We start from the raw sequence: 71,711 nt of genomic DNA, 5'->3' as shown, positions 1-71,711 counted from the left end.
GAAAGCCCAGGGAGGCGTAGTTGAAGTACTTGTAGGCGTCCGGGTACACCATGGGCGGTAGTAGGAGCCACGGGGACATGCACATCTCGTTGCCGACGTCGGTGAGCGAGGACTCCTTGCCAACGCAGGTGTCCAGGAATTCTTCGGGTGCCAGGAAGCGGGCTTTCCAGAGGCTCTCCTGTTAGGCGAAGAGAGAGAGGTGGCATTTTCAGTGACTAGGTAGTGTGGAGAGGGCGCCCCCCCCCCCCCCCATCACCGAAAAAAAATGAACGGGAACAATCTATAGATTTCAGGCAGATCGACTTCGTCTTTTATACCCGGAGGATGCAGCGCAAGTAGCCGCTGTGCGGTCCGTGCACACTGGGAAAACGTACTTTGAGTGAAAAACTTTAAAAGTTTACCGCTTTAGTGATACGGAATACAGATGTGATCTTTACAACATATGTAGGCTGCAAGTTAAAATTATGCTAAATAATTATACATAAGAACTCTACTTAGGAACATATGTTAGGTCTCCCGACTGTTTTGCATTCGACTGCAGCACACCGTTCGGCGAAAGCAACGGTGACCTGGCGAAAGCCCTCCACCTGCATGCCGCACGCGCTCTCGCGTTCAATATGATGGTCGACGTGCCAGCCGTAGCAGTAGCTTCGCTCTCGAGGAAAAAAAAAGTGGAAAAGAATCCGCCATTCCAGCAATATGCTTACCCCCGTGCTTTCTTAGCGGAGCACTAATGCGGCGGCCCGCCGATCTCGGCCCCTGACGCAACATGCTTCGTCGTGGCGCGCCGCTGAGTTATAACTTGGTAACTGTAATAGTCTGAGTTTCTTTTTTCTTTTTTTGCAATGAGCCGCTCGGCGGGGCAGTTCGATGAACAAGCTACGGAAAACAGAGGGTACGCCAATCCCGTTGCCGGATTGGCGAGACCATCTCCTTTTTTTCTCTCGCGACGTCGTTCTGGCTACGGCTTGCGCGTACGTTGCAACTGATGTCATACGCGATAAGGCACATGGACGTCATATCTTGCGGAGACACACGAACAAACAAGTTACGTTCCGGAGATTCACACGCCAAAACCACGGTGCGATTATGAGACAAGCCGTAGGTGGGGATTCCGTTGATTTTGGTCTGGACCGCACGGTTTCTTTAGCGTGCACCTAAGCCTCGGCGTTGAAAGTTGCGCAAGTTGGTAAGGGTTCATCTTGGTGAAACTGCGCAGTGGGACGCGACACAGAAGGAGTGAGACGAACATGCGCATACGAACTGGCGTTCAGTTGTTGCATTTTAACCCCTAGGGGGCCTTGTCATGTAAGCTGAGACTTTTAAAATGGTTGATTTCACGCTTCAAGAAACTCAGTTGTTAGTCTGCGCTTGTTTGTCTCACTTCTTTCTTCGTGTCCCGTCCCTTCGTGCACTTTGACCAAGGTGAACTTAAGCTTCAGTACGCGTGTGTTCTGGGCTTTCGCTCCTGTGTAAATGCGCCAGCCGTAGCCGCGAATCCGCGCCCTCGAGCTTAACAGTCCGTACCCTTGCCGCCAAGTAACCGCGGCGGGACGCGGACACCAACCTGGTACAAGTTGGGCGCCGCTGGAAACGCCTGGTACGCGACTTCGAGCCGGCTCATGTTCAGGTAGGGTCCCGAGAAGACGCTCTTGTACGAGTAAGCGCGCAGCATCTGGCTGAGCAGAATGCGCGCCGGTGCCTCGAGGCGACGATTGAGCGAGACGCGCTTGACCAACTGCAGAGTCACCAGGGACATCATCTCCTTGGTCAGGAAGACGGTGCGCTCAGGTGCCAGCGTGGAGACGGCGAACGCCCGCTTGGCCGCAGACAGCTGCTTGACGTCGAGGCGACGCAGGCAGTCCTCGCCGGCGACTTCAGGCCTGCCGTCCACCTTGTCCGATGGTGCGAGAGGTAGGGAAGTTAGCTATTCGAGCTCGAGTTTTTACAATAACATGTATTGAGAAGGCCCGCGCTGGCAATAAAGACCAACGGTTAGTGGCACACCCCGGCGCTGGCCCTTTAAGCATGCTTTCACGTAAGGATCTCTAAAAATGGGGAGGAGGGGGGGGGGGGAGTACTCCAATTTATCTATTCGCGACACGGCGTCTTCACTTGGAGACGCGACTTACTTTTGCCGTTTCTGTGCACAACTGGCGAGGAAGAGATAATGGTACATTGAGCATTCTTGTTGCATAAGTTTGTTTTGTATAATTTCTGGTTAAAATATCTTGCTACACATGATCGCTTTGGTGAAGGCGGTACCGTGTTTAACGAGACATTCGGTGTGGGACATTCTGGCAGCAATTCCAAAATTTTTACTTTCTTAGAAATGCTCGCTGCCAGCAGATAATAGTCGCATGTTATTTAAGAGGGTCGTTGGATTCGGTTTATGAAAAAATATAGCATGACTGACTCTACAATAATTAGACAATATTTTACGTTGTAATTTGGATTAACTGCTTTAAAATGCAATATAACGTATTCTAACGATTCGACTTGCCTTAAACTTGGTCTCAGAAAGCTCAGCCTAAATTATATAAATTCCACGCACTTATAGGCGGTCGATCATAATGGCTGTCGCAAAAGGTAACGTTGTATCTTTAACGCTTTGGTATGTTGGGACGGTGCACGCTCCAATTAAGGTCCAGAGGCAACACAACCAGCGATTACCTATACTCATTCAGTTGAATCGGATATTTATAGTGGTCAAGAATCTTGTTGGGGCACGAAAGCTCCTGGCGTAGAAATAGCTTTAAGATGCTCCGACCTTGATGCTTGAATTGATTGTACTTCTATGGAGCGCGTGGCCAGTGTTTGCGACGTCTTAAGGAGTGATACTGAGATAATAGTAATAATAATAACTTTTGAGCTTTTGCACCCCATAATAATATCTGAGGTTTAACGTCCCAAAACCACGATATGATTATGAGAGAGGCCGTAGTGGAGGGGTTCCGGAAATTTCGACCACCTGGGGTTCTTTAACGTGCATCTAAATCTAAGTACACGGGCCTCAGACATTTTCGCCTCCATCGAAAATGCAGCCTCCGCGGCCGGGATTCGATCCCGCAACCTTCGTGTCAGCATTCTTGCACCATAACCACTAGACCACCGTGGCGAGGCGCTTTTGCACCCCAAAGCCACCATATAATTGTGAGGGACGCCGTAGTGGAGGGCTCCAGAAACTTTGACCATCTGGTGTTCTGTAACGTGCACCTGAATTTAGGTTCACGGGCCTCAAGCATTTCGCCTCCACCGAAACGCGGCCGCCACGGCTGGAATTCGATCCCACGACCATGACACTGAGATGACGTAATTTGGATGCAACATGACAACTTCAACCATTGAACAATCCGCACTTATTCTATTTTCGCTATGCAGGAGAGAGAAAAAAAGAAAGCTATTACCGTACTGATTAAGTTTGTTCTCGAACGATCATCCAAGCTACGCAGCACGACTTTCGCGCTGGCAGTACCTGTTCAGTGTGCTGGAGGGACGTGAACAGGAACACCGAGTACTGCTAGCTTTCTTTCGTTTGCGACATCGATCAGATCTACGCGTTTGACGAGAGAAACGCAGTGTCCGTGTTGTATTTAGTACGTTTATCAACATTGGACTTTTATTCCCTGTAATACTTACAGCGATACAGATTCCTACCGCGTTTCACTTTGGCTTGCGTTTACGACTGCGCACAAGAACTAAGGGGCATGTTTCGTTTACGAGAAGTGCGAAAAGTCGCCTGCAGTGATGCTTGGGGCATATAAAGGAGTCCCAATCCCAAAAATTAACCGAGAGCTATTCGCTGCGGCTAACCTAATAGCCGTAGTGTTGCTTCGATACAAAGTTCTAGTAGGCTACTTCTTCACTAGATAGATCTAAATCACATAGAACACAGAAATGGGACGGGGAATTTAGTGGAAAATGTAATTTGAGAAAACAAAAATGTTAATTTAATAAGAGTGCCCCCACCTTGGTCTCGAAACAAAAAAATATGTTTGATGTGCTCCGTACTGAAGAAACGATCAGGCAAGTTGAGAAATACTCATGGCGATGTGGGCGTGTCGTAAAATCATGAGGTCACGATCGTTCATGACATGATGAAGTCGTGAGGATATCCTACATGAATTACATTAAAGAAGAACAGAAACAAGAAATCGCTTTAGCTCCTTAAAAATTACTTCACCGAAACTTTTTACGATATTGTTAGAAGCAACCTTGAGCACTTTTATGGTTCGAATGCAACTCTGTAGTGTCTATTGTCGCCGTTCCACGACGGGCCAAGTGAACAGCTTGTCGACTACAATCGACTGCTTCGCCACCAGGCAACTGACAAGGGACATTCTAAAAAGACAGGGCGTGCAAACACGGACACAAGAAAGAAGTCAGGACAGCACAAACGCCGACTAACAACTGAAGAGACGCACAACGGCTGAAAAGAAAGAAGGCACGAAAACTTATCTGCGCATGCCCATGCAACATGCGAACCTATCAATCCGGCACATCATCATCTTTAACTGAATGGACAGTTTAAAAAAGAAGCTGCCTCTGCACTTTCCTACTGCCCTACTGACCACTAGGAACGAGGATTCGTTGAACAGAGAGTCTCGGTAGAACCACCGTTTTGACGAGAGAACTTATGGACAAAGTTCTTTTTATCATGCCTAAAGCCTGAGATGCCTCATCAACCGGCAAAATTGACCGTCGGCGGCGTCAACACAAGTAATGCGAAATATTAGCACGTGATGATGCCAGCATATGACGTCACCACGTGACAGTTACGTCATAACATGTCATAATCACTTGGTGAGAGGTAGACCGCTCACGAAGACATTGCGAAACCCGGTGAGGTACAGGAAGCTTGCAATGCCTCCGATCCCGGAGGCAGTGCAAAATCACGTTGGTTGAAGAAAGCGTTCGTGGGGAGCGGGTGTTCAATACATTGACTAAGATGGAGAAGATGGGTTTCCCATTCGAGGCATATCTCAGACAAATGCATAGCGCACCCTGTGAGTTTTCACCCTGACGACCTTCAAGTCCTCTTGCCGAAACGTCGCCTTCAGCGACACGCGCCTGAACGTCCTCCCTGTTCACCGATATCTCATCAGTTGAAGTCTCCATCATCACCTGACCTTCTCGTCTTGCTTGGAATACTGACCCTTACGTACCTCGAACCACTAATTACCTTGACGTTCAGGTCGTACACGGCCGAGACGGCATGGATGACGTGCGCGAACAGGTAGACCGATCGCGCCAGGTCGTCGGCAAGCGCGAACAGCTGCAGCGCCGTCTTGAGCAGCTTGGGCGACTCGAGGGCCACGGCCGAGTCGTCGGTGACGTTCAGGCGCGTGTGCCTGCTGACAGCCTGCAGCCAGCTGCAGGTGTCGCCGAGCCCCAGGTTGGGGAGCACGGTCTTGGCGTCTCCCAGGATCCGGGACTCGTTGCTGTCGCGGTTTCGGTACGCTTCCAGGACTCTCTGGTGCAGCTCTTTTGTGCGGTTCAGGATGTCGCGCTGTCGACTTTCCTCCATGGAATTGCTCACAAACACCATCACCTTCGGCGTTTGGGAAAAAAGAGACATGATGCAGAGACAACTCCACTGAGGCATGGGCGTCGGCAGGATTTTGTTTTGGTGCACTGTGCGATGCCAGTGCACGTTAAGGAACACCAGATGGTCGAAATTTCCGGAGACCTCCATTACGTCGTGCCTCATAATGATGTCGTGGTTTTGGCACGTAAAAAACTCAGATATATTATTAGGAACTTGTCTTGGGGGTTGGGGAGATTGTCTCGGGGGTGGGTGCAAAATCTTATTGCATCGTGGTGGGGGAGGGTAGAAGCGCTTGTGGGGCTAGGGGGGGGGGGGGCAAGTGCTCTTGTGGCTGCCGACGCCCATGCACTGAGCTTGTCTGGGTACGCGTAAGCGTTGCGCTATAGCGTACTGGAAGTATTGCTACCTGCTCATCTCCGTTCTATTTGGTATTTTACATGCTTGTAATGTTCGTGGTTCGAGTGTCTGTACATTTCAGGTCGAGGGTTCGATATCGAACACACTTTGACGGTTCAGGGTCAGATCGAGGAACCGACGAGGGTTGGATACCCTACGCACATGGAAGGCTTGGGCTTCCAGCTGCTGTATGCATCGTAGGCCATAGAGCTCGGTACCATACATTCTCTGAAGGTCGAGGGTATGAGCCCCGAATGATTTGATAGGTCGTGAATTCGATTTGCTATTCACTATATACCATTATATGTTTTGCAGCTATTTCGTCTGGAGCCCTATGTATTACAATGGGACAGTAGCAGACAGGGGGTCGGATAGAGGGAAGAAGTTGCAGATGAGCAATCCAAAGAGAATGCTTACGCACTAAAATCTAAGGGGAAAAATGTTTCGATTTATCGGCAAGTTCGAGAGGAAGGCGTCAGCATTACGTTAGGGGATTGGACACTGCAGGGGTCTAGAAGCTACAGGCTATAGGAGTAAGGTCTCTGGAATAAAAAAAAAACAAAATATATTCAGGGGTATCACATAATAGGGATTAGCAGCGCCGACGCCGACCATCAGTTCTCGCGTTTGATGAGGCATCCAAAGTTTTCGCCTTAATAAACGAGACAGACGGCACAGAGCGCCTGTCCTGAGTATATCGCTTTTTTTTTTCGGTGCCAGCTTTTGCGCTTCACTTTACCGAATATGCTTCACTAAATGGCCATAAATTTTAGTTTTTTAAGGTTTAACTAACCTTTTCGAGGAGGGCGCTCATCTCGGAGGCACCGATCAGCTCGTCAGTGCCGAGCGCGCTCACGACGAAGCTGTACTTGAGCTCGAACGTGACGATCCTGATGAGCACCGAGAGGCCAAATCGGGCACTCATGGCGACCAGCACGTCGACCAGCTCGTTACTCGCCCGCTTGGCCAACAGCGTGTCCCAGCGGAGACCGGTGGTCATGGCGAAGCGCTCCACGAAGTAGGGCAAGTCGTGGCGACTCTCCATGTCCTGCGAGCACGGTGTCCATTGCACGGGAGAAATTTCTAACTACTGCTAAGTGTTAGCAGTATTCCGTTAAGGGTTAGCTGTAGTCGACAACTGAGGCATGGGCGTCGGCAGGATTATGTCTTGGTGTGCTGTGCGATGTCAGTGCTCGTTAATGAACACCAGATGGTCGAAATTTCCGGAGCCCTCCACTACGACGTGCCTCATAGTCATATCGTGGTTTTGGCACGTAAAACCTCAGATATTTATTAGGATTTTGTCTTGGGGGGTTGGGGGGTGGGGGTGCAAAACCGTATTGCATTGTGGTGGGGGAGGGTGGAAGCACTTGTGTGGCTTGGGTGGGGGGCATATGCTTTTGTGGCTTGGCGGGGGGGAGGGGTCAAGTGCCCCTTTGGAATCCCCTGCCGACGTCCATGCACTGAGCTTGTCTGAGTATGCATAAGCGTTGTGCTATAGCGTACTGGAAGTATTGCCATATGTTCATCTTCGTTCTACTTAGCATTTTGCACGTTTGTAATGTTAAGAGTTAGTAGCATTGGCTAAGGGTTAGTTGTAGTTGGCCATTGGCTAAGGGTTGGCAGTTGCTCAACATTGGATACGGGTTAGCAGTGTAGTAAAGAGGAATGCCCAGTGCTGCAGCCCCATCGCCCACTCTGCACGAGGCACGAGCTGGTGCTGCCTAGCCTGTGGTTGCTGCAATGCTGCCTGCGCCTGTCCAGGTCTTTCTGTCTCTGTTCGGACGCCCAAAGCCACACAGCAGCATTGGCCAAGGATTAGCAGTAGTTGGCCATTGGCTAAGAGTTAGCAGCAGGCCCATAGCCAGGGGGGGGGGGGGGTGGCTAACCCTCCCCCCCCCGAAAGTCTGGTGAAGTAGGTGTTTTTACCAAAAATAAATAAAAATGTGTTTTTCTCAAAAAGTTAAGGTTTTCAGCAAGTGCCCTCCCCCCCCCCCCCCGAATGAAATTCCTGGCTACGGGCCTGGTTAGCAGCACTGCCTAATGGTATAGATGGCCACTGGCCAGGCCCGTAGTCCGTAGCCAGGGGTGGGGGCCCTAGCCCCCCCCCTAATTTTGGTGAAGTATGTGTTTTTACCAAAAATAAATAATGAAAATAGGTGTTTTCCTCAAATAGTCAAGCTATTCAGCAAGTGAGCCCCCCTCCCCCCCCCCCCCCCCGGAGAAAATTTCTGGTTACGGGGCTGCCACTGGCTAAGCGTTAGTAGTAGATGGCCATTGGTTAAGGGTTAGCTGAACTTGCTAAGGGTTGGCAGTAGTTGGTCATCGGATAAGGGTTAGAAATAGTTGAACATTCGTTGAGGTTTAGCAATAGTTGGCTTTTGCTTGCCTGCATTTTGCATTGTCGAGTTGAATGGTACCATGACGATGCTTGCGCGTATGCCACTGTATGTGTGTGTGTGCGTGTGTGTGTTTTACTTGTTTGCACCTGTTTTACCCTTTTCATCGTTTAATATTGTGGTACTGTGACAGGGAATACCAACCAGAACAAAATGGTGGAGCTGACTGTCCTCACAATTCTAAACATTCATTCGAAAAGCCAACGATATTTAGTCTGCATACATTGAGGACTCCTCTAGCTGATGCTTGTTGGTTACCGCCGTGATATTTAAACTCCGTATTGCCTGAACCCTGATCACGTATTAAGAATAATAAACCTTTTTCCATTATACTTCATGTCATCAGTACGTACGTTGCTACAGAAGACTGAAACGCGTTTTGAACATTTAAGTTCGCTAATGCGCAGGAAACTACTTAGCAAACACTTTGTCGAGCTATGTAGAACTCCCTTCGGTATACTTAAGCCGCTTTTATATTGCGCTCGTTAAATTTTCGAGCTCATAAGAACTGTCCGCCGCGGTGACACAGTGCTTACAATGCTCGGCTGCTGACCCAAAAGTCGCGGATTCGATCCCTGCCGCGGTGGTCGCATTTTGATGGAGGCGAAATGCTAGAGGCCCGTGTACTGTCCGATGTCGGTGCACTTTAAAGAACACCAGGTTGTCGACATTTCCGGAGCCCCCCCCCCCCCCCCCCCCCCCCCCCCACTGCGGGGTGTCTCACAGCCATATCGTGTTTTGGGCTCGTAAACCCCCGGAAATTAATATTATATTATTATCTCATCAGGAAATTCAGGTGTTAAAATAGTGTCGCTATACCATGGGTTTGCCATTACAAAGACACTGCGGGTGCTACCCTGGCATTTTCGATCGCGATATCTAAAATGTGCAGCATGATACCGGCAAAAAATATTATCGAGGATTGGCTGCCGCAATTGCAGCTTTGGTTAACACTCCCATTTACAGTCCCATTGGGTCCCCGGACTACGTTGATTCCATCGTTGGTTTGCCTTAGTATAGATTGAAAGGTACCAGTATTTAGTGTTTAATATATCGTAATATTCTCCTAAAGGATATAGAGAAAGGGTAACGTGTCTTAAGAACCTAAATCTGATCCTACGCGAACCAATGACGCTAATCGAGCATCGCGGTGAAAACTGCCAGAAAGACCAGAGATACAACGGTAGCTCTACAGAAAGGTTATGTAAGCTACACGTGCGTTAATTCGGCTCTATGAGCGCTGCTTAGCGGCTCCTGAAGGACTTCACAGAAAGCTCCTTCTGGCTTTTACATAGCGCAGTGCACTATGACGATGCAGATATTTCATTATGGAAGTGCAAAGAAAACGGGGTGGGTCCCTATTCCGGGATTCCTGTGACAACCTCTGCAATAGCCCGGGCCCGCCGGACAAGCGCCCGACAGACCTGGGGGCACGGAGAAAAGTATTTGAGGAGGAGAAACTGCTCGGCCGCCGCAGCGCGCGAGGGCGGCGCAGTAGCGCCACGCAGAAATTGCGGTTTTCGCCGCAGCACGACAGATGACGCTTCCGGCGTGTTGCCATTAGGGTGCTTCGTGCTTCTTTAACCGGGTGGAGACACTGCTTTTGTGGGCGCCATAGTGGTTTAAACGTTCCTGTTCACTGGCACTGCCTGGCATGCAGCGATGGAGCGCTTTCAGTACAATGCGCGGAAATTTGGCTCAGTCTATTCGTTCTGACGCTAGGGCTTGCTCATATAGTGTTAGTAAGCAATAGGTCAGGTATTTATTATTAAATGCGAAGCATTTCATGGAAAACCAAAGGCATTTTGAGCGTATCTATCTAACTGGCGGCCCGGTGTTCGTGCTCACGCGGCCGTTTGATTAATTTGATGTATACCCAAATTCGCATGGCATTACAAAAGCATATGACGAACGTAAGTGACTGGTCATAACATGAAAATCATGTCATGCATGTCATGTACGTCATGAGATATATGACCTGGTCATGGTGCTCTTGGCGTTGAAGAGTTTTGGCGGGAAGTTTCGGCGGCACCTGGTGTCGTGTTTAGCTTCGCGATCGTATGTTTGAGCTTCGCGTTGTGTCCCTGAGCATCACTGACAAACACGTACTTGTCAGTGAGGCTTTGGTCGGGTCAAACCGGATGTGCTTAATTCGCGCTAATCCAGATTGGTTTAATCTGGCTACACTCAGTCATAAAACTGGCTTAGCAATCTCAACTTAGTCAAAATTGACTTGTTCAGGATTAGATTATCCAGATTAGATAAATCCGACATTGCTATATATGGTCATACTGATCCATCCAACTGGCTAGGCTTTCTCAGCTTACTCAAAACTGACTTGTTCAGGTTTAGCTTAATCTGGCTTCGCTTAATGGTGCCATACTGATCCATCTAACTGGCTAGGCTTCTCAACTAACTCAAAATGGACTTGTTCAGGATTATCTCATCCGGATTAGGTAAATGCGGAACAACTGAATCCATTCGGGAATAATCTACCTCATGGCTAGGCCATTTCAACTTGGCCCTGATTAGCGTAACTGAATTTCATTGAACACCACTGTATTCGGTCTTGCAGAGCGGTCCTCCGATTAGCGTAATCCGACATAATCAACACTAATCTAACATAATCTGGCTTAAATGGTATCGGTCAATATTGATTGGCATCGACTAGTGTTGGTCCAAGCTTAATTGGGCCGGAATTTACTCACCTAACTAGGCTTTTCTAAGCTTAACTTGGCTTAATCCGACAGCTTTATTGTTATCGTTTAGTATCGATCAGTATTGATTGATATCGATTAGTATCGATCAGTATTGGTTGGTATCGATTAGTATGGATTGGCCTGACTAAGCTTAATTAGCCTGACCTATTATTAACTTGTTTTAACTAGGCTTATCTAAGCTTAAGCTGGCTTAATTAGGCATAGGCAATATGGGCTGAATTCCTGCTGACTCCGCACAGCCTAACGAAAAGCGTAAGAGCTCCTCTGCAATAGCAGCTTCACAAAATGATTATGCCGTGCAGCTATAGCGAGGCGAGTATTTAATTCGTGCATGTATTTGTCCAACAGCATGTCCACGGCCAGCGATCAAAATGTACGGTCATACGCTGCGACAAGTTAGCAACTAATCTCGGATATCCTGGTACTATCTGTCGGACGCCAGCGGTCGCGGTTCACTTGCGCCTCCCAATTTTTTTGTTCGTTCGTTGTTACGAGGGAAGCGAAACATCCGTTGGCCTTTCGCATGTCAAACAGTACACAGCAGCACACAGCAGCCGGTCATGGCGGTCAAATAACCGATTTAATAATTTAAACACCAACGCGTTTGCAGCACCGTCCCCGCCACTGCACTCAGCCTGACACTTTAGAACCAATATGGCTCCCCGCGAAAAATGGCGGCGCGGAGTGGGTCAAAAGTTGTCTCCACCCTGGAACCGGAGGCGCTGGCATCGAGGCACCCTAGTTGCCATCCTTTGCATGCTCTTCTATGGACGCGACGTATAAAAATCGTGATACCGCCTCGTACAATGAAAAATTTCTCAGATTTCTGTCTATGACATCAATTGATAGATGTGTCATGTGACAGATATTTTAGCTGCAGTTAATAATAGATACTGCCCGAATTATAGGCCGTACAGCACTTGAAACGAGCTTGAGAAACTATTGCGGCAATCGATTCGTGAGAAAATAAACTCCAATACTAACGTCATGCTAGGATTACTCGGAAAAGTGGTTCAGAACCCTTTTAATTAATTCTCCATATATCATAATTACTACGCTTGAATTGAAAACCACAAATAACGCCTTGTTTAGCTTCATTATCCATTAACCTTTAAAGGCCAACTCCGGCGATTTTTTTTGGCCATGTCAAAGTAATGGTGCTTTTATGTTCCTGAGACGCTCCTGTTACGGGCCCGATAGCAGGAATACTCGGCAAATTGGAGAATAATTTTAAATAAGCAAAAAAGCGCGACACCGAAACCGAAACCCAACTAAGTGTACTGTCTACGTATGACGTAGACGTTGTTACGAACGAACCGGAAGTCGTGCAAGGCATGCCGGTCACGCCGGCGCGGAGTATGAAAACTGTGACAGTCGGGACGACCAGCGAAGCGCCGGCCAAACCAACGCTGTCTGTCGCCTTGTGCACAGCAGACGCTCGCTGTAGCGGCCCAAGCGCCGAAGTTAGCGGTGCCCTCGGCTGCGTCACTTCCGCTGCCTTGCCAACACTGACGTCACAGACGCAATGTTGCCAATAATTGTGGGAAGCCAGGAGGGCGTTTGCAGACAATCTTTAAAATTCATTTGCAAACAATCTGCGCATGTCTCAAGCCTGTAATTTGGCATAAATGATGGAAACGTGCAAAGGAACGTACCCAGAGTATTTCATTGAGATCCATCGACCTCGAAAAATCGCCGGAGTTGGCCTTTAGGGTTGCGTCTAACAAGAAACGGACTCCGCGAACCACTCCGTTTCATTATTTCGCTCCTATTAGTCAAGAGTCTCGCCTGGTAGCAGGAGCGGTAGTACGACGCGAGCTTCTCGAAGGTGGCGTAGAGCTTGTGGTATCCCTTGGGGTAGGAGGCCAGCCGGAGACGCAGGGCGGCCTGCCCCTCGGTAGCCAGCGCTGCCTCAAACGAGGCCGCTCGGCCGTCCCAGCGACCGCACACGTGGCCGTAAAAGTCGTCGCACGGGGAAACCCGGGGGTCGGACACCTCGTCGAGGTACGCCTCGGCGTCCTGCGTCCAAACGCAAATAGAAAGAAAAAAAAATTGCAGCAGCTGCGCACTACTGGTACGAAGGCTGGGGAAGCAGCGGAGCTGGTGGCATTGCCGTCCTCCTTTCCCTCCTCCTCGCCCTCACTTCCCTTTCCCGCCCCTTGCTATACTATCCATGCATGGCTATGCTTGCTCTCTCTACTTCTTTCTATCTCTTTTTTGTGTCTGTTTCTTTTTATATTTTTCTCTCTGTCTATTTATTTCTATGTCTTTTTCTCTCTTTCTTCCCTTTCTTTCTCTCTATTTCCTTTCTCTTTCTTTCTATGTGCCTTATTTCACTCTTTGTATTCGTTCTCTTGCCCTTCTATCTCTTTCTCTATCACTTTATCTCTCTCTGTACTCGTTCTCTCGACCATAAGAGTTATTGCATCCCACACCGGAGAAATCGGTGCGCGTGTTCTGGGAGCGAAGCAGAAGATGAAGAGGAGGACGAAGATGAAGAAGAGAACGAAGAGAGCGCGCGCCGGTTCATGATGACGATAGTTTTCTGGCGTCGCCACACGGCACAACGAAAACCTTAAAGGAGCACTGACACAAAATTTCGAAGGCGAGATAATGAGTGAAATAGATGTATGTGGAGCCATACTCAACGTCTACGAAATATCAAGGGCCAATATAGCCTAGAACATATTTAATATCAATTTTAATGTGCGTGCCGCGCGAGTGAGCGAGATGCAAGCACCTCGCGACGCCGACATCAATGCGATGGCTGTGTAAACAAACCTACGTCACGAGTTCGTGTTGGCTGGTTGCTGGTTGTGCCCTTGCGCTTGTGCCATGCTACCTGCCATTTCTTCCTCCGTGCCTGCGGCTTTGCGTGTGCTAGTTGTGTTCTCTTCCGCTGTTCGCTCGTCGTGCCCGTTGGCAGATGTTATGGCCCGCTCACGCTAGCGGCAAGCCTGCCGCAACGGCGCGGTGCCGCACGCGCGAGAGCTGTCCGACGTGCACGGCAAGCATCGCCGGCGAGGCATTCGTACCTCCGAAAAACATGGCCGCACAGCCAAAAGCGGTTGTCGTCCACTTCGAATCTATCAAGTGGCTGCCGTGCGCTCTGTATCGTGTAAGCTCCGAACTGATGCTTCCATTTGCTTTAGATTTATGTCCTTAAGCTTCGACAGCAATGTATTCGTCCTGGTTCGGCGCCGTTTTTGAGAGCCATAGTCAAATAATCGATGCTGTAGGCTTAGTGAGTCGAGATGGGCGCTTCCGAATGCTCGGAGGACATAGGTTACGCGTTTGTTAGTTGTTTCTAATCCTCCATAGCTGGCGCCACTTGACCAAGTGCGAGCTTATGGACCTAGAGTTACTGTATATGCTACCTTTAGGTAGCAGAGTTGCGCATCTGTCTTCCAACGCCGCTAGCAACCATGCATTGCGGAGAAGCTGACGCTCGGGCCAATTTTTGTATCTCTTGACGCCGCCGCGGCAGCGAACTGAATTAACACTTGTCATCGACAGATGATGTTTATCGCCGGTCACTGACACGCCTGACATGTTAATCGGCGACACGGTAGGCATGTCGCTTGCAAAAACGAAGTGCGACTTCACCGCATAGCTGTGGTTGCTAGTCGGACCTATGCGCAACTCTGCTACCTAAAGGTAGCATATACAGTAACTCTATATGGACCCGCTCTCGCGCGCCGCCTACGTCTCAATTTTGCGTGGTTACGTGGCCAGCTGCGTTAACCGGGCCACCGGAAGTAGTGCTGCCTAGCTCGATGCTCTTTGAAACGGAAACTGCGACTGGGCGCTCTAAAAACGTCTCTAAATAAATAACCGTCACGCACTCGCGCAAACGCGGTTTGCAGCCGTGATAAGTGGATCATAAGCTATCTATTGCAACAACAACAAAAAAAAAGAAGGTGCAAAATTTTTGTGTCAGTGCTCCTTTAATGGCTCCGGTGGGAAAATTCGAAGGCAACCCTAATCTCTGAATTAGGTACTTCAGAATAACTTCTTGGGCAAACTGGTGTTTAACAAACATATTGTAGCAGCGCAAAGCTCCAAAAAGAAATAAAGCAGAAGAAGGAGAGGAAGGAAAGACAGGCGGGAGTGCAGTGCCTTTCCTTCTTTCCTCTCCTGCTGTTTTCTCTTTTTCGAACTTTGCGCTGCTACAATATGTTTTGAATTAGGTGTCTCGGCAGTTGCACTCGCGCCTCGCCGTACGTGTGCGTATGTGCATTCCTTGGGTTGATATTGTGCTTCGTCGGACTGCCGAGAAGGATCTCGGAGGCCATCTAGAAAGAAGTGCGTAGTTCAGATCTGCTTTGCTAGATGCCGCAACGATCCCCGCAGATCAGAAGAAAAAGCATCTGCTCTTTTAAATAATTCATTTCATTATGCACTAATAATTATCCTGACAGTTAATTGGCCCTTATTTAAAGTAAACATATGCTCCGATATCATATGTGCACAATATAACTCTTGATTTGATCCAGCACAATCGATTTCGTACCAGTTTTATTTTTTACGAGACGTTTTCTGAATATCGGGGACGGTCTTATTTAGACGCTCGGTGAGGCCATTGGTCTGTGGGTGGTATGCTGTGGTCCGGCGGTGGCTTGTTTCGCTGTATTTCAAGATCGCCTGAGTGAGGTCAGCAGTAAAGGCCGTACCTTTGTCAGTAATGAGGACCTCTGGGGCGCCAAGACTCAGGACAATGTTCTCAACGAAGAACTTGGCTACCCCGGCGGCACTGCCTTTGGGCAGGGCCGTTGTCTCGGCTTAGCGGGTGAGGTAGTCGGTAACTACGACGATTCATTTGTTTCCGGAATTCAACGTCGGGAACAGCCGCAGTAAGTCCACGCCGATTTGCTGGAACGGCCAGTCAGGTGGCTCGATCGGCTGAATAAGTCCGGTTGGCCTTGTCAGTGGTGTCTTCCGTCACTGACAGTCTCGGCAAGTTTTTTACGTAGTGGGTGACGTCGGCAGGGAGGTGAGGCCAGTAGTACTTTTCTTGCATTTTTTTGCTGAAGTTACTACGCCGGCATTTTATAGATGCGGCATCAAACATTCGAGCCTTATTGCTGGTGGCCGCGTTAGTTCGAGAATAATCTCAACTGTTCGCGTTTGCGCGCTCAAGCCTATAAGAAGATTGTAAATATGGAAGGTTCCCAGACATTAGGGCGCGGCTTGCGCAAGGCTGCGGCTGCGCGTTCAACGGTTCAATATTGGTTATTGGTTCAGTAAACTTTCCTTTGTCGGAATAGCTTCTCATAAGGACTGCTGCGTGCGGCTCTCCCATTGTATAGTACACAGCACTCTGAATCGCTTACCATTTCTTCTGAACACAAACTTCTTCCACGCAGCGGTACATAAACGTTTTAGGGACAGATACACTGGCAAAGTGTGGCGGAGTTTTCCAACGCGACTACAGCACCAGGACGCGGAGCCTAGTGTAAAGAACAACCAAAACTGGGCCGTGGCCACACAAGGTGCGAACAACGAGCGCGTCACTCCGGCACTGAGAATATGCTTATCATGACCGAACTAGAGGGGGGGGGGGACGCGTGCCCCTTTCTTCGTGCCGCTAGAAGCCGATGAAAGGGGCATTTTGCCTTGTCGAACGGTGGTACTTGGCACAAACTACTTTCTTAGCCAACGCTTGGTATCTGTGCCAACGTAGCGAATCCCGTCGCCTTCCGCGTCTTGAGAAACGTAGAGTGGCGTCACTGAGCTCTTTCTTTTATTAAATGGGCCCCGAAACGGTTTTCCAAGTAATCATCGAATGGCTTCATCAGAGGAGATACTTGCCTCACGAATCGACCGCCGCAAAAATGTTCAGATTCCGTCAAGTACGAGCGAAGTTACAGGGATTTGTCGCACTACTCTTCAAGCGCTTTCTCTCTCCTTTTCTCTCCTTTTCTCTCTCCATCCCCCTCTCCTGCGCGCTGAAAGCTACGCAGGGAGGGGGATGGCAAGGGGCCAAGAAGGTAGATGAGTTCGTCAGCGCGCGTCATGGCCTTGAGCACTTTATTATTATTATTATTTTCTTTTTTTTTTTTGCTTCGAACGCGTGGCTTACTTTCAGTATGATCGCGAGCGCGCGCGCAGGCACGTGGCAGCATCCCGCGGCGGCCGCTGCAACTATGCAGCACGCGATGCCCAAATCAGCCAATGGCCATGGACTTTGGGTTTATGACATGGTCAGTTGGGTTTATGGCATCGTTTGTCGAGAGAAGAGGCAACAATTTCTAGCTGGCCTTGAGAATTAATTGTGAATTCCAGACCACGTGCTGCGCTATAATGTTTGGCTCGCGCGTTCTCAGGAGCCTCGTGTACCGATCGGCAATGTTTTCTGACCATGCTGAAAAAGTGTTGCAGGGACCCTTTAAGGCGAAAGCCTTAGATGCCTCATCAAGCGCGAAAATTGACCGTCGGCGACATCACTGGCATCAACGCGAATGATGCAAAGAATCATCACGGGATGACGTTGTCATATAATGTCATATGTCGCCAAAACTTGTGACATCTACATGACGTCGCGTAACGTGGCGTCACACGATGACGTCATCGCATGACATCATCACTTGGTCAAAAGTGGGCGGATCACGGATTCAGTGCGAAACCAGGTGAGGTGGAGAAAGCTTGCAATACCTCCGATCCTGGAGTCAGTGCAAAACAACGTTAAGTGCAGCAAGCTTTCGAAGGATCAATACATAGACTGAAGAAAAAGTAGATGGCTTTCGCCTTCGGCCGGTCGTAGATCTGTAAGGGGCCCTGTGAGTTTTTTTTTTTTTTGCGATAGCATTTATATGAACACTCCAGACGCTTTTTTGCCGTCGCCGTCGCGCGTGAGGTTCCGTATAAAGTTGAAATCGATAACATTACTGAAAACATCCCCTATAACATTACTGAAAACATCCCCTATACTTTCCTTGGCATTATTGTCTGTTAGTTCTCATTAATATTGTGTATAACAAAGAAAACGAGCCCTTGAAATTAGCACTTCTTTCCTTCATTCATAGCGAGGGTCTCGTTCTGGCAGACTTGATGCTTTCAGGTGGTATGCGAGGGATTATTGGTCAGCTGCCAGCTCGTAATAAGTTCACGTGCTACGTGACGCCAACAGGCAGAAAAAAGAGTGTTCCACACTCGCCGTCATGGCTACTGGCGGCGCTGACTGACACTCCCACGTTTAAATGCACACACATACCCTATAAAGTGGACGGGGGGATGGCCGCCGCGGTAGCTCAGTTGGTAGAGCATCGGACGCGTTATTCGAAGGTCGCAGGTTCGGTCCCTGCCCGCGGCAAGCTATCTTTTCGTCCACTTTTCTTTCTTCACAATTACCTTACATTTATTACTGAAAACATCCCCTATACTTTCCTTGGCATTATTGTCTGTTAGTTCTCATTAATATTGTGTATAACAAAGAAAACGAGCCCTTGAAATTAGCACTTCTTTCCTTCATTGCCCTGCTTGTCATATGTTCTACCTGCGAGTGAATGCATGCAAGGGCTGCCAACGATCACGGCTCTGTTTAGTGGAAGGCGCCTGTAGGGTTGCCAGAGCGGGCTTCGTGGCTTTTGCAAGAACTGCGTACTTTGGCCTTCCTGCGTGTGCGCCCGTGGTCGCGCGCGCCGTATCCGGTACGGGCATCAGCAGGCGGCTTATATCTTTGTATGTGTTGTGTTCGGGTTCGTGAAGCGCGCGTTTGTTGGCGTGCCGTGCGTGCATGATTCCCTAGACAAGTCATCATGGACCTAATTTCATGCGGTAAAAACTCCAAATAAGCTCTTTTTTGGAGCTTTTTCTACTCCAGGAGTAAGTAACAAGAAGCGGTAGGAAAAGGAGAGGTGAAAGCGCCGGTTATCAATCGACATGTTCGAGAGGGGAGATTAGCTGTAGCATTAGCCCGGTTTAAGATCGGCTGCTACGCCTCCGATGCTCGGGCTGGTGTTAAAAAAAGCTCTCGCTTAAGTGCCAAAAGTACATAACACGTCTATTGACCTTAATGATCAGGTGGACGTATTACGATAATTTAGGGTCGCTTAGTTAAATACGGTCTAGAAAGGGTTAGCGCTCAGAGAAAACGAGGCGTACCTTCGCTGCATTTAAAACATTCGGATTAGAAACGGTTAAGCGGGATAGAGTCAGGCGGACATTGAAGTTTATTTGGAATATTTGGGCTAGAAAGTAATAACGATCCTAGAGTCTCGTGGACCTTCACTTCGTACGTAAACAAATTGGCCGCGTATCTGCGTACGTCGCTGCAAATGTCGTCGAAAGACGATAGTCTTCTGCCATTAATGTTTTGACTTGCCTCAGACAGCGCCTCCTCTATGTTGAATCGGCCGCATCTGGCTGGCATTGATAAAATACAGGAGGCGCTGCGTGAGATATGGACGCCATGTGGCAGTGGCGTCGGGAAACATGAGTTTGTGCAGAACCCTGAGCCACTGCCAGGTGGCAGCACCATATCGTCGGCAGAGGTCTTTTTCGTGCATAGCGTCGCATTTTCAGCGCAGCCAAAGAAACACTAGGGTCTTTAGAATTACCTGTCTATGTATTTTCTAGTGAAGGAACACACCACCTAATACTTAAGTATTGATGTTGCGCCTCAGGTATGAGTAATATTTGCTTTTTGATCGACAATGTTCAAAGTATGAACGCAGCTACCAGTTCAAGATGGCTGGGCGTTCAGAAAGTGCTTAAACTTTGGCCGAGTGGTTGAATCGTGTGAAAAACCGACAGACAGAAAGACAGACAAAAAAACTGAAAATTCTGCGCTCAAGTATCCCAAGAAAGACTATCGTCTTTAAAAAAGAAACTTGCACCAGAAACGATTAGTGGTCACGAAGCTGCCAGGGGAGTTGGAATAACCAACCCCATTTGAAAAACTCGGATCGCGAAAGGTGAATGGTCAGAAAACCGGACAGTCCTTAACTCCACTTGCAAAGTTTACATAAAGAAAGGCTAATGACCAGAAAGCCCGATGAAGCTTAACTTTATTGTACATATTCGTATAAGATCGGGTTAACGGTCAGATAGCCGCGCGAGATTTGACTAACATATATCGTAAAACACTCGCCTTGCAAGCGGGACACTTGCGGGGAGGCGCGCCGATCACCTCGCGCTCGGCAAACAACCAGGCACACATGGAGGCGACAACGCCAAGTACGACCAGTGCGATGCCCTGGTTGATCACCAGGTCCAGGGGACGCACGGGGTTGGGTTGCCTGTGCTTGTGGGACCTCTGGTCGCTGCTCAGGATATCGCCCGAGAGGCTGCAATGGCAGCGATACCGTCAGAGGGAGGGGGTACTGTTGTGAACATCATTATCATCATCACTTTTAAAGGCCTCTCGCCCGTCCATGACGGAGTACCCTTCCAGCGAGCTCAACTTATTCCGTAGATCCTGCTCACACTTTCTCCGTGCATTCTAAGAAAAAAAGAGTCCTCTGACTCTTTTTTTTTGAAGAGTTCTGGCTTGCCACGTATATAACTCTCTTTAAAGAGGCACGTTAACTCTCTTTGGGGGTCATTATATTCTATCCTGAGAGTGGTGTGGCCCACAAGAGAGTTAACGTACCTCTTTAAAGAGAGTCATTTGCGTGGCAAGTCAGGAATAGCCGAAACGAGTCACATATACTCTTTTTTTCCCCTAGAGTGTGAGACACTTGCAGAGCTTCCTATTTTTCATAGAACTGCGCATTTTTTTAATTATAAGAATAATAATCCTTTATTAGCATCTTATAAGAGCATCAGAACAATATTGACCTGCCAATGACGCATCGGGATTGAAGGGCAGAGACGACAGATAGCAGACAAAGGAATTGTAGCTAACACAACAGTTAAATGCAGGAAAGTTTTTTTCGTTAGCGGGAACCTGTAAAATACAGACGGACGCGTATAGCCGTGTGGGAAGAAATAAGTTGAAACTAAAAAGAATGACGTCACCTAACCTTAAATGAGGTCTGCGTTAATATATGCAAAAGCGAAGTAACAACCATACAATACTGTAATACCATCAGTCTTTCGGTATTGTAATAGAAAGCGAGAAAAGCCAGAAAAGAAAGGAAGAAATCATGATAAATACATTTAACACCATGCTAACGTATATAAAAGAAAAAAGGAATGGCATTTTTTAAAGAGCATTCCTGAGTCCTTTTGTTCGCGAATCAAGTACTTCGGATATAATCCCGAAAAATTCTTGCGATGTTTCCTATGGCTATCTGGGGCCGCAGGAGTTCCTTTGCCTTTTAAAACCATTTTCTTCTATTTGAAGCACTGCAGTACGTTTATCCATCTACTGTGGCACTTCGGTCACGCGTATTCCCGCATCACTTAAAGCCGGCAAAATGCACAGGTTTGCCTTCGCAAAACTTTTGCGGCTGCGCGAACAATATTATGTGTAGCACTGCGCAAGCATGCATGGCCATGGAAACAACTGCGCCTCGTTCAAAAGACACAGACAGTACCACCAACTGAAAAAGAAATTTATAATTTTTCCCGAAGCATTCATAACGTCCTTAGTAAAGTTTTTCTTGCCTTCAACTCGCGACGTTTTGTAATCTATTAGTTACGGCGGAATAACTGCCCGTAAGAAGAAAGGGATTTACAGTGCTTATAGCAAACACCCTGAAATGAGAGAAGAAAAAATAAGAGCATGCTTAAAAGCCTTGGCGCATGTCCACAGACGCTCCCCTGCCTAACACATGGGAAATATTAAAGCATATTACAAGGCATTAAATGAACAGACCGTGAACGTAGCAAACGAGTAACGCGGAAACCTACGAGGTGGATTGTGGTTCATCCATGGGAATTGTGGAGTTTCACAAAGCTTCGAAATAGTGTCCTTACACATTTCTCAAAAAGAAAGCTTCTTAACTGGCAAAAAAGAAAGCTCTGGACCGCAATTCCCGACCAGGATGAATTTTCTGTAACTAGGATCCTTTCTTCAGAAATTCATATCAATTTCCTTTGTGGCCTTGTGCTACAAACGAAGGGATGCAAACGTTATTGAACATATACATGTGTCTGGTGAATTTGTAATAGCAGGTTAGAATGTAACAATTGTTTTAAGCAAGCTTTTCTGTGGAACGTACAGATTCCCGGAATTAAAAAAAAAAAGCGGTTTCATGAACATGAAATATCGTATGCACATACAGGGTGCCCAATTAAAACTAACATCCCAAAATTAAGACGTGCAAGGCGCAGAGAAGCAAGACCTTGTACAGCACTCTGAGCTCTCAGTTTGTTAGAATAACTGTCACGGACTCCAATTAACAACGCAGAAAGTTTACGTATAGTCTTTGAAGTGCTGCGTCGTATTCGTCAATCATGCAACTCTCTATGTGACGTTTACTGCAGCAGCTACTTTTAGTGCAAGGTGACGGAATCAGAAACGGCAAGCTCTTTACAATATCAAAGTCCTTCAGCACTGAGGAAATACGTAAACACCTTCGAGGCGCAGTACTGCCTATTATTCCACCGTCGTGCGCAGTATACCCCAAATTCACTACGTAAAACGCAATGTCTTCGGAATGACTGCATATAAGTTAAACTGGTGAGTCCGCCCACCGAATGTTACGCCATTAGCAAAACACTGATGCCATTCAACATAGAAATTAACGCACCGGGAGGTGTGTCGTACGCGGCGCGTTGTACGTTAATGTATTCGGCATTTACGCAGACTTCGTCAGGGGGACTTACGGGCTCAGTTCACCTTCTGAAAAGACGTCCAGGTCTTGCTTCTTCATCTTCCGCGGTCCGCACTAGCGGGCCGCGATGAATATTCGAGGAACTCCTGCTTGGGCAATCAGGGGCTAGGGTCCATTCGCATCTTCTTCTTGTTCTTCTTCTGGTCGATTCGCAATTCCCGAATACTGTTATCCTGCAAAGTGAGGGAAAAGGGTTTTGTGTCAAAGTAGTATTAAGGTTAGTTTTTAGACAATGTGTGCCCGAAGAAACATATAGTAAAAGCAAGAAGTTATTCGAGACATATTTCATTTCAGAACCTGGTTTGGCATCTATCCCTAATTGCTCTTTTTGTGAAGTCAAAAAGACAATAGAGCATTTTCCCATTTCTTGTATAAGATATTCTTCATTACAAAAACTTACTTTAGATGCAGCATTCTGCCTGATAATATTAGACTGAAATGTACCAAATCGACTTTCCTTAGGGGCTTCGTCCCTTGGACGCAAGTTGTCGATGCCTTGCAGGAGTTTCTTAATAGGTCAGAGATTTGGGCTAAAGATTCAATGTTTCCTCCTTATGTCTTCCAAATTTGCTTGTTTTTGATGCAAAATCTTGTGTTCATTATCCATATTCGTATTTTTCTATTTATCTATTCCTATTATAATTTCAACTTTGCTATAATTTATCTTTTCGTCTTGTTTTAATCGATAAACAAATCACAGGGTCCCTTATGCATTCAACTAAGACGATTTGAAGGCGAAAGCCATCTTCTTTTTTTTCTCCATTCATGTATTGATCCTGCCAGGCCACCCACCCAAAAGGTTTCCGCACCTAACGTGGTTTTCCACTGCCTCCGGGATCGGAGGCGTTGCAAGCTTTGTGCACCCCATCTGGTTAGCACTGCCTTCGTGATCGGCCCACCTTTGACCAAGCGACAATGTCATGTGATGACGTCATTATGTGGCGTCATGTGGTGATGTCATAGTGACGTCGTGATGACGTCACGTTTTTTCGAAATGGGATGTCTCACGACGACGTCATAGGATTACGTCGTCACGTTATGATGCGTTTTTTTTTTCGCATCACTCGTCTTGGCGCCGACGGCGCGGGACGCCGGTAAATTTTAGCATTTGATGACGAATCGAAGGTTATATAATGAAAAGTCGAATGGTACCTTTGCCTAAGGTGTTCTTTTTCTTCTAAGTCGACTGCATTGAATTGTAGTTGATAGCATGCTTTCAAATCTCAGGGTGCGTTGCTTCAAGGTGTCGACATAACCTGGTGAAGAATCGCAATGTTGGGCTTTCGAAAGTTTACACTGCGCTATTTGCTTCTTCACAGCGCATCATACGATGCGCTCTTCGCGAAACTAACAGCGCTATCCTTGAGGATGTTTCATCACGACGAGAGCTATCGAGAAACGTGTTGAACAGAAAGCTGCGTAAGCGGGTATGCTTCATTTTTATTGGATACACAAGAAAGGAAGTAATGAAGTAAAGGACTCCAGATGTAGATTGACAGGAAACCGTGCGGCGACCGTTACAAGATTTTGTGCGATGCGTGGAGAGCGCGCAAATCTCGCGGGTCTATTTCGCCGCTCTTGTAGTCACGGAGCAAACCGGCGTATGGCGCCACCCTTCCGCTGACGTAGCCGCCGCCAACGTCAAGTTTCTTTATTCGGTGCGGGGTTGAAGAACCAGTTTATCTGCATGCGTGATTCATACCCATACGCACGGGGTATTGGCCAAAACTTAAATATTTTTTATGTCTGCTTTCTTTTACGACAAAATACTGGTATTAATCCTAATCGTCCATAATGAAATCGGGCAGCCGTTCTGCTTAAAGGAACGGTGCACTTTTGAAACAGCTGCACCCTTTTATGGCGTCTTTCTTTTTGTCCCACAATGATCGTAATCTACGTAGGTGTCGTGCGCCCGGAACTTTCAGGTCACGAACGGCGTGCATGCTATCAGCGTGACGCAGCATTCTTGACAGGAAAATAGCGAGTGCCGAGTATTCAAAGGAAGGAGGCAATATATGCAAGTCCGACAACGATTATTCTTCTGGGATAAAAAGAGTTCCCGAAGGGAGCAGCTCCTTTTTAGGGGGTAGCTTGCCTTCGAGTACACGGTTGTTTCGCATTGTAATGAAGCGCACGCATTATATATAGCATTGCATTTCTAGAACAAACTCATTGTCAATCTGTATGCGGCGTATTAAGGCAAAGGCCTTAGATGCCGGATCAAATGCAAAAATTGGCCGGCGTCCCGCATCGGCGGCGTCAGCTCAGATTACGCAAAAAATCACGATCACGTGATGACGTCACAGTTCGCCAAAGTTTGTGACATCATTGTGACGTCATCATGACGTCACAGTGATTATCACGTGACGTAACGTCACATAATGAAATCATCACATGACATCGTAGCTTGGTCAAAGGTGGGCCGATCATGGATTTAGCGGCAAACCAGGTGAGGTGCCTCCGCTCCTGGAGGCAGGGAACACCCCGTTACGTGCAAAAAGCTTTCGGAGGATGACTGGGCAAGATCATACATCGACTCAGAAGAAAAAGATGACTTTGCCTTCCAGTCGTCTTCGGCGAACGCACAAGGGGCCCTGTGAGTTTGTTAAAACATAGTATATGCTCTCCTTCCTAAAATCTATATTACCTGACCCTTACCTGGCAAATATTAACCAGCGAATATTACAGGCACACTACGCATTACAGGCACACCAAGTATAGTACAGGTGGTATCTGATGCCCCGTTTCAACAGCGAAGCTGTTTAACCTCTTCTTTGCGCCGCGTAGTGTCGGCAGAAATCTATGCCTAGCTTTTATGAGAACCATATGAAAGCACAGCATAGCCTTGTATAGTATGGTATAACAATAATAATAATATCTGGGGTTTAACGTCCCAAAACCACGCTATGATTATGAGAGACGCCGTAGTGGAGGGCTCCGGAAATTTTGACCACTGGGGTTCTTTAACGTGCACCTAAATCTAAGTACACGGGCCTCAAACATTTTCGCCTCCATCGAAAATGCAGCCGCCGCGGCCGGGATTCGATCCCGCGACCTTCGGGTCAGCAGTCGAGCGCCATAACCACTAGACCACCGTGGCGGGGCTAGTATGGTATAACAAGGGGGTGGGAAAGTGTAGAGGCAATGAGGATTGATGAGGGGGAGGAGGAGGAGGAAGGAAAGGAGGGGAGTGGGTGAAGCATAGCATTTCTTTGTATAGTATATTAAAACAAGTAGTGGGAAGGGAAGTGAGGGATAGAGGGAGGGAAAGGAGGAAGGGAACGCCACCAACTCCGCTGTTTCCCCAGTCTTCGCACCACTAGCCGTAGCTGTCCCAATTTTTTTTAAAGGTTGGTGTATTTACTTTGACGAATGTCCTTCGGATCTCTCCTGACGAGGCCGATCCAAATTATATGGGTGAGTGAGTCACCACGGAAACGATGCTGCCCATTTTCTAGCTCGAGGGTTCGTCAGTCACGTAGGGCAGGTCACCGAATGGGGAGGCGCTCGTGAGCGCATGCCTCTCATATCGCTAAAATTTCCGTTCATTATAGAGAGCAAAAGCTCCTACGCCATGCACCACACAAATATCTCGCCAAACCGCAACAGGGGACGTTGCGCCATCTGTAAGCCCCCATTTACTCCACCCTGCCAATGTACCATTGACACACCAGGTTCTTTTATCTCCTGAATGCACCCTTTGTGGTGCGCCTAAAGCAGATTTGCACCACGCTCAATGCTTATGCTCTCAGCTCCAACCGCCTGGCAATTGGCAAGTCACCAACCTCTAGCAACTGGTGGCTGTTCCGTCTGTTCAAAAGCAGCTAACAAACTGGGCTTTAGCAGTCGCTGTGAAGCACCAGCTCCCAGCCACTGCATAGCCAGTCCACTCCTGGAATGTAACCGCATAAGGCACAAACGACTCAATAAAATTTTCACCACCTCCACCAAATAAAAATATTATAGCAGCTTCGCACTAGCGGTGCCAAGCATGAAGGAAGAGCGCAGCTGGGTGGCCTCCCTTGTTCCTGATTTTAGGGGCGGATAGCCTTAGGGTCTCGGCTTGTCGGTGGTGCATCGTCGTCTGCTGTAGCCGCGTGCGTCGTCGTGACCCATTTGCTTGTTTGCATCGTCGTGTCCTGTTCATTTGCTTGAGCGCAAGAGAGGGCGCCAGTGCCTCAGCGCTCGCCGTGTGGCGAAAGAGAGCGAACGGCGCGCGTTGACTATGGAAACGCTCTTTCTGCAATGAACGCTGAACTACCAGCTCGCGAGTAACGAGAACGAGCCCTCGCCCGCGAGAGAACGCCGACGCAGGCAGTGTCTGATAGCGAGTTTCTTGATTGAAAAAATTGGCCGCGTATCTGCGTGCTTCGCTGCAAATGTCGTCTAAAGACAACTGAAGAGGCGCGGCATGAGATATGGACGCCATCTGGCAATACGTCGGGAAACATGAGTGCTGTGTTACTGGCTCGTAGTCCCGGCGCAGCAGAAGGCGAAGACCGGCGGTGACCAACGCGACCGGCGGGGACGCCAGCCAGCCCGAACACGTGGTTTGGCGCGAAGCGCTGAAGCAGAAGAAACGTCCGCACACAACGAGTACTCTCCACATACTCTTTTATGTACACGTCGCCAGGGTAAAACAGGAATGCCAGAGCGGCGCCCCATGGAATTCGTACAGAGAAATACAGAACCGAAACCGAAACACAACGAGGCCGTGCAGAAGGCACGGAGGAAGGCAAGTTTCCGCGCAGTCGCATTTTCAGCGCAGCTTAAGAAACTAGGGTTTTTAGAATTACGTATGAATGCATTTTCTATTAAAGGAACACACCACCTAATACTTATCTAGTGATGTTGCGCCTCAGATATGCGTAATATTTACTTTCTGATCGACAACGTTCACGAGTATGAAGAGCCGTACCAGTTCAAGCTGGGTGGGCGGTAAGCAAGTGGATCAACTTTGGCCGGGTGGCTGAATCGAGTGACGTGCCGACAAACAGAAAGACAGACAGAAATTTCTCCGTTTAAGTATCGCAAGAAAGACTATCGTCTTTAAAAACCTGCTGCTTGCACTTGCACAACCGTTCACCGGCCACCCCGCATATATAGGCACTGGATATTGACCTGCAATGTAGTGTCGGCGGGAGATTTCCCTTGCGCGTAGTTGAACAATAGAGTCGCAGCGTGCACGTTAACTAAAAGCGGACTGCGGGTCTCTGTGTCTAATCTTTCTTCTGTCTCTCATTGCCCATTAGCAGAGCTTTTGCTGTGGGAAGCACCGGCGCACACAGCATGCTTGGCCTTTCCCCAATTTTTCTTTCTTTCTTCTTTTCTTTCTCTTTCTTTTTGTTTCTTGTATCTCTTTTTTGTATCAATTTCTTTGTTTCTTTCTTTCTCACTCTATCTATTTCTTTGTCTTTCTCGCTCTTTCTATCTTTATTTCTATTTCCCCCTTTCTCTCTCTCTGCTTCTTTGTTTCTGTTTCTTTCTATTTCTGTCTTGATCTCTATTTCTTCTATCTCTCTTTCGCGGCTGTTTCTTTCTATCTCCTTCTCTTTATTTCTATGTTTGTTTGTTTGTTTGTTTTGCCTTCTGTTCTATGGCACGTACCCACTCTGGAGGATGGGCCAAGAATATGTAGTAGAAGCTTAAAATCTTATTCGAAGAATGTAGAATGGTAAAAAAAAATTACTAAGAGTAGAAATGGCAATAATAAATAAGACATCAAATTAAGACGTCAAAACTTATGCTATTGAGCTCGTATTCCAGACAGCCGTGTTAACCTGATCAGAACAATTTTGATGAGATTAGATATATTTAACCGCATTTTATAATAAGCTTTTCAAAGACAAGATTAAAAAGGTACACGTTTAGTGTTTTGCATGAAATTACACACGGCATTGAAGGCATCCCTATGGCAGTATCCCAATCCTGAGGCTCCGAAGCTTAGTACAATTTCTTCAGTTAAGTTTAAGCCTATTTTTAACAGCGGAGTAATGAGCAGTCGTGATCTAATAATTGAGTATCTGCGGCATGACAAAAAGAAATGTGCAATATTTTTTTAATTCTCCGCAGAATTGACATAGAGGCGATATCGTGAGACCAGCTCTGTGTAAGTATGTGTTTCACTGTCTTTATCCGCTTTATTTCTCTTCATTTCCGTTTTCTCTTTTCCTATCTTTTTCTCTCAATTTCTCTCTTTCTTTCTCTCTCTCTCTCTCTCTCTTTCACGTGTTTCACGTGCTCCACTTCGCCGAGAAGAGCTTTCATTTAGCGCTGGCACCTGCTACGCTCGCTAGTGGGGCTTGTCCAATGCTTGTGGCGCATACCCACCTGTGGAGTTTTGCACGGCGGAGCACAAGCTACTTCGCTGTTAAAAAAATGTCTCATACACCAGTCACGTCCGAGTCGACCTCTGAGGACGAAAGTGCGCTGGATCACATAGATACTGAAGCGAGGCCCGCATTTACAAAGGTGCAGCCACAGCCCCAACCAAAACCACACCTGCTACACAGGACGCGGGAGACATTGGCACGGCTTTCGTACGAATTGCCCGAGAAAGACCAGGAAACTGTTGCGGTGCATTGATCGCTTATGGAAGCCATTGGCATGCTTTTGAATAAGTTGAGTGCTAAGACAGCCAGAGCTGCTTTGCAACTGCTGGATGCTCTTAAACCAGTTTTTTCAGCTTTTCAGTAGTCTCCATGGCTTTCCCACGGGCCTCTTTTCCTGCTGAAGTCAGAAAGGCCGGGTTTTCCTTATCGAACTCCTGAGCGTTGAAGTAGTGCATGTCCGAGAAGCTTCGAGCCTCAGTGGCCGATTGTGTTCCGGTGTATGTGCAGTGCTCCCCTTCTCTTTCTCATTTTCTCTTTCTAGTTCCCATTCCCTTACCGCCAGCATAGGGTAGCTAACGGGATTATCATCTGCTTGACCTGTCTGTCTTTTCTGTTCTTGCTTTATCTCTCTAATACTGCATCTGCTGTCATTGAAAGCACAAGCAAACGACGAAGATGAAAAGAACGTTCGCTCGTGGCCCGTGGTGATTTTGACGCGCCGCCATGTTGCATCACCCCGCGCACCTCTTTGGGTCTACACCGGGAGCCATCGTGTAAGGTATCAGAGGCGGACAACTTCACGTGAAGGGCTTCGCGGGCGTCGAAAACTTGGGCGGCGCTCTGTAGCTGGGCGATCGCGCGAACGCACCAGACATCGGTGGCAGTGACGACATCCGGAGAAGGCCGTTCTCGAAACCCGAAGTCGCTGACGGCTACCATGGCCAGGAGGGCCGTTCTGGCGATCGCGGTGGCGTTGGCCGTTGCGGCCCCGGACGTCAACGCCGACGGTGTCCATCTGCGGAACCACCACCCCAACATCCTCGAGAGGATCATGGAACCCTTCGTGCACGAGTTTGAACACTCCAAACTTGGCGGACCCGCGAAGCGGTCCTTGCGGGACGACCACAGTGAGGTCGTGAACAAGGTACCGCGCCTAACCCTTTAGCCGCCATGAGGTATTTAGTGAAATGACGAAAACTGCAGGGGCCGCTTTCTTAGAGCTGTTCTTTCACGAGTGTGTTTGACTGGCCTATTTTCGCCAATGATGTCAAGATTGGGCTGGTCTTCTTCGCCCAGCGTCAAGGTCGGCTATCATTGTGTCTTACAAGTAGCTGCAGCTTAAGAGGTTCTTGTGAACGCAGTCCCTGATATCTTATGGCCTGCACATATTCCCTGTGCTGTCCTGATACATTAGTTTTATTGAAGGTAGATCCACACCTTTATACACCAAGTGACGGCTTGCGCGCTAATAAAATCTTGCATTGACTGCTAGTTGATTTTTGCTCGGACCGCGGTGTAATGAGGTGACTCTCTCCTTATTATTCAGATTTCTTTCGTGATCCCTGAGTCGTTCATTGAGGCAGCGCCCCGTCTGGCCGATGTAGGCTTTGCCGCAGGACAGGAGAATCTCGTACACCACATCCTGCGGCAAAGTCGACATCGGCCAGACGGTGCGCTGCCTCAATGACTGACTCGGGGAACACGAAAGAAATCTGAATAATAAGGAGAGAAGTCACCTCGTTGACCACTGCATGGCTTGCTCGCATTGTGAACCGCGATTCCGATGTGCAAAAATCCTAGGCAGAAGTAGACAAAAAAAAAAAAAAAGCGGTTCGCGAAACAGTAGAAGCATTTTTTATCAGGAAAGCAGGTGAGGAGTGTGTCAGCGACACTCCCATGGCGCTGTACACTGCTGAAATTCAATTTCTTTCGCGTCTTGTTTGAATTTTCTTTTCTTTTCAATTTTATCGCACCTTGTTTGGTTGTTGGTTGTTGTGACGGTGCGCCTGCGCAGCTTACTGATGTATAAAAGTGTGGATCTGCGTTCAATTAAATCAATTGTTAGTGTGCGCCTGTGCTCGTCTGTTCCTTGCTCTGTGTCCTGTATAGTGGAGCTACTTACGATGGTTTCCATGGCAGGTATCCATATCACGCGTTTACTGTAATTGTTGATAGCAAAGCCCATGTGTGTTATTTTTCTGATATGTGTCGATTACAAGACAGTGCAATATGTAGTTGAGCCTATATTAAAAAAAAAGCAAACGATTTGCAAGAAGGCACCTTGACTTGCGTATAGCGTGCAGGTACGTGTTTCGTAAAATTCAAAAGGAAGGAGGCACAAGAGGAAGATAGTTTCAATGAAACTTACCCCAGTTCTGGGTTCTGGCTCAACAGCTACGTTGCCAGCGCTGAATTGTTATTGAATGCTAAGATCACAAATTCCTCACAATGACTCGCTTAACCGAGAAGCGGGCTAACTCGCATGAACACTAGCGTCTGATCTCCCTCTGTTCTTATCTAAGCCTGCGGCTCTCCGTTCTGTACGCATTGGTACGCATCTGTTTTTTAGGTAGATCAAAGAAGACCCACACGGTCCCTAATGCGCTCGCCTTAGAGGACTCGAAGGTGAAAACCATTTTCTTTTCCTGAGCTTCTTTTTCTTCTCAGTCGATCGTATCAACACAGACACGCCGCCCTCCCCCCCCCCCCCCCCCCCCCCCCCCCCCCCTCGGTTCTTAGGTGCGAAAGACTACCGCACCTAACATGGTTTTGCACTGCCTCCAAGATGTCAGGCACTGCAAGCTTTCTGCACCTCACATGATTTTGCAGTGCCTCGGTGACCCGCGCACCTTTCGCCATCCGAAGATGGCATGTGATGAAGTCATTGCGACGTCACAAACTTTGGCGATCTGTGACGTGATCAGTAACTTCATCGAACGTCATCAATGCCGTAATATCGCATTGATGTCATGGGACTTTCAGTACGCTGTCAGCTCATATACAGGTACTTCAGTATCACGTGACTTTTGACTAACTTTTTTTACTTTTGCTTGCATCATTCGTGTTGACGCCGCCGTCTCGCGATGCCTCGCCAAATCTAGATTTCTTGACTCGGGTAGACATATAGCGCTTTGCCTTAAAAGAAAGAAGATAATGCGAATGCCTAAAGAATGGCCGGATATCAACAGAGTTGGAACACCTGTCTTTAACTGCATGCAGCTCAAAATGGAACCAATCATCGAGCCCTTCTTCGTTCAGGGCTTCGGTCTGCCTCCCGTCGCTGAGAAGGGAAACAAACACAAGGTGGAAGTGAAGAAGGTGGTTATCGGCCCTGACAGCGGCAGTGACCACAAGGTTGAAGTGAAGAAGGTGGTTATCGGCCCTGACAGCGGCAGTGACCACAAGGTCGAAGTGAAGAAGGTGGTTATCGGGCCTGACAGCGGTAGCGACCAGGAGACCGCCGTGGAGTTCAGGAAGGTCCACGACGTCTCGTCCTCTTCCTCCTCGGGTCTTGCCGAGCCTCCATCTCTTCTCTCCCGCTTCGGTAGAGGTCGCAGAAACGTGGACCTGATGCAGTACTTCTGGAACAACTTCATGGCCGCGCCGCACGTGATGCACCCGAAAGTGATGCTGCTGCCCCAGAAGTCCGTCTTCGGCAAGAATGGAGAGAGCGTTGTAAGGACAGGTACGTGACTTCTTTTGTTACACTTGAGTGCTGAAATCGAAAGAAAGACAAGAGAAAAAGTGAGACTGCAGTGATAAGAAATCATTGATTAAGGAAAGTCGCCAGCCTTCCAACAATAGCTAGAGGAAGAACGCGAAAAAAAAGAAGAAATGAACGATGACATAGAGGAGGCGAACAAAAACCACACGTAGCGCTTACCGAAGCACAGGGGTCCAAATACGAGACTTTCACAGAGCCTTTTGAGCAAGAAATGAAGTCTGAAATTGGTGAACCTGTCGCCTAGTTGGTTAAACATGTTGAAGTAAGGCAACAAGGTGAGGACGAGTGGACTTTCTTTCGTCAGTGCCCTGACAAGAAAAGCGAGAAGCACCTTTTCAATTCTTCAAGTATAGCCACTACTACAGTTTTCAGGTGCGCTTGGGCGCTACCCGTATCAGGGGAAAAGTGAGTCATAACATTCGTGAACCCGCGGCGGCTGCATTTTCGATGGAGGCGAAAATGTCTGAGGCCCGTGTACTTAGCCTTAGGTGCACGTTAAAGAACCCCAGGGGGTCGAAATTTCCGGAGCCCTCCACTACGGCGTCTCTCATAATCATATCGTGGTTTTGGGACGTTAAACCCCAGATATTATTAAACATTCGTGAACGTGTGTTTTGCAACATCACCGCGTTTTTCTATATCAGTATACTGTGCTATTTATATTGTGTTTGAAGCAGGAGACGAGCTGCGGACATAAACGTTGAATAAACAAACACATGGTGAACCACCGCGCAACTGCCGAGTCGAGGACGATAAAAAAAAAACGAACGAAAAAGGGGCTTGTTCGTCAGAGTCTTGTTCGTCATTCTTATCTTCCTTGTCTCGGTAGTTGCGCCGTGGTTCACCATGCACCACCAACGCGCCCAAGTGTTCCCGTTACTAAACAAATGCGTCTGTAATAGCAGAGGATAAGCCGCACTGTATGGTGCTTCTGGCAACGAAAATGTTCTAGGCAAGTCCTAAAATACGTAAACACGTTATTTGCACAAGGATTCTGAGGTGGGCTAGTCGGTCCATGAACATTGTGGCAACACAGCGCAGACAACGGGACGGAGAGCATACAGGACACAGCACTGCGTCCTATATGTTCTTCGTCCCGTTATCTGCGCTGTTTCGCCACAACGTTATCTACATGTGCACAAATCAGAGACCGCAGGTGCTTCGGTAAATATAAATTGGCGAGTTGAGAAAGAGCCTTCATCGGGTTTCCTTGCCAGATCTAAATCGCGCCCAGCGCTTCTAAGTCGCGCGCAGTAGTTGGAAAATTCTAGGTAGCTTCCAGCAATGACGTGATGAATTCAAGAAGACGAAAATAATTAACTGTAGTCGAGGACATGCATAATTGACAAACGCACAAATCAACAAGCAAGAGCTCCGGCGCCCTACCAAAACGTTCCCAGCGGCGAGTGGCAGAGTGGAACACAGGGACATGAAAAAGGCTGATTACGCTGCTGTTTATTTCAGCTTTTTATGTTTCATGTAATACAGTTTATACGTTTACGTGAATCCGATATAGAGCAGGGCCGGGTCGGCGTATCTGGCTGAAATCTGCATGTTGGGTTCATGTTAAGCGTTTAGGGGTCGGATTGAGACGAATTCGGTCAACATGCACGCAATGTGATGGGCTGACTGTTTCCTGGGGCAGAAGATTTTACTCTTTCACGTGTCAATATTAACCGAGAGAGTCGTCTGGGCAGGCTTCAAGCAATCTCGTACAGCAGCTCGGCCGTGCTGGGCAAAATTGACCCGAGGCCCCTAAATCACTCCGAGTTCAAAGTGGATTCTTTCATTCACTACAGTTCCTACAGGCACTATCTCCTCCTCGCCTCTTAATTTTTGTTAAAAGACGGGGACAATATCAGCAGTAAGCGTTGAGCCTATCAGGATTTCGCGCTTTATGGCTACACGCTATCTTCGCTTGCGCCGTCGAAGACGCACGAAACGACGAGAAATCGCGCGCGATAGTCACGCGAGACAGGGCAGAACGGGCGTGTGATTGCAGGGCAAATCAGGGTAGGAAACGATTCACAACTGGTATCCCTCGCATGTGGACCAATCGAGGGACTATTTCCTTATGACGCTACGTGAGCAGGCTGCCGGCGTCACGAGTTGTGCCGAAAAGACGGGGAACGCCAGGAGAGATAACACGCTCGTTTTTTTGTATTTTCAGTGGTTGTTTGAGGGCCCTTTAACGCTACGTGTAAATATTTTGCAATAAATGTTTCATTCATTCATTCATTCATTCATTCATTCATTCATTCATTCATTCATTCATTCATTAGCAGATCGGTACTCTGCTTAGACGACTAACTTTACGTCGTTCATTGTACGCACTACGATAACGAAATGAATGACAGTTAGGCCAAAGAAAGAATAGGGGACATTAATTGTTGTCTTCTAACTGTAATTTAGTAATTATTACTTAAATTGAAACGAATCAAAGTTGTCTTTCCGTCGACGGGATCTGAACTCGCAACCTTCGAATCACGCGTCCGATGAATCACATTAGCACATGAAAGAGAAACAAAAATTTTCTGTCCCAGGCAACCGTCATTCGACGGTTGTGGGTTGAGATACCACCGACGGAAAGGGTGATTTTTCGGTCCACTGTAATTCCTTTCAATTTGCGTAATAATGCCTCAACTACAGTTAAAAGACAACAATTACCGTCCCCAATGTCCTGCTTGGACCAGTTGTCAGTTGAATTCTTTTGGTTGTCTGACAAAGAAACGACCCCCTCCAAACTGTGGCTTTGTATTAGTAGGAACCACATTTAGCGAGCAGTATTGTTTTGGCATATTGAAATTTCACAGGGGTGGTGGTCAGGTACTGCCTACTGCGTGCTTGAAGAATTCTCCTTCTCTCGTTCACTGTGCTGCGATAGTGGTCCACAAGAAGAGCGGAAGGAACGGGACTGGCGTCGATAGTGAGGAAGGAGTGATCAGCGTCGACGTGGAGGTGTTCGTCTTCCCGAACTCGTCCGCCGGTGCCAAGAGAAACGCCACGGATCCTCGCATCAACGGTGCGCTGTCGCGGATGCTCGCCGCAGAAGCTCAAATGAACGGTCTGATGTCGCGGCTGTTCCCTGGCGTGGGGCCCGTAATGAAGCTGCCGAGGAACCGCAGCGCCTACTCGGTGGTCGAGGTGTTTCCACCGCAGCACGTGGCAGTCGACCGAGTTGCGGTACCGACCAGGTGTGTTCATTCGTGCTTTCTTTTTTGCGCATCGGATTCACTTGAGATACGATATTGAAAGCGGCCATGACACGGACAGCCAGCAATTTGCGGTTTTCAATGAAAAATAAAGTGGGGGGTTTACTGTACCTACACATATATGAAAAATGGACTAAAATAATATTTCAGTGCAAAATAAGCCCTAGAAGTCACCGGCTATAAACTCCTCTCACTGCCTGCGACCGCCATTTTGCTATGGCGTGTGTGATGTCATGTGCTGCATGGAACGCAGCCGTCGTCTTCTATCAAAGTTTCAGCAGCTGCAAACCGTTCAATTTCGGTGCCAAGCTGAACGAAGCTGAAATAGCTCGATTGCACGCGCAGCTGACCACGGAACAAGATCGTTCACCGGAATGCAGTCGCTCGCACAGCAAGCAGCTGGTTACGTCACGGCTCGCGAGTGTGTCAGTATTGCCCAACTCTCAGGCAACTCGGGTGTTTGTAAAAATATTCGATTAGAAATTAACTGAACGACTGAATGCACTAAAATTTCGCCTGTTTCTGAACGCCCAAGGATTAACACGCATAACAGCGATTATGATAGAAAATTGGGTGTCATGACCCTTTTAAGAGCACAGGGTAAGCCCTATACTTCCCATGCTTTTTTTTACCAAGTTAAGGAACCGTTTTCTCAGCAACTAAACTACGTAACCACATAATGCGCGCATCATTTTCCTCCAAATTTTGCTCTTAACTAGCAGATTCATGAAAATCTTAAGAAAATTACTTTTTGGCGAAATTCTTTCCACTATGACCTAAATTTTGTCTTAATTTTGATAAAAAACAGCTGTAAAGACGCTTGCTGAAGACCTTCCTTGCCCTCCGCATCGTAACTAATCGACAGGCACTGCATCAGACAAAAGGCGCCATACAGACGCGCTCCAAAGCACAAAATGCAGAAAAAACGACAACAAACACGGACAGGCTCTTCGGATTGCCTCGATTGAAAAATCAGTTATGCAGTAGTTTCCCGGTCAATTTTCAGTCAATTTTCGTGGTTGATACAAGGCATCTAAGGCTATCGCCTTGACAGATGACGTCGTTTGAGCAACCCGCGTAACACCACGCAGCTCGCCAGCTACCGACGACGCTACCATGGCCGCCAATAGTGACGCCTACGCCAGCACTGCCTGTACCAAGATCGTCCTCCTGATGCTGCTCATGGCCGTGGCCTGTTTCATCTCCTGCGTCCTCGGCAGCACGCTGCCCTTCGCGTTCAAGAAGAACCGCGCCGCGCGCACGCCCGCAGTTTGGGTCACCAAGAGTGGTAAACTACTGCGCCTGCGCGGAGCCACGCAGGACGCATCCAACTCACTGCCCGTGACCCGCATCAGCGGTCCTTGGAGGGCCTAGAGGGAAAAAGCAGCCGGCAGACTGAGAAAGGAATTCTTCGAGGAATTCGCCGATTGGTTTTCAAGGACAAAAAGAACGGGGCACTTGCCAGCCTTCCTGAGGGAGGCTGAATTGGCAGCGCTATAAAGAGGCCAGTAAAACAGAAGAAATTTTTGTTTAAATCTTAGGCTTCGTGTGAAATAACGTTGGGGCAGAACATGGCAAGATTTAGGAACAGAGAGAGAAATGGAGTCGGAGGCAGTAGTTTTGCAGAGAGACGTATCGCAACTGTTGTACTAGTGCACGAAGTTTCCGTTTCCTGTACGAATGTTCTGTGAAAAGCTATGGACGGTCTTCTCATGGAAGCTAGATCACAATGTTAGCCACACATTGCTACGTTTGCTCCTTTTTACAGCGAAAGCTGTTATGAGATCATTTCACCGGCCGTTTTTGGCGCCGTAGTTGTCCGCCGCCGCCGCCGCCGCCGCCGCCGCCGGTGTCCGTAACCAGTAGCGCTCGAAATAAGAAAAAAAAAACGAAATAAGAAAAAATTCCAGGATGGAACGAGGTTCGAACCTGGGTCCTCTGCGTGGGAGCCCAGTATTCAACCTCTGAGCCATGCCGGTGCTTGAAACTGCTTTGCAAAAATGTCCTATACAGGCTTCATGTCGGGAAGGAACCGCATTAGCATATGCAATATAGCGTGGTAGAAGAGTAAAATAAGCACCAAGCGTCGCACAACGCGAATTCTGTAACCAGGCGTCACACAATGCGAATTGCGCAACGAGTACGTTGTTGAATGCTTCCAACCCATTACAAAGGGCTCTGCCATAATTCTTCGTCGTCATCAGGCACTGCATCAACAAAGTGCGCATAATGCCTTACATGCGTTTAGCAGGTACCACGGCTCTCCGCAGAATGACGAAAAATGGCACAGTGCCTGCTGCCCTAATTCTCAAAAATTACAATGATGTTACAATGATGTATCATTACACCATTACATCCCTCAGTTACAATGATGTATAGCGTAGTGGGTTCCTCGCAAGTGCACTTTTATTAGTTGCCAAGGAAGCCCATAAGCGCATGATCCATTTCCTCGGGTTGGATGGTTGGTTGGTTGGTGAAAAACTTTATTTGGGTCCTGCAAGGCGCGCGTCAGCGCGCAGCGGGCGACTCCTACGTCGGGGTCTCAGTAAAATTAACAAAGATTTATAGCGTAGTGGGTTCCTCGCAAGTGCACTTGTATTGGTTGCCAAGGAAGCCCATAAGCGCGTGATCCATTTCTTCGGGGTGTCAGTAAAGTTCTTCGCCCCTCCCCCGTCTCTCTCCCACGTCAGCGTATGTTATACAGCATGACGGGAGAGGGAAATAGCGACCGGGCGTCACCCAATGCAAATTACATAACTGGTCGGCCGTTTAAAGCTTCCAAGCCATTACAAAGGGCTGAGCCATAATTCTTCATCGTCATCAGTCGTCGCGTCAACAAAGTGCACATAATGCCTTACAGACGTATAGCTGGTGCCTCGCTTCTCCGCAGAATGACGAATAATGGCTTAGTAGGTGCTTCCCAACTTCACAAAAATTGTGATTTATGGCGTAGTGGGTACGTTTCTAGTGTACTTGTAGCCCCAAGAGAGCTTACAACAGCCTCTAGAAACGCCACTCTTTCAGCTTTCGCTGTGACTGTGCTGCGGTTTCAGCGCAGGCCTGGCGTTTTTTAGTGACACTTGTGACAGGCCGTAAAGACCACTTAATAGTGCCCGACTGAAAGGAATGCGTAAATTCCGGCAGATAGCGAGAGAGAGAGAGACAAAGGTTATCGCTTGCATCACCAACATTATGCTACCGTTGCGCGTCAGGCGTTATGAATGGGGTACGGGAGAAAGTCACAATTCTTATGCACAACTGAATGTACGTTGCGTTTTAGGCTGCTGGTTACATTTCATAAGCCTCGCGCTTTCAGGTGTACCGTTAAAGGTAAGTTGAGTTTTAATTCGGAACGGCACGAGTATATTGGTCAAAACCTGGGAAACGACAAAGTTGTACGCATAATGTTTGCAACCTACATTTTGTGTTAATTTGATGCAGGTTGGTCGTGTAGCTGAACGCATTATAAGCGGTAACAATTTGAACAGGTGTACCACCGCTGATTTTAACGCGATTCGCACCGATACACGTGCTTTTGGGAAACCCTTCCGTCATGCTTGGGTTAAATACCTTGTTACATTTCGTAGCGACACGACGCCTAAATGTACTCGAGTAGTTCCCGTCCTTAGGCCGTATTAAACAGCTCTTGTCTGTGAAAGGTGCAACGCGGATTTTGTTGCTGCATTTCCCTACTAAGGCCGGTGAAGGAGTTTACGGTCGAGCGAACGGCAAGGCCTCGTTCAATGAATCGTATAATAGCGGAGCGTAGTGGCAGCAGCGGTAGCGGCAGGGTTGTTGGCAGGGTTTACCTGTGAAGGTACGTACTTCCTATAAATGAAGTGGCTTGAGAAAATGAGGCAGCAAAAGCTCCGCTTGCGTTGATCGCATGTAATATTCGAGACTCACCTGAATGGTCTCTGAAGACACCCGCAGGTGGTGGTGCAAGAGAACCCGTGAAAACCAAATTAAAAAAAACGAAAGAAGGAAGGAAAGAGCGAAACCACATTAATAAACATTTAATAAACAAGGAAGTCGGGTGAAGATAATGAAAGCAAACGGAGAACAGTGCGAGACTTGGCTTAGCGTCGCATATAGAGCACCAGTATAGGTGAATAACACGAAAGATGTTCCAGGGACTGTTAGCGCAGCTGGAGCTTAGTGTGTCTTTCCATTAGCTGAAAAACAATTTCGCACCGACGGTCTATTTGCTTAACGGTCATTTCAGTTTGATCTCACTTTCCTCACCATTTTAAGCCAGGCACTCGGTGCTTAAAGACGCGACTTTCTTCCACCGAAGTCGTCCTTGCGAAAGACAATTTCGGAAAGTTACGGCAACGAACTTAATTTACATATTCTTCGATGAAAATGTACCGTGATGTCAGCCTAGACCACTGAATTGCACATGCTGTAAAATATGGGACGCATAATGCGAAATCACCCTTCGTTGCAGCGTTTCGTCTAGGGAAAGCGAAAGAAAAAAAAGGCGAAACTTACATTAAGCCACGATTCCACGCTTACGGCTTGAAATAGCGAAACTGGACGATTCTGAAGACTGATTTGGTTGCTTTTAGGTTCTTTCTGGGCCTTTGCCAAGTGGTGCAGGTTATTTCTAGGTTGCTTCTAGGTCGTTGCTAGACTTTGGCTAGATGATGCTGGGTTGTTTCTCCGTTGATTCTCAGCAAAGAGAGGTTCGAGTTAAGCCACATATAGTCACAGACACGACACGGATGTCCAACCCCCCAGAGACAGAACCTCGCGCTGAAACCTAGTGTTCGCAGCTCTCATAGATCTATGGCCCGTCGTCTTTGGCGTAGGCAGTTCATCGCTTCGGGGTCTTCGCGCAGCTGCCGTTGCCTTTCCCGTTCCCTAGTGTTCTCTCGTTGTACGTTCTCGGGGCCTTCGGCTCGCCGCCGTCGCTTCGCAGCTATTTGTTAGGCTAACTGTTGCCTTCTTCATTTTTAGTGGACCAGTGTTGACTAGTGGCATTTACCCAGTTTCTGTGGCACATACCCGTTTATGATTACGATAGTTCTCTGATAGGCCGCACAGTGGCACGTACCCATTTGATGACGATAGTTTTTGTCTTCATTTTTAGAGAACCAGTGGTGTGTATTGGGATTTACCCAATTTCTGTGGCACATACCCGTTTATGGTGATAGTTTTGTGATACAAGGAACGATTTGCTAAAAAAGCTTCGCAGTTAAAAAGCTCACAGGGTCCCTATACATTGGCATGAGGTGACTCGAAGACGAAAGCCATATGGTGTGGTTGCATCATTATCATCGTCATCATCATCAAAGCTTGATAGATCGCGTGAATAGCTGCACAGTTTGTTGATTCTGTGGCTGCTGCTGCTGCCGCTGCTGCTGCTGCTGATGATGATGGTGATGATGATGATGATGATGACGACGAAGAAGAAGAAGATGATGATGATGATGAAATGGTAATGGTGGTGATGGTGAGCATAGCTCGCCCCTGTGTAATGGGTTGGTAGCTTTCAACCACTCCCTCATTACGCAATTCACATGATGTGAGTCCTGATGCGAATGTACGTTTCTGGCAGGCAATATTACATGTGTTAACGTGACACTTTGCACGACGGGACAAGTGTATAGAGTATTTTTTTCAAAGCTGGTCCAAGCGCTGACGTGGCTCTGTGCTAAAATGCTTAACTGCCACGCAGAACACCTGGGTTCGATTCCGGCTCGAACCCTGACATATATCTAACGTATAATAAACTCACTAGAGTCAAGGAATTTTTTAAACCGCAAGCTGCGTTTCTCAAGGCAGCGTCTGATGAGGCAATTTGGGCTTTCGCCTTAGTAACAGGCTCTCCGATTTGTATACACTCGTACACAGATGAGAATTCGGGTTTTAATATCACACACAGATGCTGCTTACTCCAACACTTCTCACAAGTCTGCATAGGGGGCGGCGAACCCTCATGAATGTTACTGTTGGAACGCAAACTGGAGTTTTCACGGAAATTCTGAATATTTCGTTACGCTATTTCGCAAACGTACCCAGAAAACGCGGTGCATACTGAACCGTTTCACAGCATTCGCAAATATACCGATACATATTGCGCGCGGAAAGAGCAAAACGCAGACTTCAATATTTTTTTCGGCTCGAAGTATAAGAATATTGTGTTTCAACCTAAACCCACATCGACGCTTTGGCAGACGTCGTTAACGCTCGAGCGAAATGCTGCCAACGTTAGCGCTCCTCGCTAAAGCAAAGCGATAGCGCTTTCTTTGCGCCGTTTAGTTACATCACTTCGTCGAAAGCGCGCTCACCTATATGGAGAAATTCTCGGGGTTTTGTAAACGACAGTTCTTCGAAAGGGGCGCATGGTGCGACGACCTCGCGACTGAATAAAGCGAGAATGTGGGGAATGAAGAAAGCGAGTACCGTATCTTCACGACTACAAGCCGCTGATCCAGAATTGTACTAAAAGAGCAGCGGCTAGAAACTAGGTTTACATGTGCTCGCGCGTTTGACCCCCTCCCCCCCCGCCCTTAAACCCCCGTCCGCTTACCTAGCCACAGGAGTACTTCGGATGCACGTACACTCTAAGAAAAAAAAAAAGGTGCCCTTTGACTCTTCGTTGCTGCATGTGACTCTCACATGTATAATTATCTTTAGGGAGCCACACTGACTCTCTTTAGAAGAGTCGTGGGACGCACTACTTTCTAAAACAGAGTTAGCAGTGTCTTTTTAAAGAGAGTTATACATCCCAAGACTAAAGGCTAAAGAGAGTTAAAGTGCCTCTATGAAGAGAGTTAATCACGTGAGAGTCACATGTCGAGCAAAATAGAGTCAAAGGACACCCCCTTTTTCTTAGAGTGTATAGGAGCACGTTTCTCTAGGTTACAGGAGCTTGGTAGAGCATAGGATGAGTCATCTGAAGGTTCTAGGTTCGGTCCCTACCGGCGGAAAGTTGCCTGTCGTCCAATTTCATTTATTTACATGTATATCCCAATTACTACACTACAGGTAAAGACCTGCAATTGAAAGGCCCCAGTGCCTTCCTTGGATTCATAGTCCTGTTGGTTTCATTAAGGTAGTGTCTAAGCGGCGCTGGCTAACCTTCCCAGGTTTGCATACCCAGAAATACCCAATAATGTGGATGGGAAAGCGGCTGCCTCTGTAGCTCATTTGGTATAGCGTCGGGCGCGTTATCCGGAGGTTGTAGATTCGGTCCCTACCGGCGGCAAGTTGTCTTTTCGTTCACTGTATTTTTATGTTTACATCTATATCATAATTACTACACCAAAGATAAAGACTACAGTTGATGTTCCTTATACTTTCCTTGGCTTCATTGTCTGTTGGTTTCATAACGGTAGTGTCTAACAAAGAAAAAAAAGCTAGGCCTGGATCCATTCCCCTTCTTTCGTTCATTTAGGAGGTATTGCATACGTTTTACAACTTTGAAAACCTCTACAGTACGCTTGTGACACGCAAAAGAAAAGTGCGTAGTTGGCAAAGTACGAAGAATGGGAAACGATTATTTTTTTAGTTCGCTTGTGTGGTTTATATCAAAGTACACATCATCGGAAATATCATGACGTCATGACGAAGCATACGTTGCTCACGTTCTGTGGAAGTAATGCTAGGTACGATGACGTCACCGATGACGGTGGTGACGTCGCTGGCTGATGCCTTAATGTGGCAGCAGCAGTGATCAGAGGAATGGAACAAATTGCAGTGTATCATGACGTCATGGTCGATCCGTATGTTGTGACGTGATAACACATCATCTGCTGCATTGCGTTTCCTACAATATTTACTAGAGACAGCTGTAGCGCTGCGATCAGGGCTGGGCAAAGATACTTTGCAAATTGTATCACGATACGATACAAGATACTCAGGCAAGAAGTATTTGAGATACAGATACAAGTTACTTCCGGAATAATTGTATCCGATACGATACTTCCCATTGTATCTTAAGATACTTCGATACATTTAGCAAATTTGCTCTTATATATCGATATAATGAAGCAGGAAGCGCTTATGAACAAAAATCTTTAATCGGAATTCTCTTAACTGCGACCAACTTTGTTTAATTTTGAGAAAATATCTCTTTGTGTCCCCAGATTTCGGTCTTACTGCTCAAGATATATTAGTTTCATTCCGAAACAACTCAGCTTAACATGAGAGCTTTTGATACGCTGCGCTGTCGATGGTTCTTGTTAGACATTTTTGTAATTAATGGGGGCCGCCTCTCTACTTGCCGACCAGCTAGCGGGTTGCTATCTGAATACAAGAACGTCAATAAGAAGCCTCCGCACGATGGCGCAAATACCGCTGTGCAGTCCTACCTTGTCCGTAAGCGTACTACTGTTTTTGCAATACCGGATCACCTGAAATGCAGCAACAACGCTGGTAGCGATATTTTTTCGTGACGCATCATGTTTACATTGGAAGACTTAAAACTGCAATGATTTGTATATTCTACTTACCTGCTGGCGTAAAGCGTTCGTTAGCAACATATTGGCTAACGTGCAATCTTTTGAAATTTCTTCTCCGAGAGAACTAGTGCCGTCGAGAATTGTCTCAGGCGTATTGTTGTGGCACAAAGCGTTGTAGGATACCACTGCTATTGTCACTTATGGCTCCGACTATCTCGTGATTTGCAATAGCGAAAAACTTTACGGTGACCTCAAGAAAGAAAACCAATATATATTAGTCAAATAGCAAGGCGGTTCCGTATCAATCACAGTGAATACGTCCACAGGTCGTTTAACGTAACTATAGAATCAAATATCTAAAAAAATTCGGCAGATCCCACGTACCGTGGGAGTCGATGTTATGCGAAGCATGTGCGCGCGAGATGGTGACTGCGGCGAAATATTTCACATTGAGCCAAACGTTAAGGAAGGACGCTAGAGAAATATGGAAGTGGTAACGCACACTCATATGCTGATGAGTCGCATATGCATTAGTAACCAGTTGTTTACAGTTGCGTAGCGATGCCAACAGCAACATGGGTGTTACCATCCCCAGACGAGGTAACCTGATATGTAGTGCTTATATTCTACAATACTGGATAGCGCGAATCCGAACAGTACAAAGACGAAACACAAATGCACAGAACAGGCGTTACTCGCAACTAAGCTTCATTCAGGAAAGTTCCCCTAGATATACACACAGCCAAGTGGCACACGCAGGCGCACTGCACGTACGTTACAGTCACAGTTGCAGTTGGGTTACAGTTGTTATGCTTATACTTATTTGTTATGACAGGGGCGCACGCACGTTTCACCAACCCGTATGTGTAGAGGGCGTTCTTGACGGTTCTTGAACAAGGTCATCATCACCGTGATCAGTGAGCACCAGCAGCTCGACCGGACTTGTTAATCGAATCCGTTCGTGATCGCGGCTATGAGAGGTCTAAGTGTAGTGAAGTGCGAGGTATATATAACACAGCTGTTGGAAACCCTGGATGCCTCTTACGATAAAATCATCTATGACGCCTCTTGTCCTGCACGTGGCAGCGAGATCTTTTGGCGCCCTGTCCACATTCAAGCCGTCTTTCACGCAGTATAAATACCAGTCGTTGCTGGGTCTTGTTAAATCAATCTTGAATTCAACGATAATGATGAGCGGCCTGGTTCTCTCGGCAGATTTATTGTAGGAAGCATTGACCCTGATTTTTGCGTAATCGACGTGGTCCACGTTGCGGACCACGTGAACCAGAGCATGGTAGTTTCCTTGTGCCCGCCACGGTGGTGTAGCGGTTACGGTGCTCGGCTGCTGACCCGAAGGTCGCGGGTTCGATCCCGGCCGCGGCGGTCGCATTTCGACGGATGCAAAAGGCTAGATGCCCGTGTACTGTGCGATCTCGGTGCACGTTAAAGAATACCAGATGGTCAAAATAAAGCCGCTACGATTATTATTATTATCACTTTCCTTGCGTGTCAATGTGTGTGTTCGCGTTCACTGTGTTGGTTGAGACTTTGTATCAGCTGTGGCACATACCCGCATAACATAAACGTTGGTATGCGGGTATGTGCCACACGTGACTGAGAGAAAGGGTTTCATGACGTACGCGACAGGTATTTTGCGTAATTCATGTCATGACCAGTGCATCGTGTTCACCATACACTGATCCCCTGCTCTGCCAATGTTGGTACATTAGAAGTTATGGAGACGACCAGGAGAGCGCCCAGACGTAGGCGGCTAGATAGATAGATAGATCGATAGATAGATACGTAGATAGAAACGCCCAAAGTGCCTGAGGTTCGCTAAGAAATGCTTCGCATTTAAAAAGTGGTTAAAGGGACACTAAAGAGCAAAACGATTTTTCTCGTATTAGTAAACTACTCTTTCATGATACCAGAAACACCACGCTTGCTGCGAGAAGATGCTTAGTAAGCGAGAAATCGCGCAAAAAGAAAAAGTGGGTGGCGACGCCACCTTGAAGTTTCCACACCATTCGCCGTGACTTCACATATGTTGATGGCGCCTACTATGGCCTACGTAGTTCCTAAACGGTAAAAATGAAGTACATTGTACTCTGAGGGGGTCATAGAGTTAATATACCAAGTTTGAGGAAGCTTTGTTGAGCCAATGGCGCAAAATACGATAAGTACACTTTGAAATTCATGACGTCACGCGTGGAGATTTTGGCGCGAAACTTAAAAATGAAACTTTGAACTACATTTTCTCCTTTATTAATACATCTATGATGGTGAAATTAACGACATTATAGTTCTGAAAGTACAATTTATCAATCTAAACTGCTTCATTATTTCTCTTTAGTGCCGCTTTAACCGCGACTGAATGAAATCAATGGAGTATGGTTTACCGTCATGTGGCGCTCCTTGTAATGTGTTTTACTATTGCGCTTAACTGGCTGATTAACTGAGGTCAATTATGATTAACTGAGGTCAAAAAAATGATTTTTAAGATTCATTTACGACCAAGTGGGTGCCATGACGTCGTAGAGGCATTCCAAAACGACCGGTCCAATTTTTGGTGGCGACGTACGTTCTGCGTGGTGATTTTCTTTTCGATTTTAAAGGAAAGCGCACGAAATAGCAAATGAAACCACGTGACTGCGCCACTCGTGCGCTACCCTACTTCAGCGCTCTCAATCGTGCTTCGAGCAAAACAACCGGCGCGCGAACTGTCAGCATATCGAGGACGACGGCGTTTCCTTGCCGTGTGCGGTCATCAGAAATGTTGACGCACTGTGCAGTCGATGCATCCAGCCGCGGCCGGTTATTTCGCCATGGTCCACGCGCCGGTTGTTTCGCTCGAAGCGGGTTTGAGAGCGCTGCAGTACCGCAGCGCACGAGGGCAATCACGTGGTCATGTTTCGCGGGCTTTCTTTAGATGTGATGCAAACGGAGTACAAAAATATAGCACTCATGCTGACAATCAAATTATGATCAAAATAACCGCTTGAATAATTGAGCAGGAAGAACAGATACAATACGCCAAGATATCATATGTTACGTAAGTGCTTGTTCTATGGCTTCTAACATCAGCACCGGTGGAGCGACAGTTCTTAGAATCTCATTTGCATATAAGTCAATCTCATCGTATGTAAGTCAAACTTACATCCATGAGATCTTTTAAATCGTTGTCGTGTGAAAGCCGCGAGACGCAAATAAACCCCATTCTTGCATTCCTCAGGCTTCGTAACGAAGCACTACGCAAGGGAAACTTCGATAACGACCTTTAGGAGCATCAGAATTTTCGCGAGAGGTTCGTACGCGTTAGAGTACGTAGAACAGTACAGTGTTTACGAGGAAGTGTCATGGTACCGACACGAGTAAAAAGAAAGAAGAAATTGCGAGAAAGCGAAGTTCGACTGCTCGTAGACGTTCGCGGGCTTGTTTTTGTCGAGATCGCGCGAGCGCCACCACGTGACTGTGCTCCACCAATAGGGATGCGCTGACATCATCGCCTGCCCTCGCTGGAGAGCTCTGGCAGATATATAAAAGAATGTCACTGTCGTTAGTTTTATTCAAGTAGCTTAGTAGCAGTGTTATCAGCTTGAGAAGCGTAGTTCAGCCACCGTTAATTGTTTCGCTCGGTCTTCTTTTTATAGCAGTATCTTGTATCTTAAGATACACGATACATTATTGAATGTATCGGGAATACAGATACAGATACTCGTCTTGCGAGAAGTATCGCGATACAGATACAAGATACTCGAGGAGTATCTAAAATAGTATCGAAGATACATGTATCTTCGATACTGCCCAGCACTGGCGGCGATCGTTACCTAGTCTTCGTGCTGCGGCTTCGAACGGCCTTGTGGCTTTGTTTACTGTCATCTTTTAGGTTTCCTTTTTTTTGGATCAAGGAATAGCTCGTTGTGAACCTCGCGAGCTGATTTAATTGGTGAGTCCAAAGGGGTCAAGTTGACGTATTGAATTTTTGCTGAACATAGTCAGCTTCCCCTTGCTACAAAGCGGCTGCAAGCCACGCGGAGCCGAAAGAACGCAGCATAGGCAAATCCACGTCCTACCCACCATTCCCATGCTGGCTGAATCGCCATGCGTTGCAGCTCCCATAGACACTAGCGCCAGATTTCCCTCTAGTGTATTATGAAACTTCATGATCTTGCTGGGTACCAAAACTTGTTTCGGAAAAATGGTGGTGAAGGGGAAGCGCCGAGTAAAAAGGCAAGCAGTCAATATGCATGTATGTGTTTATTAGATGCGCAGGGGCATAGCTGCCCATTTTCTGGCGATTGCGCCACGCGATGATGGCGCCCGACATCGCACTTCTAGGGCACTTGGTCAGCCGCCGGATCGGGCGTCGTGGTCATGCGGAGGAAGTGCTGGGCTACCAGCGGCAGCGTCTGGTTTTTCCACCTCCAGAACGCCCTGGGGTACAGCCTGCGTGTATAGAAATAACGAATGGACTGTGACATTGCTGAAATGTGTACGTTCAGTAAAGCAATCATGAAACAATGAAGAGGTCTAGTTAGTGGAGGTTCGTGATTATAGCTACAGCCAACGCATCCTCAAATTTCTTTTCCAATTCCAGTGCAAACTTTCGCTCCTCAATGGGTTGGTTAGTTGTAAAACATTATATTCTATTAATCAATAGGTGGGGTCTCTAGTGCGGGACCTCATTGGCTTAGGCACCTGTCCTTGCGCGGGCCACGAAGGCCTCTCGAACATGGATGCTATGCAACACCAACATAGCTACAGTCTACCACATGGCACGGGTGTTTTAGAGCAAGCCTCAAGGAGAGCCATTGGTCTGTGGCCTCCGTGATTAGCTCCGGTAACGGCGTGTTGCCGGAGCTAATCGCGGAGGCCATGGGTGGTCCGCCTTAGTTCAGGGAGTTGGCGTGGTGCAACGCCGCCTAAAGGGTACGACTGCTGGCGCTACGAGTACGTCTGAGCGCGCGACGCTCCCGTTCCCGTGCAGATGCGGTAGACCGCGACCTACTGTACTCCTGACCAGCACAGATAGCGGGCTCCTATGGGAGGGCGTGTCCCCACTCTCGTTCAACCGCTCGCCGTTGGTGGCGCTTCCTACCTCTTCGTCTGCTAGCTGCGGCCCTTTCGATGGCATTGGGGACAGAACGCCCGCGTTCTGTGAGGAACTGCCGGCATATATGTGACCGTTTTTGCATACCTAAACAGAGGGCTGAGTAAGATATTAATTGCGCTTAAATATTTATTGTATAGCGGTTGAAAACGTCTGTAGCCGTAGACTACCATGGTGTGGGACGGCCTATATGATGCCGTGTCCTCATAGGCGTACATTCAAATGCAAATAATTTCTAGATCACTTCTGATGCCTTTATTTTCGAGGTATTTTGCATTTACGCATAATAATTACGCGATATAATCGATCTGCGATGGCCGAAACATCCTCACGAGCGCTGAGGCTGACGTGAGCGAACAGGTGCTGACTAGCACCATTCTGCTCGTAGGCTACGTCCCTAGCGGTGGGAGGTATGAACAAGAACGTGGGCGCTGGCGAGAGGACATCTGTGCAGGTCAGGAGTACAGTAGGTCGTGCGGTAGACGCACCGTCCCTCTACCATACCATGCGTCTGTCAGATCTGTTCCTTCGTACTTCTTCCTTAGAGTCTCGAAGCAAAACCGCCGCCGCTGCACAGCGCTCGTGTGGCACGTGTTAAAGCCAGCGCATGCGGCAGCGTCGCAGTGAAGTGTCCCCGCTGATAGCCCGCATAGCGCCACAAACGGGGACGCACCGTCTTAAAACAGCGCGTCTCTTAGAGAGCCAGCGTGACAACAAACATATATTGACCATGAAGGATTCACGATGCCGCCCCACGGATAAGAATGCAACAAAAAAATGATCTCTCACTTCCGTCATGAAGCGCAACCTAAAGCAGGGGTCTCAAACACGCGGCCCGCGGAAATTTTCGCTAACGGCCCGCGCCTTCACTATGAATAAAATCTTGGCGACTTTGCTAAATTGTACTCGCATTATTTATTAGCCTATTGCGAGTAATAACGATTTTTTCTGGTAAGCTACAGAGACGGCACTGGTCTCAAGCATTTTTTTTCGTGAGGCACCCCGTACGGTCACCATGTGTTGAAATATAACCGCGGAACAAAATCTATATATTTCAGAATCGTCGTGCCGATTTGAGCCATTCTGGAGAGCAGTATCGATTTGTTTCTCGAATCCTCACGCCAAATCTGCTTCATAAATGATCCACATGTAAGATATGGGAAATAAGTTGTTTTAAATGACAGCGCCAGGTGACATTTTGTACAGCGCCCACCTCCCTCCCCTCTCCTCCGCTCAACCTTCTTCAGTGTCCCGGCCCATGCGGGAATAAATTTTGTGACTGCGGCCCGCTAGCTGAGGTGAGCTTGAGACGCTTAACCTAAAGGATACTCTCCCCCAAGAACGCAAAGCAGGCGCAAAGGCTAGCCGACGGGGGAGGGTAGGATACGACGATAGGAGAGGATGGTGAACAGTTGGATCGGGCGTATCTGACTGCGCTTACTACTTGCTACTTACTACGCTTACTGTTTGAAGCGAGATCGGGTTGCCTTAGAACGGGTAGTTATAAAGCGAGATTCAGTAAAGAAGAAGAACAATGCACGTGCTGCGGGGAAGATCAGGAAACGGCGGAGCATGTTCTGATTGAATGTGGAGACATCCACCCAGGTGTACGTTTGGGCACGAGCCTACATGACGCCTTGGGTTTTAGAGACAATGGAAAGCTGAACACACCCGCGATTGAAATAAGTAAGAGACGGTTAGAGTATTGGTGGCAGAAAACTAGAGAGAAAGGACAAAAATAAATAATGGGAAAAAATAAGGACATTCTGCCGTAAAGGGCACAGAACGGAGCTGAAAACTTAAGGTTTTTTTTTTCTTCTGGAGTAAAATAGTTTTAATTGAAGTAAAGACACTAGGCCAACGCTAAAAAAAAAAAGAGTAAAGGTTTTTTTTTTTTGAGCCTGGTGGCACACTTGTCACCGCCCCGTTATAAAGGGGACGCTCATAGCATCCATCCATCCATCCTCTCAGATTGGCTGCTGCGCCCGTTATCTCTCATTCTCCTTGATCGTCGCCGTACGTGGAGGAGTGCGCTTGCCGGATCGTGCTACTTGGCGGAGCATGGACGACGAGGCCGCTGCGTCTCGTGCTCGTCGGCAGGATCCCGAGGTGCGAGCCTGAGAGGCTGCCGCCAAGCGAGCGCAGCAGTAATCAAAGCGGCGTATCGCTTTGATTACTGCTGGGCAAAACCACTGAACATTTCGCGGTGTAACCAGGGGGAGGTTACTCCATATACCTCCCATAGGACGTCTTAATTCATGACGTCAGCGCTGGCAGCGCCAAACGTCCCTTCAGTTACTATCCTGGCGGCTGGGATTCAGAAGCTCAAACTGCAGAATGGCGGCGCACACGGTATGCGTCGTCATGGCAACACCAGCCGCGCCTCGCACCTCCTCTCCTAGCTCTCTTGCAAGCGCCGTTTTTTATTTTTTGTTTTGTTTGCGTGCTGCGCAGCCTCCTGCCCCACTTTTTTTCATGAACCCGCTCGCGCGTGCTGCGCCGGCGTTTTTTTTTTCTTTTTTGCATCCGCTTGCGCGTGCTACGCCGCGCGTTCGTTGCGCGTTTGAATGTACGCAATTTGCAATCAAGCATTCTGAACACACTGCAGTCGTGCAGCATGTGCCAGAACGCAAAAGAATGAATTGCACTCACAACACAAAATATCTTTGGTCTCGTTTTATTGTCCTCGTTTCCGAAAATCAACATTTTCACAAATGTGGTGCGACAGAGGTTCAGGAGATTAACAGAAGTGATGAACAGGAGATTCACATAGACGTGTTCATGACCACTAAACAACACAAAAGGTATCGGCAAAGTTAAGAACTTAAAGAACAGTGGAATAGAAAAACAGCATAACATTAGGGCACATAATAAAAACAATTTTTATACTGAGAAAAGTGCAGAAGAGCTTCTGATATATGCGCACGATATTGCACAAAATTATCATAACTAACAAAATTGAACATTCACTGCAATGCAATAACAATGAAAGCAGTTGAATACCTAAAAATAGAATAATCATGTAAAGATCATTTTAAAGGTGTGAAAACGAACTCCACATATACCACAACTAATATTGGCCGCACTTTACTGACTACATTTCCAAAAACGTTGATTTTCATAAAACTAGTGATGATAAACGCGAAGAAAATGAACAGATGATATCGGAGGATTCATGGCATCTCTTCTTGAAATGCGCCGATTCTGCAATTCTTCAGCTTTTCTCTGGGCGCATCAATCAGCTGTGTGGCGTTCCGGAGTACTTTAAAAACGCTTCCGCCCTGAAGAAAAGGAACAAGTTCCAATCAGATGAAGAGCGCCGTCGACTCGTGCAAAAGTGAACTCGTTTGTTCGTCTCAGAGCAGCACAAGTTTTTATACATTTACCTACAGCCTTAGAAACGCGGTTATAGGCGATGGCGAGTAATTAACCGGAGATAAATGCAAAGCACATATTCAAGCACGCGGTTCTGTGAGAGTTGTAAGCCTGTAACTATATAGTTACGTCGCATGGGCTTCATGTCCGCTGCTTGTTCGTATAACGATTTAAACGCAGCATCGCGCCCTTTTCGAATCAGTCATTGTTGAAAACAATAACTGTAGTCCCATTGCAGAGAACAGCTACTCGGTATGGACGTGAATTCAAACTGACACAATGAAAGCCGCAACTCAAAGGGCATGCTCACCTGTTGTTCTTTTGGGGGCCGGCACATATATTCCGGGACTTGTTCTGGAAGTATTCGAGCAACAAAGCACTATGCACGAACATCCCGAGTCGTAAAACATCGCGTCGCACAAGCACACAGCGAGCGCGCACCGTCAAACGGACGAGCGTCGACGGCTAACGCACGCCTTTCCAACGCCAGACACGAAACTTTCCAACGGATTTCAAAGTCGGCGGCGCCAGCGAGGCGGCGGAAAGCGCGCCCGCGCGCCTCCCGCAGGAAAGGGAGTTGATCCCGCCAGAGAGGGGGTTGAAGAGAGTTGGGAGGAAAGAGACGGAACGCAGATTTTAATTCTGATCCCAGTCAATAGATGGCGCCTCAATTTGCCATACCGGTCACGTGGGTTTGTTTCACTAGCCTGGTGTAACCATGATTGCTTCAGGAGCTTCGCCGAAGCTCTTCATCGTTCACCCGTGGATATGCTGTAATTTTTTTTATTGAGAGGCCGTGCTTCTACAATTGGCGAGCTGTGAACTGCCACTAACAACCATCGCCTGAACGAGAGTGGTGGACGTGGTACAAGCTACCCACTCGTCTAATACTACCACACAATGCTGAACCCCTCTGCCAAGGCCGGTATTTCACCCTTCCACAATCACCACGTATAAGTGCGTTCACTAACAGTGCGTTCAATAACTGGGTAGTTCGCGCCACTTCCATTCAACTTTTGTTCTTTTATCTTCATCGTTTGTCTCTTGCGTCAATGTCACACTATGCGCAATACAATCACGAAGATTGTGTACGTGACCCATCAATAGCTTGAATGAGAGGTCAACCATTGCCTGTAATTTCTTTCCATACACACGAACGGACCGAAATTCGCGACATAGCGTGACATTTAAAGGGGCGCTGCGACACTTTTCCAGCTGGGTCAGAAAACGCTGCCGATCGGTAGTCGAGGCTCCTTTGAACACGCGAGCCAAATATTATAGCGCAGGACGCGGCCTGGAATTTACAATTAATTCTCAGTCAGCTACAAATCGCTCCCTCTTCTCTCGACAAATGGTGCCATAAATCCAAATGACCGCGCCATAAAGTCAAAGTCCACGGCAATTGGCTGATCTGATGATGATGATGAAAAACTTTATTATACATATTGCTGAATGGGTGGAGTCCCTAGTCCGGGATCCCATTGGCTTGCGCCCCGGTCCTTGCGCGGGCCACCAGGGCCTCTTGGACCCCCCGGTCCGGGCTGGACAGTGCCGCCTTCCATCCATCTCTACTGAAATCCTTAAAGAAATCTGTTTTGGATGTGTTGCACTGGCACTCCCATGCCATGTGATAAAGTGTAGCTAGATTGGTGTTGCATAGCCTGCATGTTGGTGAGGGGTACTTGTCAGGGTCGATTTTGGAGAGTATGTGTGGGTTGGCATACGATAACGTTTGTAAGCGGCGCCAGGCTACCTGTGCGGCTTTACTGAGTTGAGGATGTGGTGGAGGATATTTCCTCCGCGCAAGCCTTTGGTTTTGTAATATTTCAGTGTATGTGGTCAGGTGGGCCGTCTGATCTGGAGGGGCTGGAGTCCCTACACTGAAGGTAGAGTCCCGGGGTAAGAGAGCTCGGGCGGAGGCATGAGCTAGCTCGTTGCCTCTGACTCCACAGTGGCCAGGTATCCATATGACTTGTTTCCAGTCCCCCTCAGTACGGCCTTCTGCTGCTCGTGAAAGTATTCTGCGTGCTAGAGGACTGATTTTGCCTTTAAGGTAGTTGCGATAAACCGTCATTGAGTCCGTAAGGACGAAGGTTGACGCTGGGTTTCTGAGCGCGAGGGCGATAGCGACCTCCTCCATGCTTGTAACATCATCCTGTATGGTAGATACGCAGTCGACACATTGCCCCTGGTTGACTACTGCCACCGTGCACTGTCCTGTTTGTGACCGGGCGGCGTCCACGAAAAAGGCGCTCTCGTCATCTGAGTATTTATCATGGGCTTTGGCTCTGGCTTTGCGCCTATCTGCATGGAATGTGGGGTTCATATTCCGAGGAAGAGGCTTGATGATGATGCCTGTCCGCCATGCCTCCGGCAGCCTATGTTTGTTCCTAACATGCGTTGGTGGTGTGATGTTCAGTTTAGAAAGCACCGCCATGCCAGTTCTGGAGAGGGCTAGTCTGATTATTTTATTGTCGAGATGGGCTTTGAATAGCTCAGCTGCGGTGTTGTGAATTCCCAGTTGTTGGAGTCGTTCTGTAGACGTCCATCTAGGGAGCTTCAGTGCCTTTTTGAGGGTATCGCGCAATATGGTGTCGATCTTTTGTTCATATGTCCTGGATATTTGTAGGTAGGTATAGCTGTATGTTACAAGGCTGACTACAAAAGCTTGAAAAAGGCGTAGGAGGTCGTGTTCCTTCAGCCCTCTGTGCTTATTGGCAATCCGGCTAATCATGCGGGAAATTTGGAGGCACCTGTTCCTAAGTTTCTGTATTGGGATCCCGTTGTTTCCTTTGTTGCTAAAGTATGCTCCTAGGATTCTGATGTTTCTGACTTCCTCGACGTAGGTGTCCTCTATCTTAATTTTGAGATGTGTGGTTTTCGAATATCTGTGCCGGAAGACAAGCAATTCTAACTTAGAGGGGGAGCATTCAAGGCCCGCTGCGTTACCGATTAACTGGACAGTCGAGGCTGCTTTTTGCAGGTTGGTCTCTATGAGTTGTAGTGGGCCCTTAGACCATATGGTGACATCATCTGCGTACAGGGCGTGGTGGATTCCCGGAATTTGTTGTAAGGCATGCGGTAGTTTAAGAAGGGCAATATTAAATAAGAGTGGGGATATCACTGCGCCTTGGGGGGTGCCGCGGTTACCCATGGTGATAGGTTGTGAAGATAGATCACCTATATGTATTGTGGCCGTTCGTCCTTCTAAGAAAGCTTTGACGTATGCATACATTCTTGGTCCACAGCCGAGTTCTATCAAGTTAGTCATGATGGTGTAGTGCCTTACGTTATCGAAGGCCTTCTTAAAATCGATTGCTAGAATGGCTCTTTCTTGTCTTCGGGCACCTGGCGTAGGTAGGTCGATTATCTCATGTTTGAGCTGTAAAAGAACATCTTGAGCTGAAAGATGCGGGCGAAAGCCAAACATGGTGTCAGGAAGGATGTGATGTTCCTCTAAGTAGTCCGTTAAGCGAGAGAAAGCGCTTGAAGCGTGGAATACATCCCTGTAACTCCGCTCGTACTTGACAGATTCTGAAAAAATTTTGCGGCCGTCGATTCTTGCTCTTTTAATAAAGCCATCCGAAGATTACTTGGAAAAGTGTTTGTAGGGCCCCTTCATGAGCGCATGCCGTGCTTCGCATTAGTGCATGTCGTACCATAGGCAGTAGAGAGCTAGGGATGCCCACAGAAAGCTGTGGACGGCGAAGGCGATTCCCAGTGGCACCGTCAGCAGCAGGGACATGTTGGCCATCCGATGGGTGGCTTCCAGCCAGGCGAACGTCAGGGACATCGACAGGCTGATGGCGAACAGCAAGCTCAACACGAAGAATACGTGGTTGTCCGTGTTGTCGCCGTCCCTGAACCAGTTCACGAAGGCCTGCGCGAGTTAGGGAATTATGACGTGCAAACTTTACCTACGTCTAGTAATAGTGTATTTGTCCAATTCTAGATCGACAGTGTTTTCTTCAACAGTTTAGGTACGAAATTCCTCAGTCGTCTTATAAACGACAAGCCGTTCTTCATCTCAGTGTAGGCGAGCAGTGCGGCTTTTTTTTTTCCCCCTCGAACATCGCTGTCGACGGGACGCTGGCAGTAAGAGCGCGTTGTCGGTACAGTGCTACGCACAAGAAGGAAAAAAATTAATGAAAGAAGAATGGCAGTTAAAGCACTGTTGCCTTAACCTGTAGAGGATGCAGGCACATAGAAACAATTATTGAGGTTTCGCATGGGCTTCGCGTTTCAACGACGCATAAATGTGAAATAGAAATCGAGGATAATTCAATCATTACGGCGGAGAAAAAGGAAGAGTAGGGGTAGAAAGATAAATAGAATATATTGGCGAATATATAACGCTGATGTTCGGACGTTTATGGTACGCTCATTCCTTCTAGCGCGCATCGTTAGAAATGATGGCTGCTCGAGAAGCCCCAATGTCTTGTCTGACAATCGTGGTGAAGGCGTTCACGCATCGTCAGGTGTACTTCGCTACGCCAGCAAGCAAACAAACTAAGAAGGGGTAGGGGGGTAGTGGGAGACACACAACATAAATACCCAATAAAATGAATGGGAATACGACCACCCCTGTAGCTCAAATATTAGAGCATCGGACACGTTATCCGAAGGTTGTAGGTTCGGTCGCCACTTGCGGCAAGCTGATTTTTCATCCACTTTTAATTCCTTTCCGCTTATGTCATATCTACTGCAACCAGTTAACACATACGAGTAACGTTCCGTTTTTTAGCTTCATTGTCTGTTGGTTTTATTAGGGTGTGGCAGATACTTGGCGACGTAATTAGAAAACTGTTGGACCGTTTTTTCCTGACATCGCTACGCAGGGCGCGAAAGTTGTTGTTTGACGAGAGATAGTTTGCACTACCTTCGTAAAAACGCCACCATGATCAGATAGCGACTGCCGTATTGTCTGGTGATACTTATGATTTCCTTTCTTTCCCAGAATACGCGAAAAAAAAAGACACACTGCTGTGACATCGAAATGACGTAGTCATTGCTAATATCTGGCATCGAAAGTACAGAAAACCTCCTTGACCTCTACTTTCACCACCCGTTTCCGGTGTTTTCGTTTGTTTGTTGTCGTTTCAACGGCGAAATTCACAAAGATTCTCGCTCGCAAATGCTTTTAGAAATTGGCTGGTCACTTTCGCTATTGATATGTGCAGTATAAGGGTTACACTGGGCATATCAATTTTCTATTGGGAACGATTCTAGCGTAGGTTTTTCTGTGTGTGAGTGTGTGTGTGTGTCTGAATACGGGCCCATAAACGTAGAGAGGCTTAGAAATGAGGAAAGTATGTTCTTGGACATTCATGAATGCACGAACACATACAAGCATGCGCATAGACATGCATAAACGGCTCTAACCCCCCCCCCCCCCCCTCTCCCCCAATCGCGCTACGCCCCTGTTCTGTATACTATCGTGTCTTACCTCTCGTCGATCTAGGCGAATGTCGAAGTGATAGCGACAGGTGTCGCAGGGGTAGGCCGTGGCGTTGTACGTCCCTCGTATTGCACCGGTGTGTCGCACATCGCCTGGTGAACGAAGACGCGAAGGCAAAAAAGAAACATTTTATATTGCAATTTCTTTTTACGCAGTGTGCTATTTCACTTCTGTGTCGTGTAATGATGCTTGCTGTACGGTGATCGCATTTGACCCCTCCACCTCCCTGCTCTTTTACTTTCTGTTAAAGGGATCATGAACCACCCCTCAGGCTAGATAAAGAAACACATCCTGCGGATAGCAGACACTTACGAACATCTTGGCCAAATCTTGCAGTCGTGCATGGCAAGGCGAGCATACAAGGTGAACGCGAAGTTGCCATTTTCTCAGGAGCCCTCTTTTCATAGAGAGGCCCGTCCTCATTCGCTTAGGAGCTGCCGGCGCCCGCTGCTTGACGTGGAACAGCGGTAGCTTGCTATTGGCCAATAGGCGACAGAAATCAAGTGCGGCGTTTGGATCAGATGCGCTTCTTGTCGTGATGTGCCGCCACGTGCCGGCGCAGCGTTCCGTAGTCTGCTGTGATTACACAGTGAGTCATACTCGCGGACAAAAATAACGGGAGCGAGAGCGGTCGCGTTTCATCACACACGCTCAAGGTCATTACGCGCGCTGACGGTAACCTGTTTCCCTCGCGCCATCCCTCCCTGATAAACTTGCAGCGCGCTCGCTGGGACGAGAGAAGAGGGAAAGCGCTCAAAGCGCGCCACAGAACCCCTGTTAGTCCACTTGTTCTTCACAGATTCGAGAAATTTTTTGCGGCAATCGATTCGTGAGGCTATAAACTCCAATACTGATGTCATTCGGTGAATACTTGGAAAAGTGGTTCATGACATCTTTAAATTGAAATAAATGTCGGCACATACATATGCCAAAACGACCATCTCATAATAGGGCACGCTGTTCGGCTGTAATTAAAATTATTTTGGAACACCTAGTGTTCTTTAGCGCGGACCCAGATCTAACCAAGCACATGAGCGTTATTGAATGTGGCCCACCTCTACCCTCATCAAATGGTGCCGCTATGATCGTAGTTGAACGCGTGATATTGAGCTAAGAAGTGGAGAATACCATGGCGGGCAGGCTTGACCTGCGAGCTGCGATTTATATCTAGGCACGAGTTCACTTTATGCCTTTCTGTGCACAAGCTCATCCTATAAACAGATTCATGAATCACAGTTTTCTTTTTGAGCCTAAGTAGAGCGTAACAATATGTAGTAGGAGCCTTGCAATTCCGACCGGGTGGGACCTAAACCCGCTGTTTTAATGCTTCTGTTACCTGCGTGTGTGACGTAGCTGGTGGTGAACGTATTTCCACATTATTCTCGTTCTAGTCTCACGATATACGTGTTCACTAACGAGGTGGCATATCCTTGAGCAGGGGGAGTCGCATGAGTAAGCGTTTACCGGTGTCACACAGGCACTTTCGATCGCGATCAGGGTCGCTCTGAGTGAGGCTCGATCCGGATCAGGTGTTGCTACACGGTCAGTTCTACAAGTCGCGATCAGGCCCGATCGGGATCAAGACGATCGCGATTTGACTCATGTCTGCCCCAAGCTCGATACGGATTAGTTTGGACCGTGTAACAGCAAACATGGTTCATCGCGATCGAGAAATCCGATCTGCATTGGCCCTGATCGCATTCGAAAGTGCGCGTTTGACAACTGGTATAAAAAAAGTCTACTGAACTGGATACGGAAAATAGAAGAGTAGGTCTGAAAATTAATATGCATAAAACTAAAGTAATGTGGAACAATCTTGGCAGAGAACAGCGCTTTGCGATAGGTGGCGAGACACTGGAAGTTGCAAAGGAGTACGTGTACTACGGACAGGTAGTAACCGCGGAGCCGAACCATGAGAGTGAAATAACTAGAAAAATAAGGATGGGATGGGGCTCATTCGGCAAGCATTATCAAATCATGAATGGTAGTCTACCACTATCCCTCAAGAGGAAGGTATATAACAGCTGCATCTTACTGGTACTTACCTACGGAGCAGAAACCTGGAGACTTACAAAGAGGGTTCAACTTAAATTGAGGACGACGCAGCGAGCGATGGAAAGGAAAATGATAGGTGTAACCTTAAGAGACAGGAAGAGAGCAGAGTGGGTCAGGGAACAAACGGGGGTTATGGATATCATAGTTGAAATCAAGAAGAAGAAATGGATATGGGTCGGGCACGCAGCACGTCGGCAGGATAACCGGTGGTCATTAAGGGTAACTGACTGGATTCCAAGAGATGGCAAACGCGTGAGGGGGAGACAGAAAATTAGGTGGGTAGATGAGATTAAGAAGTTTGTAGGTATAACATGGCAGCAGAAAGCACAGGATTGGGTTGATTGGCGGAACATGGGAGAGGCCTTTGCCCTGCAGTGTGCGTAGACAGGATGATGATGATGATGATGATGATCAAAAAAGTCTGCTAGTCGAAACGTTGTCTCCAGCGACGTCTACTGTTCAAGGACATTTCATCTCTTCAAGCTTGCGTTGTCCTATTACTCGTGCCGCACTTGGTGTTCATTACCGGTATGTCTGCGGTGCGTGATTCTCTGGTGAAATGTTCGACTTACTTATATGTCTTCGTGAGGAACTCTGTCTGCTTGGCACTTGCCTCGCAGCTGTTTCTTGACGCGCCAAGAGTGCTGCCTCAAAACAAGAAAAATAAAAAAAAAGAGAACATTGCAGGACACTTATAGGGAGAGATTACGTTTGGATGCCACGTTATGCATGCATGAATGATGGTGAACGCGAATACAAATCAGGGAAAAAAGGAACAAACAAGACTGTATGTTTGTTCATTTGGTCCGCATTCTTGACGTCAGCTGTAACACAGCACTTTGAAGAGAGAAGTCGAAATTGTGCTTCCTTTCACTACAGACTATAAAGTTCGTAATCGACGTCATTCAGGTGCAAGAATTAACTACGCTGAGAAAAATACTCGAGTAATACGCTTGTTTGTCAGTCATGAATAGCGAATCGTCAGAGTAACGCTGCTCACTTGGGAGAGTAACGGCATATTACCTTAGATTAATGGCTCGGAATATGAGGAAACGCTTAGAATGAGATTCTGCAACAGGAATTGGTGATATAAAAACAGCTCCTATTATAACAGCGCCGTTATGAAATACCTTTAACAGTGCTTTGCTAACGGGACCTTTCCCGAGTCTGTGAAAATTACTGAAAAGATTGCATTGCAAACCATCCTTTTTTTTGGTAAAGCTAAGCTGTCTATTCACATGAACGAAAGGATATTCTAAAAGCATAGTTTGCCAGTGTAAACTTGTTTCATATGTCAATCATTCGTACCTATAGAATCATCGGAATGTTACTAAAAAGTGAATTAACATCCTGAAGCGCATTGTCGGCCATTTCAAGCTTACCCGGGTTCGTCTTCCAAGTGAAGGGCTTCTGAGAAGTTTCGTTCTGAGGTCCGGCAGTAGCAGCAGCAGTAGCAGCGGTGGACGACGGCCCAGCAGTAACGTCAGCCTCAGCAGGTGAAGCCCCGTGCGCTGTCGAATCCACAGCCGGAGCCGAAACCGCGGGCGGATGCGGAGCCGGATTCACATGCATGGCCGCAATCGGAGCTGGATAAGGAGTCATCATCGAGGCCACATCGACAGCCGAAGCCGACGCGCAATCCAGAAGAGAAGCCAACAAAGGAAATGCCGAGTCGTTCGAGGCTAAAGACGGGTGCCGAGTCAAGTTGGATGCTTCATCCGGAGGCGTTGCAGGCCGACCACTCTCGCCGCCTACCGTTGGCTGCGCTGTGTTTTCGGCATTGCTTTGCTCCATGTTGATCAGCACTGGCAAGAAAAAGTAAGGCCACATCAAGCAAATGTATATGTCGTAAATGACAACTTGGACAGCTGCAGTTCCTAATGTAGCCAACAATAATCAGCACTCCGTAAGATTAGAACTAAAGCGCGCTTAATACCGAGGACACTATGTTAGCTCGTGCCTACAGTATGGTAAACAAAAGGATGATCATTACTCACGAAAGCAACTAAATGAAACGCGCTGCGTTACTCGCAATCACATGTCTCAATCATTCATTTCCATGCTACTGGTATAACACCTGGCCAACCCACCATAAGCCCTGCTTGGTGAATTAAAAATATGTACAAACAAACTGTGTGCGGGCCCGCTAGTAAGGGCCTTGGGATTTCAAGCTCGTCACACTAGCCATAGGGCTATCACTATAGGGGAAAGGCTGCGTGGTGTGGCGGCACTAGAATAAGTAATCACGTAGTGTTGGAATGAGGATAGGAACCTGTAATACTCACAGAGAAGTTGATTTGCGCCTTTATGGATTGAACTATACTGCTTCGACACTCTAGGGCTTCAGTGACTCCTGCCAGAAGACGGTGGGCTATTTTGGCTACACGAGGTTGTTTCTATTGCGCAGCAGCTAAATGTAAACATAGAAATATTTCCATAGCCCGCGTCGAGTCAAAATGGCTGAGAATTGGGAGCGACAGTGCACCATACATCATGTTGCCACAACACAACGTCGAATACGTAATTGCAGGCAGCTGTCCTACGAAATTTACCGTCAGTATTTTCACAAAGTAAAGGATCCTTCGTGCGAAACTTGAGAGATTGAGTAACGCCGTGATTAACGTGTGCAAGGAAGAAAAATGGCTTACGGATGCAGGGTCTCTGACGACTACAACAGGATTTCGACGTCTTCCTTCTCTTCGATCACAACCGCGTGACCTGCATCGCTGGTGTTTCTCACTTGCATGTTCCTTACTAATGACACTTACCCACTATGAAGAAGCTCGGATATTTATGATGCATACGAGGAGGTACCGTAACCGGAGATTTGTACTGGTAAATAACCACAGTTTCGTCTCAAGGGCGAAGCAATGAATGCGATAGCAAGAAGTTGAAATCTCACAGGAAGAACGGCAAGCAGCTCGAAACTTGCTGCGCGCTGCTCAAGCACAAATGATGCAGGAAAAGAAAACACACAAGGCGAGTGCGAACTAACAACTGTCACACCTCGACACTTGCAACGCGCTGCTCAAGCACAAAGAAGGACGCATGAATAGAACCCACGGGTATACACAGGACGAGCGAGAACTGTCACAACTGTTACTTCAAGTAGCCCCCTACTTTGGCTCTTCTACCTAGCAGCTCAATCCTTTTGCAAACGCGGCCGCTGCAGTGAGCAAAGTGACCTTCGTGCGGTCTATAGCTCCCGTGCGGAGGCCAAGAACTCCGCACGGGACCTAGACGACCAACGAGGACTCGTCGCCAGGTCCCGGGAGGCAATCGCGGCCAGACGATTCCTGGAATTAGGGACCCTCGCACCTAGGGTGACCCCGAACTTACGAGCTCGGGAACAGTGTTTCGAAAAACTAAAAGCTTATTTCATCGTCGTCGTCAACACAATTGTCATGTTTAAGTGTGTGCTTATGCTGTTCCTTTTCATTTAGCTATGCGGTGTTGTGCTTGCTGTTATTGAGTCATGCCATCTTTTTTTCCTCATCTTGCTTGATAAATCCCTTTCCTTTGCGGTTGAAATCACCCTCACCGACTCCTTTTTACTCTTCTCCTTAGTTTATGTTGTCAAAATGTTGCTTCGCCGGAGCACAGATTGTACACGGGTCAGGGCTTCAGTGATGTGCATGCTAGCGCCTTTACTCCTGACCTTTTCGGTTTGCTGTAAGAAAACTAAAAAAAAAACTGTAACTGATTATAATAATGAAGGATCCCCTTGTACATTGTTGTAATTAACTGAGAATTGGTATATCACATAAGCATTCGCAAATGGTCGTGCCTGCGTTCCTAAGTTCGAAGCCATCTCGTTCGAAGGCTGGTTGAAAGGCTTCGACCAAGATGCCTTTTATTGCGATAGCAATTATATGGACAGTCTCGGCTGCATTTTGCCGTCGCCGTCGCCGCCGTCATGCACCGTATATGTATAAGTATGTATATATATATATATATATACATATATATATATATATATATTATATATATATATATATATATATATATATATATATAAAAGCCCCAAAGAAAAATAATTCAGAAAAAGTGCTTCCGAAGCGCGGAATCGAACCAGGGACCTCTTCCTCCGCAGCGAGTGGCGCTAGCCACTACGCCACGAAACGCAGATCCTCCACGTAGGCAACGGCGAGCGTTATATACACACCCTTTACCGCTGGACGGACTCAGAGACGGCTGTGCTTATAAGCGTTTCTTCATTACCAGCGAGATGGCGTTAGGAGCGCGACAGGCGCATTTAAAAGTCGTCGGCGAGGGGGGGGGGGAGGTGATTCTCGGCGAGCTCGCTCGCTTCTTCTTATACTTGCGCGGGGAGAACCTTGCCCTTCCGCTGTCTGCTCGCGCGGTTTTCTTGTGCTGAGGGGAAGAGGGATGTTTCACGCTTTCACCGTGATGTCCGCGCTCATGTTACGGAGCGTACGAAAGCCACTCGTGCTCAAGGGACGCCGCTAAACGAACAAACAGAACATGAGCGCGGACTATCAAGTGTCACAGCTCGACACTTGAAGCACGCTAGTTTCCTTCGCTGCTTCGGCCGCCTTTGCAACAGGAGCGCTGTTCAAACTGAGAGTATCCATTGGCGAGCCTCACTTCATATAACATTAGTTTCTTGCTATCGCATTCATTGCTTCGGCCTTGCGGCGAAACTGTGGCTTTTTTTCTTCTCCGAATTCGCTACCACACCCAACTTCCGAAAGGAAACCTTGAAATACTTCTTGTCTTTGTGTTGTAAATAGGTGGTTGCGATTCCTGTATATGCTAGGCTGCGACGCTGTTGTCCGGACGCGCATTCTCACCGATGCTTATTTATTATTTAGTTGCTTATTGATGCTGTCAACCCACCGTACTATTGAAAGCAACGGTACGTCCTGGTCATAGCGTTGCTCGGGGGCTCCGATGTAGTCTGCGTTGCTGATTGTCCTTCGATTGACGTTTGGCACCGACCACTGTGGTTCACCTGACTGTTGGCTTTCACCACCGGTGGCCCCCTCTGCCCCCACTGGGATCCTCCTAGAACTCTCCTTAACAGCTTCGATATATTATATATATTTTATATTTATAGAATACTGCGGACAAAAAGTCCATGCAGGGTGCGCAATATACACATGATACACACTAAATAACAGAATGAAACAGATGAAACAATAACAGACTGAAACATAATGAAAGATAAGAAAAAAAGTCACAGTTTCGCCGCAAGGCCGAAGCAATAAATGCGATAGCAAGAAACTAATGCTATAGGAAGTGAGGCTCGCCAATGGATACTCTCAGTTTGAACAGCGCTTCTGTTGCAAAGGCGGCCGAAGCAGCGAAGGAAACTAGCGTGCTTCAAGTGTCGAGCTTTGACACTTCATAGTTCGCGCTCATCTTCTGTTTGTTCGTTTAGCGGCGTCCCTTGAGCTCGAGTGGCTTTCGTACGCACCGTAACATGAGCGCGGACATCACGGTGAAAGCGTGAAACATCCCTCTTCCCCTCAGCACAAGAAAACCGCGCGAGCAGACAGCGGAAGGGCAAGGTTCTCCCTGCGCAAGTATAAGAAGCGAGCGAGCTCGCCGACGACTTTTAAATGCGCCTGTCGCGCTCCTAACGCCATCTCGCTGGTAATGAAGAAACGCTTATAAGCACAGCCGTCTCTGAGTTCGTCCAGCGGTAAACGGTGTGTATATAACGCTCGCCGTTACCTTCGTGGAGGATCTGCGTTTCGTGGCGTAGTGGCTAGCGCCACTCGCTGCGGAGAAAGAGGTCCCTGGTTCGATTCCGCGCTTCGGAAGCATTTTTCTGAATTATTTTTCTTTGGGGCTTTTATATATATATGCATACTTATACATATACGGTGCATGACGGCGGCGACGGCGACGGCATAATCCAGCCGAGACTGTCCATATAATTGCTATCGCAATACCTGCAGTGATATTATTAGATGCGAAAGCATGTTATGCTTGGGGCAGTGTCCGTTCTGCGGCGTCGCCACCCATACTACGCAAGCACCAACTCTCCCCCCTCTCCTCGCGTAAGCGTGAGGAGGTGGGAGGAGGTGGGGTGGAGGAGGTGGCGTGAGCGCTGCCTCGGCTTCGTTTCTTCTCTCCCGTTCCTCTATCTCCGCCACAGCTGTGCGCTCGTACATAATGCGGCGCTCGCTCGCTCCCGTTGCACTCTCCTTCGCAACGGCGCTATGGACGCTTGCGAAGCTGAACGTAAACGGCAACGCGGGCAAGTGAATCTCGAAGCTGCGAGGCTGCGAAAGCGCGTGTTCGCTGTGCTTCTGTCACTCTCTCTCTCTGTGCAACGGTGTGCGAAACGTCATGAACAACGTCAACGTCGGCGCTAGTTGCAGCAGCAGCGCCACCACCGCAGAGCAGAGAAAGGCTCGGGAAGCCGAAAGTAAACCTTAGCGTCGGCAAGCGGCAAATTAAACGTCTCGAAAACCACCGTCTCATAAGTCACATAAGAGAAACGGAAACTCGATGCGCACCCCCCGTGATGCTTTCGCATCCCACCTACGTGACAAGGGCTCATCCAGCCGGCTGGGAAATTACTGGCGCAAGATATCACGCTAAACGTACGCACACGCGCACACATCGAATACTTTCTGAGGTTTCACGTGCCAAGACCATAAAAATTCGGCAGAACCCACGTACCGTGGGAGTCGATATTATGCGAAGCATGCGGCGGGTAGGTGACTGTGGCGTAACTTTTTTTACTGAGCGACACGTTACAAAATGACACTAAAGATTTGTGTAAATTTTATACGCACACTTATATATGTTGAAGAGCCGCATATGTGTTATATAACCAGTTGTTTACGGTTAGGTAATGCTGCCAATGACAACGTGGGTATTACCAACACCAGAAGCGGTAAGCTGATGTGCTTATACGTGTCCCGAGAACGCACGCACGCTTCACGAACCCGTGTGCATGTGTGCAAGAAGTTCTTGACAGTTCTTGAACAAGGACACCATCACCGTGATCAGTGAGCACCAGCAGCTGGTCATGACTTGTTATAGGATCCGGTCGTGATCGTGGTGACGAGGGGTCCATGTGTAGTGAAGTATGTGGTATAGTAGAGCTGTTGGAATACGTGGATGCCTCGGCCATTTCGCCGACAAATTGTCTGTCGACAGAGCCGGCGACATGTCGGAACCTGAAGCCACCCTTCGCGTAGGTATAGGCCGTCGAGGCTGGTTGGCCTGGATAGTGCTACGTAGACCAACATCAGTGGATGGTGTTTGTCGTATTCGTAGACTACCTGGGTGTGTGCGGCCTACGTAGCCTAGTCTACAAAGCGGCTGTCAATCAATCTGGCATTATCCTCGGTCAGCATGAGGCCATCACCCAGCCTCGTAAGAAATGAAGAGGACACTGCGTCGTTCTGGCGGACTAAGTGCACTTTACGGTGCGATGATGTGGATATCATATGTAACTTTCGTTAATGTATTCCTCCGGGGTCGAGCAATGCTTCAATATAGCTTGCTGAATCATAGGAATACAAACGTAATGTTTATTAGACTGCTATAAAAGCGGAGCCAACACTGGAACTACAGACGTTAGTCTGATATGACGCCTGTATCGTTGGAGTAGACATCGTAGGAGTATCATGTAGTGTTTATTGCTTTCTTGTAAAATTAGATAGCCAGCACCACAACCACAATTGACGTTGCACCGATATTACGCCTGCGTAAGCTGTTTTTCCAAACCAATTTATAGACCTGGCGTGGCTCAGTGGTAGAATACCTGATTGCCACGCAGAATGCTTGGGTTCGATTCCTGCTGGGATCCTAATTTTCATTCTTTCCATTCGTTGAGTCAACGCTGCCGATGTTGGTTTTCCTTAACGCTCTAGCAATTAAGTGAACAATGTATGTTCTCGCTGTTCCTGGGTAGATATAAAGTGTCAATCACCAGTGGCGCATACCCGTTCACCGCGGCCCGTGGTAAACGGGTATGTGCCACACGTGTCTAGTGGAAAGGGTTTGACGACGTACGCGACAAGATTTTAATGTTATTCATGTCATGACCCGGCAGTCATATTCGTCAAATCCTCTTACCCTGCCATGCAAATTTTGGTCTACACCAAGTTAAGTAGGTGATTATGAGAGCACCCAGACGTAGGCGGCTAGATAGATAGATAGATAGATACGTAGATAGAAATGCTCAAAGTGCCAGGGGTTCGCTAAGAAATGCATTTAATATATGATTATCATTATGAGGCATATGATTATAAGGCATGCCGTAGTTGGGGACCGCGGAATAATTTTGACCATCGGAGGTCCTTTAGCGCGATCAAAATCTAAGCTCATGGGTGTTCTTGAATTTCGCCCCAGTCGAAATGAGGTCAGTGTGGCCGGGAGGCGAACCCGCGCCCGCGGAATAGGCGCTCGTTGAAAGCCGTCGTGGCCACTGTAGAATAAAAGACGTGCGGCAAATTTTGACGACGAAGGCATCCCGTTGCTTCTTTTTTTAAATTGCAAATATCGTCAACGCCTCCTTTTATAAAGCAGGCGTTGAGCTCGCTGGCACCCTCCTTTCCATCTTACAGTGTGCATCCCGAAGCGAGCGACGGTGTTTTTCCATCGATGTCATGAGGACCATTGCGATGACAGCAATAAGGGTCAGCGATAAAGCTCACATTTGCTGCGCAGTATGTGCGTCTTTGGCAACGAGAAACGAGCAAGTCCACGCAATGCGGTCTCGCAAACCCCTGCCACGCAACGGGACCCACGCGGCCATCTTTTCAAACAGCCATAGTTGATCCTGGCATGGTAGACGCGTACCACGTGCAATTGCGGTGTACCGAAATTAAAGAGCTGCTGTGCCATCACAAGACTCGATTCCTTCAGCAGGCGCAGGAATTTTGACAACCTTCGTTAAGTGCCAGTTATACGGAGTCGGCAAAAAGGCAACAATCAGAAGCATGGAGAGAAAAGTCCGGCGGGTATCGCAGACAAGGTTTCCATTCGAAAGGCAGGTAAGCCTTCCCCACGCGACGAACTTCCGCGTGCTGTCGCGCTGCTAAGCTCGAGGGCGCTGGTTCGATTCCAGGCCACGGAGGCCGCATTTCGATGGGGGCGAAACGCATAGAACACCGGTGTGCTTAGATTTGGATGCATGTTTAAGAACCCCGGGAGGTCGAAATTAATCCGGAGACCTCCACTGCGGCATGCCTCATAATCTTGTCGTGGTTTTAGCACGTAAAGCGCAAGCAGGGGGCGAAGAATCTCGCCTTGTCGACGTGTCATGTCGTCGTCACGGCCCATCATAAACGGGTATGCGCCGCGAAAATCGGGTAGGTCCCACTACTCGGCACCGGTCCATACTATGCATATTGTGAGTTAAAGGTTCGTCATTACTGCCTAAAACATTGTTTGGCATAGAAGGGGTGCCATAATCCCCGACGAAATTTACCAAGGCGCTCAAGTTTCTTATCTAAAACCAGATACACAAAAGTGCATCTCTACGGTAAAGTCATCTATTTGAAATGCCACTTCTTGAAACATATCTGCAGAGTGATGGCGTTTTAGTGGACTAATGGCGAGTAAAGCAGTAAAGAGTAAAAAATTTGCTGTGGAAAGCACCGGCGCGCGCTGCATGCATCGCCCCTACCCAGGTTTCACGTAAGTGGAGCCGTAACACCGTTCCGTACATGCTTCACTCCTCAGTTTTTTCGGTTTTTCCCCCCAGAAATAAAGGAGGTGCTGGTGCGGCGCAACGTTCGCGTCAGCCAGCGGCGGCGGAAGTTGACGACGTCAGGTTCACCACGTTACGCTGACGCGAACACCGGGCATTATATACTCCCACTCTGACCGCGCCGCATCACCTTGACGCATGCGCATTTGCTCAACTTATCGCAAAATCAGAACACCTAAACAGCTGCGCTCAGAATTCGCATTTGGCAGGGTCGCAATCGTCGGTGAATTTTTAATATTAGAACTTCCGCATGCTGTATAAACCGGAACATGTGGCGCGTACAAGAGTCAAGGATATACGATACTACAAAAAACATGGTTGATCCCTCCGCCGTAGGAATCGGTATAGCGCAAAAGTAAAACGTGTCCTTCCAGAAGTAGTTGAACGTTTACTGCACAGCGTCTATTGGTGCTTGGCAGCTACAGCACCGTTTAACGTGGACTCACATGCTTGACGCTTGAGTAGGCTACTAACGCCCAGGCCGACCTCTCTGCCTTTCTGTAAATAAACCTCTCTCTCTCTCTCTCTCTGGCTTGATCATCAGGTTGAACTCATTCGCATGCACTGTCACCGAAATTGCTTGCTTTGTACATCATACCGACGCTTAAGACAACCTTAAATACCAGAGGACTTCCACATAAACGTGCATACTTGTATCACATGCTTGTATCCTTTCCAACTCGCCCATCTGTCTACCTTACGACATAAACAGTGCAGTTTGCATGAAAAAGAAGCAGAAGGAGCTTGATGTGGGCGAGTTGTTGTAGCATGCTGGATAAAAAACGATGGTCACAAGGTGTATATAGGACAAATGGGGCGCTGCTGCAATGAGAGGGCGCGAGTGCACTATTGGACAGTGAAGAACAATGCAGGCGGGCATATGGCACAGCACTGTAAGCGTTGCAACTGCCGTCCAATTCGTAATCAGACCCCATTTTTGGCACTATCCGGGGATAGATAAGAGAGGGAAATCTTCGAAGCCTTTTACATTGCGCGCAAAGGACACGTATATGAGCTGCGCGCCAGTGGCACTTCAAGAAAAAGAGATTGCCTTCATGTCGCGATAGAGCCCTGGCGTGTTTCGTGTTTCTGATTGTCTGTTAGTTCTCATTAATATTGTGTCTAACAAAGAAAAAAATGTTGCAGTGGCTTAGCTCGGCTGGGCCAGGATAACGTAGCGTTAGCAAAGGTTCAGCTGATTGTTCTTAGCTTTCCTGCTCGTCTAGGATTAGCTTGATTATCATGCTTACTGCTGCTCCAATGACACACACATGGTATACATATTATGTGGCACACGTGTGTTTATTTTGCCAGGCAACTACTTCGGGATCCGATGAGTTAAGCTTCTCCGCTCTTCTGCGCCGTTAAACAGCATTTGCGCTCTCCTTCTCCATGGCTAAACCACACTGGCAAACGCCAGTCAGAGGCGCTATCAAGGCGCTCCAGCGCAGTGTCGGACGGCGACTGCACAGCGAAGGCGAATAGCTGCACGCGCGCCGGCGCCAGTACGTCTACCTCGGCTACGACGTCACTCCTCCGGAAAGC

The 71,711-nt window shown here is 47.8% G+C and overlaps 2 protein-coding genes across 2 annotated transcripts; one reads left to right on the top strand and one right to left on the bottom strand.

Annotated features, from left to right (window-relative positions):
- The first annotated feature begins 30,009 nt into the window (after positions 1–30,009).
- On the top strand, positions 30,010–37,428 carry LOC119405447 (uncharacterized). Its single transcript, XM_037672283.2, has 4 exons — positions 30,010–30,262; positions 32,338–32,803; positions 35,727–36,036; positions 37,146–37,428. Exons 1-4 carry the CDS (start codon positions 30,056–30,058, stop codon positions 37,426–37,428), a joined length of 1,266 nt encoding a protein of 421 aa, XP_037528211.1. The 5' UTR covers positions 30,010–30,055.
- An 11,289-nt stretch (positions 37,429–48,717) lies between these two features.
- On the bottom strand, positions 48,718–62,186 carry LOC119404110 (uncharacterized). Its single transcript, XM_037670712.2, has 5 exons — positions 61,846–62,186; positions 61,036–61,107; positions 58,397–58,500; positions 56,610–56,830; positions 48,718–48,911 (listed from the first exon to the last, which is right to left on the bottom strand). The coding sequence occupies exons 1-5, from the start codon at positions 62,066–62,068 to the stop codon at positions 48,800–48,802; spliced, it is 732 nt and encodes a 243-aa protein (XP_037526640.2). The 5' UTR covers positions 62,069–62,186; the 3' UTR covers positions 48,718–48,799.
- Between the last annotated feature and the right edge of the window lie 9,525 nt (positions 62,187–71,711).

This window comes from Rhipicephalus sanguineus, chromosome 9, assembly GCF_013339695.2.
Source record: "Rhipicephalus sanguineus isolate Rsan-2018 chromosome 9, BIME_Rsan_1.4, whole genome shotgun sequence".
Taxonomy (NCBI): domain Eukaryota; kingdom Metazoa; phylum Arthropoda; class Arachnida; order Ixodida; family Ixodidae; genus Rhipicephalus; species Rhipicephalus sanguineus.
The sequence above is the reverse complement of the archived record's forward strand: the minus strand, read 5'-3'. Positions and strand labels throughout refer to the sequence as shown.

Excerpts from the sequence above, each read along its gene's own strand:
- LOC119404110 (XM_037670712.2), bottom strand. The coding sequence starts at position 62,068 with ATGATGACTCCTTATCCAGCTCCGATTGCGGCCATGCATGTGAATCCG. Across the intron at positions 58,501-61,035 it reads TTCCTCACGAAGACATATAA|GCGATGTGCGACACACCGGT; the intron begins GTAAGTCGAACA and ends TTCGTTCACCAG. Across the intron at positions 48,912-56,609 it reads CTAGCTCTCTACTGCCTATG|GCTGTACCCCAGGGCGTTCT; the intron begins GTACGACATGCA and ends CTATACACGCAG.
- LOC119405447 (XM_037672283.2), top strand. The coding sequence starts at position 30,056 with ATGGCCAGGAGGGCCGTTCTGGCGATCGCGGTGGCGTTGGCCGTTGCG. Across the intron at positions 30,263-32,337 it reads ACAGTGAGGTCGTGAACAAG|CTCAAAATGGAACCAATCAT; the intron begins GTACCGCGCCTA and ends AACTGCATGCAG. Across the intron at positions 32,804-35,726 it reads AGAGAGCGTTGTAAGGACAG|TGGTCCACAAGAAGAGCGGA; the intron begins GTACGTGACTTC and ends GTGCTGCGATAG.